This window comes from Sturnira hondurensis, unplaced genomic scaffold (genome assembly GCF_014824575.4).
Source record: "Sturnira hondurensis isolate 20B ecotype Veracruz unplaced genomic scaffold, ASM1482457v3 Scaffold0011880, whole genome shotgun sequence".
In the NCBI taxonomy this organism is placed as follows: Eukaryota; Metazoa; Chordata; class Mammalia; order Chiroptera; family Phyllostomidae; genus Sturnira; species Sturnira hondurensis.
In genome coordinates, this window is record NW_028084511.1 from 961,061 (window position 1) to 1,032,933 (window position 71,873).

The 71,873-nt window shown below is 44.1% G+C and overlaps 2 protein-coding genes and 1 long non-coding RNA gene across 3 annotated transcripts; all 3 read left to right on the plus strand.

Moving 5' to 3' along the window:
- The first annotated feature begins 16,103 nt into the window (after positions 1 to 16,103).
- Positions 16,104 to 26,884, plus strand: LOC118996935 (membrane-spanning 4-domains subfamily A member 8-like). The gene is made up of 6 exons (XM_037060599.1): positions 16,104 to 16,459; positions 18,184 to 18,227; positions 21,470 to 21,529; positions 22,588 to 22,703; positions 26,148 to 26,249; positions 26,419 to 26,884. The coding sequence occupies exons 1-6, from the start codon at positions 16,104 to 16,106 to the stop codon at positions 26,521 to 26,523; spliced, it is 783 nt and encodes a 260-aa protein (XP_036916494.1). The 3' UTR covers positions 26,524 to 26,884.
- Positions 26,885 to 33,511: 6,627 nt separating this feature from the next.
- LOC118996885 (membrane-spanning 4-domains subfamily A member 8-like) lies at positions 33,512 to 50,486 on the plus strand. The gene is made up of 7 exons (XM_037060484.1): positions 33,512 to 33,597; positions 39,349 to 39,571; positions 41,476 to 41,598; positions 44,819 to 44,878; positions 45,945 to 46,061; positions 49,737 to 49,850; positions 50,020 to 50,486. Exons 2-7 carry the CDS (start codon positions 39,353 to 39,355, stop codon positions 50,122 to 50,124), a joined length of 738 nt encoding a protein of 245 aa, XP_036916379.1. The 5' UTR covers positions 33,512 to 33,597; positions 39,349 to 39,352; the 3' UTR covers positions 50,125 to 50,486.
- Positions 48,305 to 48,882, plus strand: LOC118996887 (uncharacterized). The gene is made up of 2 exons (XR_005068570.1): positions 48,305 to 48,541; positions 48,775 to 48,882. It is a non-coding gene; the product is annotated as an uncharacterized LOC118996887 (long non-coding RNA).
- Positions 50,487 to 71,873: the final 21,387 nt, after the last annotated feature.

Genomic DNA, 71,873 nt, shown 5'->3' on the forward strand with positions numbered 1-71,873 from the left:
TGCATATGGGTGGATCAATCTGTGCACCAAAGCTGGGTTTTACCAGCACCAGGCGCAGGGCTGGTCAGCAGAAATCTCAAGGCACATCAGGATCCACCTCTGCATGCCTCCGCCTCCTGGTTGACAGGCTCTCTCACTGAAATAACCTTTGGCTATACTTGTCAGCGGGACAGGTCTGCAGTGTGGGTGAAAGGAAGTCCAGAGGGTAAGTCTTGCTATTCTCCAGACTGTTGCTACACACATGGGAGTGCTCCACCAAAGAAAGATGGTCTCTGTGGTATGAGAATGAATCAGCACAGGGTTTCTGGCAAGTGTCCCTTCAGCTTTCTCTCCAGAGTCACACACCACAGATTTTTCTTATGCAACATTGGTCTGCTCAGCCTTCCCCTCCACTGTAGCCCAGATTGAGTGTCTGAGAACAAAATTATGTGTTTTGGCCCGTTAAGAGAGTGCCTGTGTCTCTAGTGGCCTCCAGTTTCTCTCTGGTGGACAGAAACCCTGCTGCTTTTCACAGCCAGATATCACAGGGGCACCTCTTCTTAGCTCCAACGCTCTGGACTTTAAAGACCAGTTTGGGGATTAGGCGGCATCTTTTTCAGGGAAATCCCCCACAACTGAGATATCCCTTCAGTTCCACAGCCACCGCCCATGAAAGCAGGGCCAGCCTTTTTTACCTCTTCACCCTTCCTGCCAGGCTTGACGTGGCTTCTAATCTAAATCTTTGGTTAAAGAGGTCTCTCCAGCTAATCTTCAGTTGGTTATTCAGGGTGAGTTGTTCTATAATTTAGTTGTAACTCCACTTTGATCCTCAGAAAAGGTGAGTGTGGCTTCTACCTATACCACCCCACCTTGGATCTCTCATGTCTTATTTTATTCCTTTTTGGGAGGCACCGACGTCACCTAATTTTCTTCTTTTAAATCCAAGCTAATATTATAAAAATGTACAGGCATCTATTATGTCTTCTAATATATGTAGGCATGAAATTTTATACAATGAAATAGGCATTTTATGTATTATATGTACTCATATGTGTGTGTTTGCCCTTCATGTGACAGTGAAGGCATCACTCTGGGCTGAAAGGCAATAGGACGGACCTGGTTCTGCCAGTAACCAGCTAGAGGTAGCAAGCAAATCTCTGCCCTTCTCTGCATGGCAGTTACTTCATGTGCAAAGTGAGAGGCCCAGACTGAATAATTTCTGGGTTTTCTTCCAAATGTATCACTGAAAAGTTTCATGTAAAACCACACAATGGGTAATAGACTCTACTTTCAAATTACATGCCATTCTTTTGAACTATTTAAGGGTGATTTTTTTAAGTTGCATGTACAGCATGTTCTTTATCTTCCATACATGCCTTATCTAAGAACTGATGGGCAGACTTTGACTTCAAAGAAGAATTGTTCCTTACATTAGTTATGCAGTCATTCCCCTCTCCATAATGTAAACACTGTTTCCCAGATATGGGTGCCTCATTGCAGAAGTGTTAGATTATGAAGAACTCAATAAGGGAGTAAGAAAAACAGACAGCCAGTGATAAATAGTCCCCAGGATGTAAGGACAACACAGAGGAGGAAGTCAATAATATTGTAATAACTATGCATGGTGCCAGGTGAGTACTTGACTTATCAAGGTGGTTATTTCGTGTGGTACATAAATGCCTAATCATGGTGTTGTACACCCTAAACTAATATAATATTATGTGCCAACTATAACTGCAAAATAAATTTTTCACAAGTATTCAGGAAATAGAGACTGAGCTGTTAGAAGCCTCAGGAGCATCTGGATTCTCTGAATCAGTAGGAGCCTCTTGTGCATAAACACAAAGAAAAAAGGGAAGCATTTTAAATTAAGAATATCTTGGAGAACCAACAAGGTGAGAGAAAAATCACTTCTTGTGTTTAAGAACTTAAGAAATTTAATTAGTAATATAACCCAATATTTGAAGCCTAGTTTCATGTAACAGAACTGCATTCAGTAACAAATAAATATGCTGCAGTGATTTCTACATGTTTGCCTTTTTAAAAACAAATCTCATCTTTTCAACCCCTAATTGGTACCATGTCGTCAATCTGCAGGCTGTTGTTCTTTACACTATAATTGGGTAGAGAACCTGGGGCCATTGCAATGTCAAAATGTCCTTTTTCTTATTAAAAAATTGTTAGACAAGAAAAAGGTTTATTTTTTAATTCTGAGCCCCATTTAAACTTTTATTCCATACAGGATTTACACATTATTCTATTTTACATTTTCCAAATGAAATGTTTACTTTTAAGCTGCATGTTTATTTTTTAGATTTTCACTAGGGAAATATTCCCAGTACAAAATTATTACAAGATTCTGACAACCAACTTTTTAACTTATTTACCAAATTTGTAAAAGTTACAGAGGGTCATTCACTACATGGCTGTCTTTGCAAACAGTGACTGTAGAGCCTACGTTTCAATTTTATCCCAGCCTGGGGACTCTTTAAAAGAATGTGTTTTTGGGGGGGTTTTCTCCTTAGATGTTCCTGAAGTTCTTTCTTTATATTTCCTTACAGGAGCTAAACAGTGTCTTGAAACCCATCCAACCGGAGCTGCCCTGCTCTGAGACACTTTACAACCTTCATCCTCTCATATTCTTCAGGGATGGACTCTCCGTCCAATTCAAAGGACACCTTCTGAAGAAAAGGTGGCCTTCTCCATCCCACATACATCCATCTTAATCTTAGAACTAAAAATTAGAATTAGAAACTTTTACACTTATCTGGAAGAAAGGAGAAGCAAGACATCCAAATCTGAAGAGTCAAAAACTTGAACAGATTTACCTCTGTACTCCTTCCAGGTCTTGCTGATAGATAAGGCTTTGGATCAAAAAGATCACAGTCCCTAATAACATCCTAGCATCCTAATGGGTCCCCACATCCAGCTCTCTTTTCACAAGGACTTTTTTAGAAGGAAAGTACTTGCTCTATTTAGGGAAAAACATAGTTAATTATAAAGTGACCTGGAGATTGTATGCAGTCCTTGTTATCCAAAGAGAAAGTGGGAAAATGTACCTATTCAATAAAAAGAAATAGTACGGACACAGGTACCCTGATGTTTCCATGAGCCAGGCCTTCTGCAGGGTAGGACAAGTCATCATGTATTTATTGGGAGCCCTGAGTTAATTTGCATGAAACTTTAAAAATACACACAGATATCCTGATTGCCTCCATGTGGGACAGGTGGATAGAGACCAAAGAGAGAAACAAGTCTCCCCTTGCCCACCCAGATCCATTTTCTGCTGTTAGAAGAGTCAGATAACTGGGAAAGCTAAGATGGAATATTCAAAGGGATAATTTGAGGGACGTTGAATACAGAGCCTTCTTCCAAACTGTGGGCAGAATTTAGAGAGATCCCAGGTGATAGAATAATGTCCCAAAGTTCTTAAGAGCAGAAGCAAACCTGACTCTGTAGCCTGTGTGGATGGCATCACCCACACACCTGTGTGATGATCCTGCTGGTGGTTCAGCCAGTGAAAGGGCAAGTCAGGAGGAGAGAGAAGTGGGAGTTCACGCTTCCTTTGCTGGTCACAGTTTGGCCACCAGCTGAGGTCTCCTAAGACCTCAGCTCCTATCAAGCAGCTTAAATTTTTGTATGAAGCTTGTGCTGGCTGCTATAGTAACAGGGTTCGTGCCTTTTGTCCCTTATACCTGAGGGAAACAGCTTCCCTTTATTAGGGGCTCCTAGGTGTGTCAACAGTGCTTTTGGTCACCATGATCTCCCCACATTTCTCTTAATAGGTCCTTCACTAAGTTTTCTTCAATGAAAGACATTAAGACTGCCCTCTGTTTTCCTCCAGGATCTCAGGAGATACAGAAGGCACACGAGTATGAGTAAGTCATCCACATACCCAGAGCAGTGAGATCTGTGTAAAGGGACTGAATCTTATGGAAACGCTCAGTCTTTTCTGGGTGAGTAGAGGATAATATTCCATATGCTACCTTTCTCTAACAAGAGAACCCGGAGTAGCAACAGTTCCCCAATCTGGAAGTGCTCAGAACTGTCTGGGATATCATACAAGACCCATGAGTACCATCCGTGGATGAAGAGGTTAAATTAGATGTATCACCTTCGTATCTATTGCAGTCATTAGTCTCCTATACTCTTATTGTTTGGCAGGGTTGTGTTTTTTTTTAACCAAGGCAGTGGGTGTCTTATTTTGGGTTTCCCCCAAAACAGACAATGACCTATGGATTTGGATACTGTGAGAGAATAGGAAACTAATACATGAGAGAAGAAAGACCATAAAGTATGTGTTCATGAATGGGCTCCTATTTCTTGGCTGAGGTGTCTGTTATCTGTCTTACACACAGCTATGAGCAACACCCCTGAGTGCCAAGTGCATTTCTGTGAAATCCCACCAAGTACAACTCTTTCTTCTCCACACAGACACCAGTAAAGACTTACCCAACTGAACTGCAATAATTGACTTCTTGCCAAATACAGGAAGGAAATGTTGTTAAAAAAATCTCAGCCCTGGGAAGCTTCTAAACCCCAGTCATATCGAGAAAGATTTTCTTTTATTTCTTTTTAAACTTATCTCCCATCAGTACCCGGTACACTGAACCCAGTGTGCTTATTCTTCAAGGAAAACAAGTTGCCCAAACGAAGCACTGGGGAAGAGGAGTAAGAGACTGCAGGCTGAACAATGTGAGTAAACATAATCTAATGATTTCTTTGGGTAACTCTGGGATGCTGGTATGATTTTTCTGACAAATGAGACTTATAATACTGTCACAGGATGAAGACTGGACCCAGACTGGGTGTGCCTCAGGCCAGCCATAGTGTGGGTTTTCTTGACCTTGTGTAGAAAAGATTTCATATCACAGGTCAAACAGATTTTGAGAGTACATTTATTTTTTAATATAATTTTTATTTAATTCTTGTTCAAGTACAGGTTTCTGTCTTATATTCCCAACCCTGCCCGCCCCCCGCCCCATGCTCCCCGCCTCCCTCCCCTTTCCACCCCCCACCCTTAGTTATTGTCCATATGTCCTTTATACTTGTTCATGTGAGTCCATTCCCTTTTCCCCTATGATTCTCTCCCCTCTCCCCTCTGGACCCTGTCAGCCTGTTCCATATTTGAATGTCATTGGTCGTATTTTGCTTGCTTGTTTGGTTTGTTTAGATTCCTGTTAACAGTGAGATCATATGATATTTGTCTTTCACCGCCTGGCTTACTTCGCTCAGCATACTGCTTTCCAGTTCCATCCATGATGTTGCAAAGGGTAGTAGTTCCTTCTTCCTTTCTGCAGCATAGAATTCCATTGTGTAAATGTACCATAGTTTTTTGATCCAGTCATTGACCGATGGGCATCTAGGTTGCTCCCAACTCTTGGCTATTGTGAATTGTGCTGCTATGAACATTGGGGTGCTTAGGTTCTTTTGGATTGGTGTTTCAGGATTCTTAAGATATACTCCTAAGAGTGGAATTGCTGGGTCAAAAGGCACGTCCATTTTTAGTTTTCTTAGAAAATTCCATACTGTTTTCCATAGTGGCTATACCAGTCTGCAATCCCAACAGTGAACTAGAGTCCCCTTTTCCTCACAACCTCTCCTGCACTTGTTGTTTGTTTCTTTGTTTATGATAGCCATTCTGACTGGTGTTAAGTGGTATCTCATTGTGGTTTTAATTTGCATCTCTCTGATAGCTAGTGATATCCAGCATCTTTTCATGTGTCTCTGGATCCTCTGTATGTCCTCCTTGGAGAAATGTCTGTTCAAGTCCTCTGCCCATTTTTTAATCGGGTTGCTTGTCTTCTTTGAGTGGAGTCGAGTGAGTTCTTTGTATATTTTGGAGATTAAACCTTTGTCTGAGGTATCATTGGCAGATATGTTTTCCCAAACAGTTGCTTCTCTTTTTACCTTGATACTGTTTTCCTTAGCCATGCAGAAGCTTTTAATTTTGATGAGATCCCATTTGTTTATTCTTTCCTTTATATCCCTTGCTCTAGGGGACGTGTCAGTAAAAATATTGCTGCGTGGAATATCTGAGATTTTCTTGTCAATGCTCTCCTCTAGGGCTTTAATGGTTTCATGGCTTATATTTAAGTCTTTTATCCACCTTGAATTTATTTTGGTGTATGGTGTAAGTTGGTGCTCAAGTTTCATTTTTTTGCATGTAGCTGTCCAGTTCTCCCAACACCATTTGTTGAAAAGGCTGTCTTTACTCCATTTATTAACCCTGAGCATAGTGAAGGATTTAGGATGGGAGAAGCAGCAAGAGAGAACCCAGGTGAAGCTCTGCTTTGACTCCCTAGAAATGTTATAGAAAAGAAGTGAGCCACACTGGGCTGTGTGAACTCAACGAGAGGTAAAAGTCACAGTGATAGAAGTGAGCCAAGGTGGGGCTGCTTTTAGCTCACTGGAAAGTCAAAGAAAAAGGGGGCCTTGGAGATAGGTTACGGGATAAGCCAAGGATGAACTGCTGCTGCCTGCTGCTGCCCTGGTCACAAGCCTTGTGGGGACCCTTAGAGTTTAGGAGGAAGAAAGTGGAAAGGCCATGCTAGAGAAGGACCGTGGGCATCCTCTAGAGTGAGCTTGCACTGGCATTTTTTGTCTTGAGGGTTTTTATCTCTGTTCTGCAGGTGACAATCTTAGGGGAGGTTTTCAGCGGAATATGTTTAACATGCTGATGCATGAAAATGAGCATATAGGGGAGTTTGGGATTATTCTTTGATCTATTTTATTGGTTTACATATGCTGAATGTCTCTGGCTCTAATCAGGTAGTTTTTAAAAAATTTATCTTATTAATTATGCTATTGCAGTTGTGTCATTTTTTCTCCCCTTTATTCCCCTCTACCCTGTAACCCTCCTCCCACCAGCATCCCCCCATCTTAGTTCATGTCCAGAGGTCGGACATATAAGTTCTTTGGCTTCTACATTTCCCATACTATTCTTACCCTCCCTGTGTCTATGTTCTACCTACTGCTCATGCTTCTTATTCCCTGTACCTTCTCCCCAAATCTTCCCCTTCTTCCTCCTTGCCCATAACCCTCCATGTGATCTCCATTTCCCTGAATCTGTTCCTGTTTTAGTTGTTTGCTTAGTTCATTTTCATTTTTTTTTTAGGTTTGGTTGTTGACAGTTGTGAGTTTGTTGTGAGTATTATACTGTTCATAATTTTTGAGTATTATACTGTTCATAATTTTTGTCTTCCTTTTCTTAGATAAGTCCCTTTAACATTTGATACAATAAGGATTTGGTGAGGATGAACACCTTTAACTTGACCTTATCTAGGAAGCTGTTTATCTGCCCAGCCATTCTAAATGAGAGCTTTGCTAGATAGAGTAATCTTGGGTATAGGTCTTTGCCTTTCATGACTTCAAATATTTCTTTCCAGCCCCTTCTTGCCTGCAGAGTTTCTTTGGAGAAATCAGATTATAGTCTTATGGGTACTCCTTTGTACACAACTGTCTCCCTTTCTCTTGCTGTTTTAAAGAGTCTCTCCTTATCTTTAATCTTGGGTAATATAATTCTGATGTGCCTTGGTGTGTGCCTCCTTGGGTTCAACTTCTTTGGGACTCTGAGCTTCCTGGACTTGCTGGAAGTCTATTTCTTTTGCCAGATTAGGGAAGTTCTTCATTATATTTTCAAATAAGTTTTTGATTTTTTGCTCTTCCTCTTCTCCTTCTGGCACCCTTATGATTCAGATGCTGGAACTTTTAAAGTTGTCCCAGAGGTTCCTAAGCTTCTCTTCATTTTTTTTAAATTCTTTTTTCTTCATTCTGTGTTGGTTGAATGTTTCTTTCTCCCTTCTGGTCCAAACCATTGATATGAGTTCCCATATTCTTCCTGTCACTCTTGGTTCCCTGTACATTTTCCTTCATTTCACTTTTCATAGCTTTCACTATTTTCTCTATTTTGCAAGCATACTCAACCACTTCTGTGAGCATCATGATTACAGTATTTCAAACGCTGCATCTGATATGTTGGCTTTCTCTTTATTGCTTACTTGTGTTTTTATCTGGATCTTTGAGCTGTTCTTTCATTTGGGCCATGTGGGAGCCCGCCAGGCCGCAGGGGACCAAGGACAGAGCCCCCACTGTGAAAACAGTGGCGGGACTTGGTTTCTGGTCCCTGGAGCCGGCGGGTATCTTGACATCTTCCGGACCTTCTCCTTCTCAGCCTTGAAGGAAAGAACAAGATCTTGGCATATGCGTCATGTTCCAAGAAAGTGATAGTCATGAGGACACTGCTATCTTTGGGCTAATGTTCTCAGGATATGAGAACATCTTGCCCTCTTGATAGCTTTCGGGAGTGTACAAACTTTTGTAAAACAACATTGTTCTCAGGCCACTGCAGTTCTGCATATAAGCCAGCAGTTCCTTGAATAAATTTGCCATTTGCCAGCAGAGCACTTGGTCCTCTCCATTCTTTTAAGTCCCTCGCCTCACCTCGCGACCACCCTTGCTGCTGCGGGCAGCGGCAGGGCCATATATATTTTTTTGTCTTGGTGCACCTTTTACATAGTAAACAAGTGAAGCCTTAGGTATTTGCCAGGGTGGGGCAATCCACATCTCTGCTTTGTGGGTCTGTGTGTAGGGGACAGGTTACAAAGGGAACAATGCCACTTGCTCCACTCTCAGCCTTCAGTCATTTCTACTTCCAGTCACTTCCTCTGCTACCCAGAAGCAAAGTGGGCTCTTCTGGTGCCGATTCACAGGTGGGTGGTTTTGTGTACATTCTAGGACCCTGTGGGTCTCTCCAAGACACTCTCTTATGGGGCTGGAAGTTTTTCCTGCGGCAGCATCATCCACAGTTCTTTTCAGTCAGAGTTTTTGAGGATTTATTTCCCCATACTGGACCCTGGGCTGCATAGTCTGTCTCACTCCCCAGTTGTTCCTCCCGGTTTATTTGCATGCTCTGCCAGCTGCCATGTCTCTGGCCCTGGTTCCCTAGCCACCACCTTGCCATGAGTACTCTCCACCCCCACTGCCTATCTCCGCTCCTCATACCTGTCTGGATGAATGTTTCTTCAACTCTGAGGTTATCGGACTTCCATACAGTTTGATTTTTCTGGCACTTCTAGTTATTTTTTGTTTTTAAATTTGTTGTTGTCCTTCTTTTGGTTGTAAGAGGAGGCACAGTGTATCTACCTATGCCTCCATCTTGATCAGTAATCAGTTTTTTGTTACTTGTTGTCCTGACTTCATCCACCTCAGGGTTTGGCTGGCACAGATGCCATTATCAAGGTTCCTGTCCTTTATCTCTCACCAGGGTGATTTAAGCTATTTATTCATGGGTCAAGGAGGACAGGTATATACCATTTGTTCTCCAGTGATCTTGGTTAAAGGTGAGGTTTTGTGAGTCACTAGCTGTACATTTGTCAAATTGTTTGGTCTTATTTAATTATCTTGTCTCAGTTTTCCCACCCACACCATTAGAAATTTTTCTAACTTCTAACAATTCTGCTTTATTTCTTCCTCAGACTCTTCCATTTCTGAAGTCTTTCTGGGGTGTTGAGAAAGAAGGGCATGTCTTCAATAATGGCTTTCGGCTGACAAGGGCTGTTGTCCCTGCCTACATAGGGTGAAGGCGCCTCTCCCTGCCTGCTCTAAGGGAGACAAGACAATGGGATCTGAGTCCAGAACAGAGAGGTCATTGGCTGATTCTTCTAGAGTGGGAATATGCAGGAATCCCCACAGAGCCACTGCCTTCCCATGGAATTGTGGTATTTTAGAGGTAACAATTTTGACAAGAAAGTTAAAAAGCATGGCCCAAAGTTGAGGAGATCTATACCTAGGAAATCAAGGATGGGTAGAGGAAAAAAAGGTAAGAGCCTCCCAGATTAAGCTTGCAAATGGTTTCTTCCCTTTCCAAAGTTATGAGTCCATGTGCCTTGGTTATAGATTTTTCAACATAGTTTCTTCTACTTGGCATGAAGAGTTAGTGTAGCAAGTTTTCTTTATACTGCACACACCCATCCTATGCTAGTGAGTAACCAAGGGTTAATCTGTCATCTAGTACAATATTAGCAACAGAATCTAGAGACTGTTGTAGGTTTTGGAGGACATGGCTAGTACTATTTTTTTTTTTTTTTGGCTAGCTATACTGTCCGTTAAATTTTTTATGTTTTTTTTATTGTTGTTCAAGTACAGCTCTCTCCATCTTCCCCCCAACTAGCCCCCCAGCCCCACCCATCCCTACCTTTCACCTTTGAACATATCCCCTTTGGCTTTGTGCAAGTATTCTTTTTTTTTAAGATTTTATTTATTTATCTTTAGAGGGGAAGGGAAGGAGAGAGGGAGAGAAATATCAATGTATGGTTGCCTCTCATGCATCCGCTGCCGGGAACCGGGAACTGGGAACTGGCCTGCAACCCAGGCATGTGCCCTGACTGGGAATCAAACCGCGATCGTGTGGTTCGCAGGCCCGTGCTCAATCCACTGAGCTACACCAGCCAGGGTTGTGCAAGTATTCTTTACACATGTTCCTTGAATGTCCTTTCTCTATTTTCCTCCATTATCCCTCTTTCCCTCCCCTCTTATTACTCTCAGTTTGTTCTTTATTTCAATATTTCTGGTCATATTTTGCTTGCTTCTTTGTTTTGTTGATTACATTCCACTTATAAGTGAGATCATATGGTATTTGTCTTTCACCACCTGGCTTATTTCACTTCGCATAACGCTCACCATGTCCATCCATGCTGTCCCAAAAGGTAGGAGTTCTTTCTTTATTTCTGCTGCATGGTATTCCATTGTGTAAATGTACCATAGTATTTTGATCCATTCATTTACCGATGGGAACTTAGGTTGCTTTCAGCACTTAGCTATTATAAATAATGCTGCTATGAACATTGGGGTGCATAGGGTTTTTTGAATTGGTCTGTCAGGATTCTTAGGGTAGAATTCCAGCAGTGGAATTGCCAGGTCAAAAGGCAGTTTCATTTCTAGTGTTCTGAGGAAATTCCATAGTGCTTTCCACAGTGGCTGCACCAGTCTGCATTCCCAGTAAGAGTGTACTAGGGTTCTCTTTTCTCTACAACCTCACCAGCATTTATTGTTTGTTGATTTGTTTATGATGGCCATTCTGACCAGTATGGAGTGGTATCTCATTGTGGTTTTAATTTGCATCTCTCTGATGGCTAGTGATGCTGAGCATCCTTTCATATGTCTCTGGGTCCTTTGTGTGCTCTCTTTGGAGGAATGTCTGTTCAGGTTCTTTCACCATTTCTTATTTGGGTTGTTTGTCTTCCTGGAGTGGATTTGTGTGTGCTCTTTATACATTTTGGAGATCAAAACCCTTCTCCAAGGTATCATTAAAAATATATTTTCCCATATGGTTGCTTCCCTTTTCATTTTGCTCATATTTTCCTTAGCCATGCAGAAAATTTTTATTTTGATGAAGTCACATTTGTTTATTCTTCCCTTTATGTCTGTTGCTCTAGGGGACATATTGGTGAAAATATTGCTGCATGGAATCTGAGACTTTCCTGCCTATGTTTTCCTCCAGGATTTTTATAGTATTATGACTTATGTTTAAGTCTATTATCCGTCTTGAGTTTATTTTTGTGTACAGTGTATGTTGGTGGTTGAGTTTCTTTCTTTTTTTTTTTTTTTTTTGCATGTAGCTGTCCAGTTCTCCCAAGAACATTTGTTGAACAGGCTATTTTTACTCCTTTATATGCTTCTTTCCCCTTTGTCAAATATTAATTGACCATAGAGGCTTAGGTTTATTTCTGGGCTCTCTATTCTGTTCCATTGATCTATATGTCTGTTCTTATGCTAGGACCAGACTGTTCTGATTATGGTGGCCTTGTAATATAGTTTGATGTCAAGCATTGTGATCACTCCTACTTTGTTCTTCTTTCTCAAAATTGTTGCAGCTATTTGGGGTCATCTATAGTTCCAAATAAATTTTTGAAGTGTTTGTTCTATATCTGTGAAATATGTCATTGGTATTTTAATAGGGATTGAGTTGAATCTATACATTGGGTAGAGTCTACTGCTTTGGGTAGTATGGCCTATGTGATGATGTTAATTATTCCACCCCAAGAACACAGTATATACTTCCATTTGTTTGTGTCTTCCTCAATTTCTTTCCTCAGTGTTGTATAGTTTTCTAACTTCAGGTCTTTTACCCCCTTGGTTAGGTTTATCCCTAAGTACTTTATTTTTCTTGTTGTTATATCAAAGGAAATTTTTTTCTCATTTTTGTTTCTGATATTTCGTTGTTGGTATAAAAATGCCTTTGATTTTTTAATATTGGCTTTCTATCCCCCAGCAAGTGTTTTCTGTGCAGTCATGGAAAGTGTTCTGTTGGGAACCGCTCTGTCTGGTTTCAGGAGTTGTAACTGCCCCCCATAGCTAAGGTTGAGTGAGCGACCTCCAGAATGGGAGCCATCAAGGAGACAAAGCTGGTCTCTGGCAGCAAACGCTGCTTCTGCTTCATCCCCCGCCCCCAACGCTTGGTCTATTAGTTTATGACAGATAAGACCCCTCAGAGGAGGGGCAACCTAAGCCAGACACAGCACTTGGGAGGCCATCTTGGAAGGACTCAGGGGCCTGCAACAAAGAGGGAGCAATGGACCCTTGCCCCCCAGCTATTCTGACATAGCCTGAGTCCCCATTTCCATCTGGGAGAAGCACTCTCTGGCTCTAATCCACTTAAGCCTAAAACCTATGGTGGGGGAGGTGGTGTGGCCCCTTGCCAGCTAGCACGGGATCCAGGGTGATTGGGCATAAGAAAAAATTCACAAAGTCCTATGAAGCCTGCTTTGCTAAGAGTTATTTTACTCATATGATAAGGGTCTGAGCAGGAAATGACTATGTCTTCCAAAGTTTTTGCAATCCCCTTACCTGACAGACACTGACTCAGACTAAGCCCTCAGATTTCTTTGAAATGTTATCTACTGTTTGATCCTTGCTGCCTGTATTCCTGTGTATTACAACCCAATGAAAGCCACTGAGGAAGGGACTCCTGGCTTTTCTCCTCTGAGAGATTGGCCATCTCTCCTCCCCAAGCAGATCATCTCTTGGTAGTTTCACTTTCATCCATGGTGAACAGGGAGGCTTTGCAGGCAAAGTTGCCCCCACAGTGTTCCTTCTTTCAGGACATTGTCTCTTGGTCCGGTGGGGCTTTATGTGCTCTGGGGACTTGGTAAATGAGTTTCCACTTAATATTAATTTTTTCTCACCAATAACAGTACATGTTCTGGAGGTAATTTTGAGAATTAGTTTTCCAGACATCTAATTTGACCCTGTAGTCTAGCAGACACTAGTATGTCAGACAAAAGGTACAAAAATCTTTGTCAGAAAACAGTATTTGGATATATCAAAGTCAGGAGAGAATTATCTAGTCAAGTTCAGTGACACATTCATTAGACGCACCACAATGACAGCAGAGTTCTGTTAGGGTCTTGCATAAGAGCCTTAATATCAACTGGTTATTAGTCTGATTATTGACTAGGGTGTGGTTGGTACAAGAAAAGCCATAGGGAACTGGAGGAAGGTTTATTAAAAAAGAACTGGCTTTCTAAAAATTTCTGAGGAACCCTAATAGCAGAGTTAGATTTAAGTTGAAGGTTGTAGGTTGACCCTGAGGCAGGATGCTCTTTGGATTGGTTGTTAAGGGCAGAGCCAGCAATTGAGAAGTTGATGTTCAGCAGCAGTGATATTGGGAAAGTACACCAGTATATTCATTCCCACTGTCCTTTTAGGGGTCTTCAGTACAGTACAGATATAAAAATAGGAAGAATAAATATCATTGGTTAAAATCTGAATAATTTGAGTGGAGTATACAGAAAATGTTCTATCCTGGGTGAAGAGGCTGGGCATACTAACAGGATAGTGGAAAGAATGTCAAAAATATGAGAAAGACCATTATATTAAGACCCAGCTATTATGTTATTTACCTGTACCAGGTCTTGTGTCCTGAATAGGACCAGAGTGGGTCCTTGATGGGTTCACAAGAGTGGGTCTCAGACTGTGGTTTCTGTGGGGACTCACAAGAATCAGGTTTAATTTGAGATAAATAAACCCAACTGACTGTTTTTATGAGCTTTCTAAAGTCAGAGTGCTAGCAGGCCTTGATGTGGACCCTTCCAGCTGGGTTGTCATTGGGACTCAGGACAGTGGTCCCTCCAGGCTTTTCAATAGGCTGTGTCCCCCGGATTAACCTGTTTGTGTTGGGAGTCTTTATTGAGGGCAGGTGGAATTTTGTTTCCATACTCTTGTAATGCCTTTTGTGCCTGTCCTGCATTAATGATGTAGGATAACAACTGGATGTCATCAATTAGCAGATCAGAACTGAGAAAGCACATGCCATTCGGTGGATTCAGAGGGTCTCACTTGTGATTTTTTCTTTAGGTGCACCTCTTATTTTCATGACCTAAGGGTAACACTGACATCCAGGGAAGCAGTTTAATCCAGTGCCTGAAACCTGAGTAGATGGGGGACTCGCCCCAAAGCCCGTCTGTACATCTCCGTGCAGGCAGGGGTTTTACCAGGAGGGAAAACAGAGCAAAGAAAACAGGGGAGGGAGCTTGGACATGCAGGACGTCTTCCCATGGGCCTCAGTGTGGGTCCTTGTGGCCATCATCCTTGAGTTGGCCATCTGGTTTCTTATGAGCTGAATTCCTGGGGTCCTGAAATCAGGCTGCTGCTGAGGTTTACACAGGAACTGAGACTGTTGGTTCCTGTAAAGTGTACTTAATAAAAAACTTTAACACATAAGCTCTAGTTCTGAGAGAGAAAAAAATCAAGTTACAGTAACAAGCCGGGTTTATCAGTGTTGTATCAGGTTTTTAATTCCTGTTACAGTATCTATGTAGCCTTCCCACCACCATGAGCTACTGAAGTGCTTTGATTTCTAACACTGTGTGTACTTGATGGGGGTGTTGAACCTCTGATGGTGCCCTAGGGTGAGCTTATTGGCCTCTCTTACTAAAAGAGCAGTGGCTGCTACAGCTTGTAACAATCTCAGGGGGAGGGAGAGGGGGACTGGATAGAAGAAGGTAAAGAGATTAGCCAAAGAACACATATGAATAGCCCACAGACAGAGACACCAGTGTGGTAAAGGCTGGGTGGAGAGATGGGCAAATGAGGGGGGTAAAATGGGGAGCATCTGTAATAGTGTCAAGAATGAAACAATTAGAAAACAGACAAACAAAGGCACAATCTATATCCCAAGACTTATACTGGAATCCTTAATTTATCTACTTAGCTTTCGATTAAATTTTTTATTTTATTTACTTATTTTTAGAGAGAAGGGAAAGGAAAGAGAGAGAGGGAAAGAAACATCAATGTGTGGTTGCCTCTTGCATGCCACCCACTGGGGGACCTGTCCTGCAACCCAGGCATGTGCCCTGAATGGGAATCGAACCAGTGATGCTTTGGTTCACAGGCCGGTTCCTCAATCCACTGAGGCACAACAACCAGGGCATTGATGATTTTTTTTTTCCTCTACTAAAATGTAGAAGAAAACTATGCAGTAGAAAAAAACTTCTGTAGTTTAACCACATCCCCTCATAGTTAAACTGCAGAATCTATTCCACTCATCTTTCTCCCTCTGTAATAAACAACTCGCAGCCTGCAGCACACTGGAGACAAATTTTCTGTAAAACAAAAATGATTCTTACAACATGTAATGTTTCTCCAAAGAGGTGGGTCATGCATAGACACCGAAGATACGTGACCATTTACTGAATACTGTGTTTGATTTGAGAATATTAAAATGTTATTTTATAAATTATGTACTATGTTACTTTTGAAAAAAATTAAGAAAACAAAGCCGCCAGCCAGCTGCAGAGGTTTTAGTTGTTCTGAGAAGTAAGTTACTGGCCTTACAGTCACACCTAATTTATGGGTGAGAACTCCAACTGCCATTTCCTATTTTTCTGCTGCCATAGGGTAAACAGTTTTTCTAAATTTGGCATCGCTAAGGAGGGTGCACTTTTTAGTTTGACTTTTAACTCTTTGAAGGCATGTTGACATTCAGGGTCCTGTCTGTAGGCCCTTTGTTGTCTCCCTTTAAAGGACTGCAGTGCTTAACTGAGTTAATGAAGACAAAGTTCTTTTTCAATGTAAACATCACGGCACATGTGAAGGATGGTTCAATTGCATTTATTTTTAGCAGCATGAATTCAATGACTTCAGCAGAACCCATGGCCAATACTGTGTTTATGGCAGCACCCCACAATGCACATTCTGTAATCCCGGGGAGCACGACTCAGGTGACCCTGTATCCACACAACCAGCCTCAAGTCAACCTAAGTCCTGGGAACCAATCTGGCCTGCAGACACCTGCGAGTGCACCACCAGCCCAGGGAATCTTCAAAGAGGGCAAAACCTTAGGGGTAAGTGAGCATTCACACCACAGTCTGGGGACCACATTGCTGGACTCAGGGGAGAGAGAAGGGTTAGAAATACAGGAACGGACAGCAAGTGGAGCTGGAGCTGACCCAGCCTTGCCAAACTCAGGAGTATTAAGAAGGTCAGCAGTGGAACATCACCAGGGCCTCAGTATGATGCCTCATATTTTCTAGGTTTGGCATTTTAGGAAAGAGAAAGAAAAGCAACAAAGAAGGAGAAAATTGAAAGGTTTTTCCTGTTGCAAAGAATCCATGTTGATCATGTGGCCTCTGGAAGATAATGGAGCAGCAAGTGACCAAAAGGGGGAGTCTAAAGCCAACATCCTTGAATGGAATCTTTGCCTGATGGCAGCAAAATAAGAGCTCACAGGGGTTACCCTGAGTAGGACAGGGTAGGAAACAGCTGCTGTTTCTGCAGGAAACAGCTAGGTAATGACACACAAGGATTCTCATCCAGGCTGCCCAGATTCATATTCTAGCTACACTTCCATATACCACTCATGGAAATATAGATAAATATAACCTGTATGGAGGGCTAACTGTATCTGCCAAATTTTAAAATACCCAATAATTCCATTTCTGAGACCTTGTCCTGTGGACCATAGTTCCATGCACATGAGAAATATGGCATTCATTAGGTTATTTATTGCGGCCATGGTTTATGATAGGAAAAGAATGGAAACAACCAAAATATCCATCACTATAATACTGTTTATATCAATGTATTATATACCCAAGAATGAAATTTTGGAGCTATTTTTAAAAATGCTCCTTCATAATAATATGAACCTACCTTTGAGCTATATCATTAATGCAAAAGTAATTAGAGGTAGATATTACATATAATTTACCACCAACTGTGCAAATTTACGGAAATAATGTATTTGTATTCACTGCCAAATTTGTAGTATATACACATATACATATATACATATGAGTGTATACATACCATTTGGGCATTAATATATAGTACCTTCCTAGAGATGCCATAACATAGTACTACAAATGGGATGGCTTAGAACAACATACATTTACTGTATCACAGTCTGGAAGCCAGAAGCTTGTAATCACAGTATCCATGGGGCCATGCTTCCTCTGAGGCTCAAGGGGAGGATCTGCCCTGGCCAGTCTCCAATATTCCAGTGATCTCGGCCTAAGGCAGCATAACTCCAACCTTGGCATTCTCCTGTGTGCATGTGTGTCTCTTCACATGGCATTCTTTTGAAAAAATAGCAGTCCTAGAGGATTAGGGACAACCCTATCAGAATACATCTCATGTTACCTAATTACACCTAAGCAATCCTATGAACAAATGAGGACCTGTTCTGAGGCCCTGGAGAATGGAACTTCAAAATATCAATTTGATAAAAGAGAGCCAGATAAAACTCCATTCAAAACAATATCCCAAAGAAATGGGGTGAGCAGAAAGACTTATCTGCAAAGATGTCCATCACAGTGCTGTGTATAGTATGAAAACATAGAAACGATCTGACCTGCAATATCTCTGTGCCACCTGCTCCAGAGCTGTTTTGTACTATCAGTGCAGGTGTCTGAAAAGTTAATGGAAGGTTATGCACCAAAGTGCAAGTGGTTGTTATTTCTAACTGAGGAGAGATTACGGGAAGTTTTCATTTCATTTTTACATTTCCCATATTGGTTTTTTAACCAAGAGAAAATGTATTAAAAATACAAAGGAGGCAAGGGAGTGTGTTGGGGAAAAGGACTGACCACAGAAACACAGGTCTCAGCTTGTGGTTCCCCTGACAGGCCCTCCAGATCCTGATTGGGCTGCTCCACTTCGGCCTTGGCAGCATCCTGGGGACCACCCTATTTGTGGGCTATGAAGCTGTCTCCTTTGTGATAGGCTGTGCCTTCTGGGGCGGTATCTCGGTAAGTAATGAGTCACCCTGCAAGTGAGTTCCCAAAACTGACAACACACTCAGGGCCACCTTGTCAAGCTGTGTACTTTGCTGCAGGACTTTTCCAGGCAAGAGAGCATGTGGGCTGTGAACTCAGCTCAGGCCTTGTTCACTAAGAACGTTGGTCTGCTTCACAGCCAGAACCAATACCACAGACTGGGAGGCTCAACAGCAGACATTTATTATCTCACATTTCTAGGGGCTAGAAGTCCTAGATGGAGGTGTCAGCAGCGTGCTTTCTTCTGATGCCTCTCTCCTTGGCTTGTAGAGGGTCGTCTTCCTCCCTGTGTCTTCACATGGTCTGTGTGGGCCTATGTCCTAATGTGTCTTCTTATATGAACACCAATCATATTGGGTTAGGGCCCAGCCATGTGACAACCTTTAATGTCCACCAACTCTTTAAAGGTCCTACCCTCAAACACAGGTGCTCCTCAGCTTACAATGGGGTTATGTCCCAATAAATGCATCATAAATTAAAAACATCCTAAGTCAAAAATGCATCAAATACTGCACTGTGCAGCGTATGGGTTTTTCACCCTTCTGACAGAGCATTTGACATGGAGCTCTACCTGGCTGCCACTGTCTTTCATCACAGGAGAGTATCTCACTGCATACTGCCCGCCCAGAAAAAAATGAATATTCAAAATCTAAAGAAGAGTTTCTACGGAAGGCATACCACTTTCACACTATTGTAAAGTCAACAAAATCATAAGTCCAACCATCATGCATCTAGAACCATCCCTAGAGTTGCATTCTGGAATTAGGGCTTCAAAAGATGAATTTTGAGGGGATGCAATTCAGCTCAAAATTCCAAGTGACAGCTGTGTAAGGCTCCATGGACCCAGACTGGTCACCTTTCCTGACTAGCTCACCTCAGAAGTCAATAAACTTTCTGGGTCATCAGCCCAGAGGCAGCATCTTTCCTAATTCACACAAACAGCGATGCATTCGGGATTTTACTCAAGTGTTGAGCAGTGCAGGCCCCCGGCCTGAGCTCAGGAGGGAAACATTTCCACCACTTGTTGAGAGTGGATCACCAGCCAAAGAAGAGTCACTAAGAGGGGACTCAACCTGGAATCCACCGATAGCCTCAGAGTCCCACTTTTAGCAAAATATTTTGTACATTACATAATTATCTGTTACTTGAAAGGTCCATCCTTTTTGTGACATTCTCAAGGTGATTGGTAACCCTTAAAAAGTTAAGAACCTCAAGTCCTTTCCCTTCTCCAGGGTCTCGCCTTTATGATTCTCTTGCAATCTCCTCAGTGCCCTGCCTCCTGCACACACAGCCACTCACAGTCCCTCCTTCTCCTCCCTCCCACCACCCATCTCCTTTACCTCCCTGCTATAACACACTCTGTCTCCAGAATCACACACTTATCTGTGACTCAGTGCAACTTTTCTCACAAATAGCACAACTCCAGACTAACCTGGGCATCAACCAAGTCAGCCTGTGCTATAAAAGAGCCTGGAGTCATTTGTCACCCTCCTGCACATACAGCATCTGTTAAACAGCAGGACTTATGTTCTTGGAAACACTTTTGTCTGGCGCTGGCTTTCTCTTCTTCCCATTCATGTCTCACCTCTGAGGCTGAAGTCGCCTCTCAGTTCTACACAGACCCAGACTGGGAACTCAGCCCAAATGCCTCCACTCAGCCACAGGCACCTGTGTCTGCATAACAGGCTGCAGTGGGGCTTGAGGTCACGGAGAAGATAGCACCACAGACACAGAGCAGTTGCTATTGAGCACTACAGTCTCTCATATCTCATATTCTTAAGTGCCCTGTGGCTGCCCCAGTATCTCAGATGCCTTAGTGGCCATCTCTTCTTCCACCAGGATGCTGCTCAGGGCCCAGCAGCCCTCATGACACCCCCTTTCCCTTTTTCTGCAAGGAGTTTTCTCTTTGTTGCCTTCTTGGCTCCAGGTCTATCTTTCTATTTCCTCGGAATCATTAATGTCTTCCTACAAACCAAGACCTATCTCCTTGGCTTCCTCAAAGGGACCAGCAGGAACATCACAAGTCCAACCTTCTGTTTCCTTCACTCCCCATCAAGTCTCCATAAACTCAGGAATATAAGATTGAGACTTATTATTCACTTACAGGAAAATTGCCATTCCCGCTAGAAGGTCAGGCAGCCAGAGCAAGTTTTCATTGTGAACACCCATTCCCCTTACATGGGCCATGCATCTACTCTGAAGGGGAGGGAGTGTACAATGAGGGTTAAGATCATGACATCTGGAGCCAACTACCTGGATTTGATTCCCATATCTGCTACTTGCTGGATGGTGTCAGGTGTGTTACTTGAAATCTCCAAGCCTCAGCCCACCCTTTTATAAAATGGGAATAGTAATAGTGCTTGATGGGCCATTGTGCAGCTAAATAAGGCAAGGTTGGAAGCACTTCATGTAGGGCTCAGCAAATGTTTCATTAAACACTGGCCAAGGCCCTCTCAGACCATTAGTGACAGCAGGGCATCCCATCAGCCACTGTGCCTGCAGAGCATGAGTGCTGAAGTACATGCACACAATGGACCCCACCGGTCTCGTGTTTGATGTTCAGCACCATAGAAATGCAACATACATCTCAGTAACCAAAAGTTACTGAGATTCATTAAATTATAGACAGGCAAGGACAATGTTAGGGAATCTCTTCCCTGTCTCAACAACAGCCCCCCATGCCTGACTGAAATTTTGGGAGGAGATCAAGAAGTTGTGCATGTGGGGAAATAAAAGATATGGAAAGAAGAAACTTTCTAAATGCCTACTGTGTACAAGACCTACCGAGGGCAAGCTATGACAAATATCAGATTCAAGAGACTAATTATCTAATGACAATGACACTTAGGAGGAAGACATACAGTTTTTCTCATGTTGTACATGAGAAACTATACACTTAGAGAAATTAGTACCTTGCCCAAGATCACATGAGTTTCACACTAGAATTTAAAACTGGGTCCTAGAATTTAAAGCTGGCTCTATCCTAGAATCTATATTTATATTTATCCCAATTCAATGCCCTGCTGTCTAGTGTAAAACAGTTTCCTCATTCATCCATTCATTCATTCATTCGGGTTTTTTTCCCATGTTGAGCTGGAACACCCAACAGAGGAACCTAGGATGTGTGAGAGAATTATGTGTGTGACCATAATCCCTGGAGCCTGAAGGGGGGACCAGACCATTGACCTCTCTCTAAACTCTCTCTTCTCTGCCAGTTCATCATTTCAGGATCCCTGTCAGTAGCATCAGAGAAGCAGCCAAATTCTCCTTGTGTGGTAAGTCACATCCTGGATGGGCTCTCCCAGCTGTGGAACTATAGCAGGGACACACTACAAAGGAAAGAAGGTAACACATACTCCCTCTTCCATCCCTGTACCTACTTATAAGCAGACACAAGGAACTGACATGCATGCTCACTCATACTCACATGCAGGACCACGCCAACCTGGCCAAGTCACAGTGGGAAAGAGTCCAGAATATTCAGGGGGAGGGAGAGAAATACAGCTACCTTGTTAAGGCAACAGGGTGTGGGAAGAGAGAAAATCAGAGGATCTTACAGGAAGAGACAGAAAACTTCCTGGGGCACAGGACTCCCCTCCAGCAGAGCAGGGCACTGACACTGCCTGCAGCGCACACAGCCAACCTCCAGACACTTCTACAGGGAAGCCAGGGCAGGCTCAGGCAGCAGCTTCCCTAGGAATCTAACCAATCAGGGTCTATGAATCAAATGATCAAGGCTCTGTGGTCCCCGAACGAAGGTCCAAGAAAGTCCCTTTCTTTCTCCCACAGCAGGTTACCTAGGGCAAGGGGCCCCTGAGAGGGCAGGTGCCACACCACATAAGATCTATGTGAAAATCTCCAAAGGGAAGCTCTAATTTGGCCTTGACTTTCTACCCTTGGCCCACTTTGGGGAGCATCAGAACCTGTCACATCCCAAGACACTGGGGCTGAATCTCCCTCCTAACTCCCAGAGAATAAATTAGGTCAAGTATGTCCCAAGAATTATCCTGGGGTACTTGTCCCACCAGAAACTTCAGAAAGACGATTAGGCAAACTCAGTGGGAAAAGTCACTATTTAATAGTCCCCTCTCTGGAAGACTGAATCATTTTCCTTAAAGGATCTGAGGCAGGTCTTGCACATCAGACCTGTTTAACTTTGATTCGGTTTTTTTCAGTCTCCATTTACCCACAAACTTTTTTGCAGAGAACACCTCCTTACTTGCCGCAGGTCTAGAGTTCCCAAAATTCACATTAAGAAATGTTTATTGAGACTCTGCTCATCTCCGCTATAATAGTCTTCCTCTCTCACCCTGACCCTTTGTGTCTTCTTCAGCTGAAGGGCTGCGTGGGCATGAACATCCTCAGTGCGATCTTTTCTGTGCTGGGATCTGTGCCTATATCGTAGATATATGTGTCAACTCCAAATTTATTGACTCCGACAGGAAACTGGTGAGTATCCCTCTTGACCAGCACTCTCCTGGGTGCAGCTCCACTGGGTTTAGAAAATCTCTGAAAGGCACTGACCCCCCAAGCTTCTTCACCAGGAACTACAGCAAACAGAGGTGCTGCTAGAATCACAACACAGTTTAAAGTCTCTGGCCTGGAGACTTATTGCTGTGTTACTTTAAGCATGTAACTTTTCTTAGTCTTAGTTTCTACACTTTTAATCAGTACCTACTTTTTGACACTGTAGAAAGAATTAAATGCAGTCCTACATATAACACACAGGTACCCACCAACCTGCACCTCTTCTCACAGGGTCCTTCTCTCTCATTACTACGGACAAAGGTGTCAGCAATGGTCTTTTGTACAGGACCAGAGGATGAATATTTAAGGCATTGCTGGCCATCTGGTCTCTGTAACAACTACTCAAGCCCGTGTGAAAGCAGACATAGAAAATGCATAAATGAGTGAGTCATCTCAGATTCTAGGCCAGTGACATCCCACAGATATATAACATAAGCCATGACTGTGATGTTAAATAATCAAATTCTCAACTGTAAAATGAAAAAAGGGAACAAGTGAAGTTAGTTTTCATAACATTTATTTAACCCAGTGGATCCAAACTTCTCACTTCTATATGTGATCCATGTAAAAAATTATTAATTCAATATATTGCATTTTGGGGACCACGCCTTTGAAATCCAGTGTGTGTTTTGCATTTACATCACATCTCAAGTCCTCAGGGGACTCCTGGTTACTGGATTAGAAAGTGAAGCTACAGATGAATTTCGTGTAAACACAATGACTCCCCCTGCACTACACCCTGTCCTCCCTGCCCACTCAAGGTTATCACTGCTAGTGCTTCTCCCCTCTCTCTTGTCCCCCCCTCTCTTCTACACCCACTTCCCACCTTTGCTACAGCTTCTCATCAGCATCTACATACCCTTCTCTTTCCTTCATCTTCAAAAACAAACAAATTACCTTTCAGTTACTGCAGCTACCACCCTAGGTCTGTGGCCAAGTCAGCAGAAAAGAAAGAATTGTCTGCCTCACTCTCTCCCCTCAAAACCTCTCTTGAACAGACTCTAACCACACTTTCAGCCTCACTTCTCCAAAAGCCTCCTCTGCTCAAGGTCCCCAATTTTATTTGGAGACCTCCCAGTGGCTTCCAGGCCCTGCAGCTGGTGTTCCCACACTCATAATGATCATTCTCCTGTCTGTCGCCATTGCTGTTACTTTTCATCATTTTCTCTGGCTTTGTCCTCATTCTTCTATTTCTCTCTCTACTCACTGTTTTGGCAACCTTATCCTGTCCAGTGACTTGAAACACTTTCTCTATGACAATGCCTCCCCACCCCTGTCTCCCAGACTTCAGCCTCTTGAATCCAGTTCTCCCCTCACCATCTTGAAATTAACATACCCAATTCTGATCTCCAGATTCTTCATCCCAAACCTTCTCTTGGGTTTTCTTTTCCCCATTGATGGCAGTTGCATCCTACCAGTCACTCGAGGCAAAAACTCAGTGAAATCATCACCTCTCTCTATGTCTCCTGCCCCTGCCACCAATGCCTCAGGCAGTCCTGTGGCTCTCACCATTACAGTGCATCCAGAATCCAGCTGGAGCTGCCACCGACTGGCTTCTAATCTCAGTTCTGCTAATGATGTTGGAAATCCCAGCCACTCCCCACCTCTGGCCTCAGTACAACATCTGAACAAGGACAGCTAGGCTTCATTACAGCTTTGCAAATGATGATCCAAGAGATGGGGAGCCCCAACGACTCAACAAGCATAAATGAAAACTCACCAGATAATGACTATCTTCTAAGCTGCTTGAGGAGCCCCCTCTGCCTTGTGGAACATTTCTTTTTATTTTTAAATTATGGTTGATATACAAAATTATATTAGTTTCAGATGTACAACATAGTAATTAGATATTTATATACCTTATGAGGTAACCGCCCCAATTATTTCAATACCATTATGATACCACACATAGTTATTACAATATGATTGACTATATTCCCTATGCTGTACTTTAATTTACTTGCCTCTATCTTTAAAACTCTCAATTTGTACTTTTTAACTCCCTTCATTGTTTTCATGCATCCCCCAACCCTTCTCCCATTAGAAAGTATTATTTATAAAGAATTTGGTTGTTAAAAACACATTTCAAAAGGTCCAGCATCATTTGTAAAGGCTCCTCCTCCAAAACCTTCTGTGATTCCTGGACTAAGACATCATTGCCCTGCATTTCCCTTTGCCTGGACACCCTGTCCTACATCCCTGTCTCTAAGTCCTGCCCTCAGCAGGGATCTCTGTCTCCTCAGTGCCCCAGGCAATCTTTTGACTCTTTTGTAGCTCTTATCATGTCTGATGTGAATTATAATCTGTACCTAAATTGCCTTTTCCCTTATCAGATAGTGTCTCTTAAAATGTGTTCTTAGACACTCATACCAAACAGATGTTTAATAAATACTTGCTAAATTTAGGGGGAAGAGAAGGACATTGCTCAGGAAGTTCTCTCCAAAAGGGAGGATTCTCTGAGCAGCTAGCTGTCATGCACGCCATTTTTAAAATCATAATAAAAAACATTTGTTTGGTACCTACCATGTGTCAGACATGTTCACTTTCAAATTTATCCTCTCCTATAATTGGAATCTTAATGATTTGGGGGATTACTCATTCTTGTCCTTTAAAGAATAAAGTGAATTCAACCCTAACTCTCTCTCCTGAAACAGAAACAGACCCCATTCTCCTGGGTATTTTCGGAGAAGAGTGGGGAAGGGCTTAGAAGTTGCCTGGTCCTTAGGTGAAATCTACTACTGCTGAACTAGTTCAGCATGGGGGTCTTTGAACTGACTTTTTCCCTAAATTCAGTTCAGCATGAATTATTTCACTCCACAAAATGCCTCTGTCAGAAGCCAGGAAGGTTGTTTCACTGGCTCACTTTCTCTAAAGGTTCAGAGGGATGGTGGAGGTTTATATCAGAGCCCAGACAACTACCAAAGACTGAAGATCAAACATACCTCACATACCACATGCCTTTGTCTGCAGGCTTTACCTCCCATCCTGTTGCTTGGTCAGTCTTTCTCCTCTAACCCTCTCACTTTCCTTTCCGCTGCTTGTTCATGCTCCCAAATTTCTATTCACTTTCTACAAAAAACATTTTGTCTTTCTCACTCACTCCAGACAACACCTTAGGTCTCATCCCCTGTTCCTGAAATAAGATATCAAGGTGTTGCCCTAAAACAAATGACTACTTTTTCGTGACAAACACCAGTAGTGTTCGATCCTCACCCAAACCTGGTGAGATATTTTATCAATGACATGAGACAAGGTTATAGGACTTTTTCAAAGCCAGACCCATCATCCATCACAGAGACATACTTTGAGGCAGACCTCGGACTCCCAGGGCAACACTAATAACCTCCTGATTTGTTCTGGTTCCAGATCCCTGGCAAAACTACTTCTGGCATGCTGCTCATCTTCAGCCTCCTAGAGCTCTTCATTGCCTCCACATGTGCCCACTTCGGCTGCCAAGTGGTCTCCTATGTGAGTCCCAAGATCCTCAGTGGGTGGAAAGATGCCCCAGAGAGGGTGGAAGCAGAGGGATCTTCAGGCTTCCCCTTCCTGCTCAGGACCATTGGAGTGTGGCAATGTGTAAAGGCATCCTTGCATGCCCCGTTCTCACCAGAGCACCTCCTGTGCTTGTGTTTTCCAGGACACCGTGGTCTACCAGACCGTCTACGTGTCAAACCAAGTGTCCAACCCAGAACCAGAGAACTTGCCACCATCTTATTCCAGTGAGATGCAGCACTCCAAATAGGCCAAAGGCTCTGGAAGCATCTTTCACTGGGGTCAAAAAAATCTGCCCTTTTCATGCTCTTGAAACTTAGCTTTTTTCGTCCCTGAGAAACTAAGCAACATGTCTGTCTAATTGTGTGCACCCTGGACTCCTTTTATTTCAGGCTAGTAAATTGTGCTGCGCCTCTATTAAAAAGGAGTCAGGAATCTCAAGTGAATTTTAACAAAGGGGTCCTCCCTAGGGTAGCCAGGTGTGGGGACATCGTGTGCATGTATTCATGTGCTTTCCTTGTGGGCTTAGGAGTTAGAGGAATAAATGTCTAAATAGCCAAAGCTTCATTCTTTCCATCATTCACTCATTGAATAAATATGCACCAAGATTTCATATGTTTAAGTCTCTTTTATGGCAGAGCAATGGTGAACATGGGTGAACACACCAAGCCCTTGACTTCAAAGAACTTTTCCCCAGAAAACAGACCAAAATGCAAGCAACTTTCTCTAACATGAGGCAGAAGGTAGCGTTGCGTACAGAGGAAGAGGCAAATGATTTATTCTGGCAGTGATGGGGAAAGCAGAGAACAAGTCTGGAAGAGGAATCAACAATTGTTGGAGCATTTAAGGACAGAGTAGGGGATTTATTTTGTTTGTTGTTGTTGTTGGGTTTTCTGCAATAAGAAACTGCAGTGTTGAGAAGATCTTTGGAGACAGTGGGTCATCCACTATCATGATCATTTTTTATACATGGGTACCATGATACAATAGTTCTCAAGAATATTGTCCTAATATATATTCCAAAATTGCGATACTACTATATCATTATACATGGAAGGATAAGCACAAATTCAAAGAGAAATGACTATGTCTATAATTTCCAGATTTGCAGACATTAACTTATATATTGTTATCCATGATGACCAATTGGCTTCCAAATGGTTACGTGACAACAGATTATGGCAGTAACCTCTAAAGTCCAGGTGCCATCAAATTTTCTTCTATGGCAGAAGCCTGACAATAACTTCTTTGCTGGTGGTTGGTGCTACATAAAGAGCATGACTTTACCCTTTATCTATTTTTAGTTGCTGACTTTACTTAAGAAGTTTCCTCTGGATGGCATGTGACTGAATTCCATGACCTTCTGCACAGGCACTTTCTCTGACCAGGAACCTGTGGCTTCCCACCAGCTGCTCAGAAATGGCTGAGGTTCCAAGGCCTTCAGTGGGTTTCCTAGAACTGAGTGGACAAAGGACTTGAACAGACATTTCTCCAAGGAGGACATATAGAAGATCCAGAGACACATGAAAAGATGTTCAATATCGCTAGCTATCAGAGAGATGCAAATTAAAACAACAATGAGATACCACTTTGCACTGGTCAGGATGACCATCATAAACAAAGCAACAAACAACAAGTGTTGAAGAGGGTGTGGAGAAAAGGGGATCCAGTGGGTTTTCTAGACCTAAGTGGGGATTAGGAAATCACGGGCAATAAAAATGGAGGATGGAGAATGTAACATTCTGGTTTCAGACCAGCCCTCCACCTATTCATTTTGTGAGCTGAGACATTTGTTCATTTGGGTCCCCAAAAGGGGCTGGATTGTTTGGACCATTCTCAGAAAGTGAGGTAGTCAAAGTGAGCCTGGCCCTCTCTCCAGTTCCTTCTTTATTGTTGCCTTGCAGTGCTCCACCTGACTCCATACCTCCTCACTCTGTAGATCTCCATCCTCCACCTTGATCCTCCACTCTGTTCTCAGAGCTTCCTTCCTGACTTGTCTGAACTGTGAGTTAACACACAGGCGCCAGATCAGTCCCACCTCCTACAGTGTGGATGGCCTCAGAGAAAGCAACTTGAAACACACTGTATGCTTCTCCAGACAGGTGAAACCTGCCACCTGCACTGCTGAAATCACTAGGTGGCTTGTTGCAACAGACTTCCTCTTCTATCCTACTGCCCACATCATTTGCTCTGGGTTCTAGGTCCCTCATCTCAGAGGGCTTCTTCACCAACTGGGGTGACAGATCACTGCCGCCTATGCGCAGTAAGTTGTGTGCTTGCTCTGCACTTTTCCACAGGCCATTCATTGCACACTTCCATTCACTCCATCCCCTCCAGAAGGATGCCGTGAAAACTGGAAGAGGCCTGGGACATCAATGGATAGATGGAAACACACAGCTGGAGAGGGAAGAAATTTTCCCAGGGTTATCAGCCCAGCTCAGAGCACAGGCAGGACCAGAACCAAACCTCCAGAAGTGTCCCAGACCCAGGCTGAAGGGGTCCACGGCATTGTAGCTGAGACAAAAGAAATTCCCATGGACTCTGGAATCCTGTGGAAAAAAGGGGTGGGAAGCTTCACTCTCAAAAGGAGCCAAAAGCCTCAGCCCTTGCTTTGATGAGCTTTTATGGTCCTTCTGGGCACATAAAATGAAGGTCCTCATTAACTATGCACAATTCCACTTTAGGTGGTTACCTTTTACAGAAAACAAAGGAAAGGGTGCTGCTAATTACATGGATGGATGGAGGATGAAGAGAAATGTTTGCAAATGAAAAGGCAAAAGTGGTTGAACCAGTTACACTGTCGTCTGAAGATTTAGCATGGATTTTAGGAAGTTACTTTGCAGTAAATGTTTGCTGCCTCAATTCAGGGTGAGGCAAGTCTCATAGCAGTCTAGGTACAGTGCAGGCCTGGTTCCCTACTGGAGAACCTATCCATGGGTGTGAGTCCTGTACATCTCCAAGGGGGTGCTGGGCCCATGACTCACAGAACAGTCTCCTATACAGAAGGCCAGTCCCAGGCTCCTTGCAGAAGTAGAGACACCTGTAGGAAAAGCAGGTAATTTAGTTCAGAAGACAGTGTCTCTACCACGTGAACAACCACGACTGTCACCCCAGCTTTCTTCCAGATCTTAACACCCTATTCCAGTGGCAATACTGCTGTCACCAACGTTACCAATGTCCCCATTTTCCCATGCTCAGTGGTTCTGTTTTCACACTTACCTTTTTTGACCTTTGCAGAATTTTGACCCAACACTGTTGAAAACACTGTCTCCTGCTTCTGCCACAGCCTCTCTCCAACCTGATATTTTCTGACTATGAAATTATTGCCATTCTGGCAGAAGGAATACCAGCTGTCTCAGTGACTTGGTTTTCCATCTCTGATACCAATGGGTTGAGCACCTATTCATGTATCTTTTGGCTATTTAGTTTTCTCTTTTTTAAGCCACTTAATTTCTTTCACCTATTATTCTACTGGGTTGCTTGCCTTTTTCTATTTGATTCTTCAGGTCATTGTCTATTCTGCACATTTTCTCTTTGTGTGTGTCTATGTTTCGAGTATCTTCCTACAATATTTTGGCTTCTCCTTTTACTTTTTTTAAGGTATCTTTGATGAACAAAAGATCTTAATTCTAATGTGATCTAACATGTTTGAAATGTTATGATTCATACTTTTTGTGTCATGCCTCAGAAGTATTTTCCTGAATTTCCCCAAGAATTGTTGCAGCATGGAGAACCATGCACAGCAAAGCAGTTCAGCAAAGTGCTGGAAGTCCAGCGTCAGTAGGAAGATGAGCCTGGATTACAAAAGAGGCTACCAGTGCCCAAGAGAACTGCTCAGAATCAAGTGGCTCTTACAGGGGCTAGCAGAAGCCTCCACACACCCACATAGATTGAAGATTTAATCTACAGCAAGAGGACCACATCCTGACACTGAGTTACGTACAGAGGAGGTAACACTCCTGGTGAGCAGAAAAGACAGTCACCTCTGCACTGACAGCCACATTTCAGTTATTGCCTTTGAACCCAAAGCACAACTAGAGGAGAGAGAAGGGAGGGGGCCAATCCCCCATCAACCATCCCACTAAAACCACTGGAGCCAAAACACTAAGTTAGGGCAGAAGGTGAACTTTGACTCACATATGATTTTAAAGGCTTAAAATGATCACTTCTGGGCCTTAAGAGTCTACATGAGAACTTTTCATAACAAAACTGAAACATTATAATAAAAGAAGTGTTTTTATTGGGAGCTCTTTGTTAATTTGCATGAAGCTTTTAAGTTTTTCCTTTAAATTAAAAATAGTCACAGATATCCTCTTTGCCTCCATGTGGAGCAAGAGAAGGGGACCAAAGAGAGAAACCAAACTCCACTCACCACAAGAACTAAAACACCACAAGTCCATTGCATGAACCTGAGTGCCCTTCCCCAGACCCCTGGTCCTGCCTTCCCACAGTGCCTACCGTTCTCAGCTCTCTTGGGTGCCTAGCACAATTGAAACACCTAATATACTGGAATGCATTGACAAAATTTCTAATGCTTTGTGTCAGCTCACGCAAAAAGGTGGGCCTGAAATATTGGAATGCATTGGCAAGCTTAACTAATACCCTGTGATAGCTAACACTACATTTTCTAGCACATGAATTCCCATGGTGGGAGAGCACCAAAGGAGTCCCCAGCAGTCCCACCAGGACTGCTCTTCATGTGTTAGGAGTTCCAGAGTTCTCTTTGCTGCGCACCAGGTCACATTCTGCTCATGTTCTATATCATTCCTTTTTTAATGCCATTTACATTTCTCTAACCCCATTGATCTCAGATGTTCTGCACAGCTGAAAACGTCCATGAGTCTATGGAGCTTTACAAACTTTCTCTCCCATTTTCCCATAAGACGTGTACTTTGTTTACTATGAACAGAAAATGATAGCCCAAACCTAGGATGATGGTCTTCTTAGAAGTCCTCCTGCTGCCTGCGATGCTGTTCAACCTTGCACATGGGTATGTTTCCACTCATCCTGAAGAGGTAAGTTGCAGAATGATCTCCCAAAAGTGAGGTTTGTGTACACAATGTGCTAGTAAGAACAAATATTGAAACGTTGGTGCTTGGAGATAGAAAAAGCTTTATTCAGTTAGGCTGAGATGAGAGGACAAGAGAGGGAAATCTCTCAAATCCACCTCTCTCAAAAAAACAAATGTAGGCTGCCCCGGTCTGCGTTCCCACCAACAGTGCACTCTTTACAATAGCCAAGTGCTGGAAGCAACCTAGGTGCCCATCAGTAAATGAATGGAATAAAAAAGTACAGTAAATTTACACAATGAAATACTACACAGCAGAAAGAAAGAAGGAGCTCCTGCTCTTCATGACAAAATGGATGGACCTGAAGAGCATTATGCTAAGTGAAATAAGCCAAATGGTGAAAGACAAATACCATAGGATCTTACCTAAAAGTAGAACCTAATCAACAAAACAAACAAGCAGGCAAAATATAACCAGAGATATTAAAGAACAAACTAACAGTAACCAGAGGGGAGGGGGGAGATGGATAATGGAGGCAAATAGGGGAAGGATCATCAAGGAACATATATAAAGGACCCAAGGACAAAGGTGAAGTAGTAAAATCGAGGATGGGAGGTGAGGATGGGTGAGTGGCTGGAATAGTGAGGAAACAATGGAGACAATTGTACTTGAACAATTTAAAAAAGGAAGCAAAAATCATATTGATGTAATTGCCTTGAGAATTCTATGAGCCAGGCCTTCTCCAGGGAAGGACAAGTCCTCATGTTTTTATTGGGAGCCATATGTTCATTTGCATGGAGCTTTTAAATTGTTCCTTTAAATTAAAAATGGCTACAGATGTCCTCTTTGTCTCAATGTGGGGCAAGGGGAGGGGACCAAAGACAGAAACAAGAACCCACTTGCCCATCCATCCAATTTTGGCTGTTAGAAGAGTCAGGTAACTGGGAAAGCTGAGATGAAGCATTCAAATAAGGTAATATCAGGGACATTGAATACAGGGCCTTCTTCCAAAATGTGGGCAGAATATAGAGAATTTCAGGTGTTAGAATAATATCCCAAAGTTCTTAAGAGCAGAAGCAAACCTGTACTGTAGCCTGTGTAGATGGAGTCACCCACACACCTGTGTGCTGATCCTTCTGCTGGTTCAGCCAATGAAAGGGGAAGTCAGGAGGAGAGAGAAGTGAGACTACGCCTTCCCTTTGCTGGTCACAGTTTGGGCAGCAGCTGCGGTCTCCTATCTAAGACCTAAGACCTGCGGTCTCCTATCTAAGACTATCAGGCAGCTCACATCCTTGGCTGCAGCTCGTGCTGGCTGCTACAGTAATATGGTTCAAACCTCTGTATTATTGGTTCCCCATTGTGTCAACAGCGCTTTTGGTCACCATGATCTTCCCACAATTCTCTAGATAGGTCCTTCACTAATCTTTCTTCAATGAAAGACATTAAGCGTTCCCTCTGTTTTCCTCCAAGATTTCAGGGGATACTGAGTGCACACAAGTATGCGTAAGTCATCCACAAGCCCAGAGCAGTGGGTTCTGTGTAAAGGGATTGAATCTTAAGGAAATGCTCAGTCCTCTCTGGGTGAGTAGAGGATGATACTCCATACGCTACCTTTCTCTAACAAGAGAACCCAGAGTAGCAACAGTTCCCCAAACTGGAAGTGCTCAGAACTGGCTGGGATGTCATACAAGACCCATGAGCATCATTTGGGGGATGAGGAGGTTAAACTAGATACACAGCCTCCACATCTACTTCAGTCTTTACTCTCACATTCTCATGTTGCCAGATTTTTCTAAAACCAAAGCAATGTGTGTCTTTTTGTGTGTTATCCCAAATAGACACTGTCCTCTGGATTTGGGCATTGTGAGAGAATAGAAAAGTGGTGCATGGAGAGAGAAAAGCCAATAAAGTGTGCATTTGTGAATGGGTTCCTAGTCTCTGCTGAGGCATTTCTTAGTCTGTCTTACACAGAGCTCTGCACATCACTCCTGAGTGCCCAGTCCATTACTGTGAAATCCCACCAAATACAACTCATTCTTCTCCACACAGATGCCAGTAAACACTTACTCAATTGAACTGCATTTATTTGGTTTCTTGCCAAGTACAAAAGGAAATGTGAGTGAGAAACCTCAGATAATTGAAACTGGTTAGCTCTGCTGTCACTGGAAGGAATTTTTTTCAAACCTTCTTAAAAATATCCCCCATGAGAACAGTAAGAGGAGCCCAGTGTTCTTACTCTTGAAAAAAAAACAACTTGCCCACAACGAAGTACTGGGGAAGAGGAGTAAGACAGACTGAGCTGCAGGCTGAACAACGTGAGTAAACTTGATCTAGTGATTTCTTTGGGTAACTCTGGGATGCTGGTATAATTTTTCTGACAAATGAAACTTAGAATAGAATAATGTCACAGGATGAGGACTGGACCCACACTGGGTGTGTTTTCTTGACCTTGTATAGAACAGATTTCATATCACAGGTCAAGTAGATTTTGAGAGTACATTTCTTAACCCTGAAGACAGTGAAACAAATAAAGGATTTAGGGTGGAAGAAGCAGCAAAAGGGAACCTAGGTAAAGTTCAGCTTCGACTCCCTAGAAATGTTATAGAAAAGAAGTGAGCCACACTGGGCTGTGTGAACTCAATGAGAGGTAAAAGTCACAGTGACAGAAGTGAGCCAGGGCGGGGCTGCTGTTAGCTCACTGGAAAGTCTGAGAAAAAGAGGGTTTGGGGAGACAAGTTCATGGGGTAAGCCCAGAACAAGCTGCTGCTGCCTGCTGCTGCCCTGGTTTCAAGTCTTGCAGATCCTGAGAGTTTAAGAGGAAGAAAGTAGAAAGGTCACAGGCATGCTCTAGAGTGAGCTCGCACTGGTATTTTTTGTCTTCAGGGATTTTATCTCTCTTCTGCAGATGACAGTGTTAGGGGAGGTTTTCAGGCCTCCTAAGTGTAATTCATCAGCCTCCTAAGTGTAATTTTAATATGATGATGTATCAAAATGAGCACATAGCACAGTTTGGAATTATTCTTTGTCCTGCTTTAGTGGTTACTTATCTTGAGTCTCTCTGGCTCTAATCAAGTGTTTGTTACTTATTGCCCTGACTTCATCCATCCCTGAGTTTGGCTGGCATAGATGCCATTATTAGGGTTCCTGTCCTCTATCTCTCACCAGGGTGATTTAAGCTATTTAGTCATGGGTCCTGGAGGAGAGGTATACACCATTTGTTCTCCAGTGATCTTGATTAGGGAGATGAGGTTTTGTGCATCACTGGCTGGTTGTCCATTGGTCAAGTTCTTTGGCCTTGTTTAATTATCTCATCTCAGTTTTCCCATCCACACCATTAGAAATTTTTCTAACTTCTAAAAATTCTGCCTTATTTCTTCCTCAGACACTTCCATTCTGAAGTATTTGGAGGGTGATGAGGGAGAACGGCATGTCTTCAGAAACGGCTTTCTGCTGACAAGGCTGTTGTCCCTGCCTATGTAAGGTGAAGATGCCTCTCTCTGCTTGCTCTAAGGGAGACAAGGGAGTGGGATCTGAGACCAGAACAGAGAGGTCACTGGCTGGTTCTTCTAAAGTAGAGATATGCAAAAATCTCCACAGAGCCACTGCCTTCCCATGGAATTGTGGTATTTTCGAGGTAACATTTTTGCCAAGGTTAAAAAGGCATGGCCCAAAGTTGAGGAGATCTATATCTAGGGAATCAAGGGTGGGTAGAAACCAGGTAATAGTCTCCCAGATTAAGCTGGCAATGGGGTTCTCCCCTCTCCAAAGTTATGAGTCCATGTGGCTTGGTCTTAGATTTTCTTAAGATAGTTTCTTCTACTTGACATGAAGAGTTAATGCAGCAGGTTTTGTTTATGACTGCACACATCTCTCCTATGCTACTAAGTAATCAAGGGTTAATCTGTTACCTGGTACAACATTAGCAAGAGAATTTGAAGACTGTTGTAGATTTTGGAAGGCATGGCTAGTACTTTTTTTAGACCATGTATACTATTTGCTAAGTTAATTAAGGTGGCATCTGATAAGCAAACCCTCCCCATGGAATATTATGCTGATGGCTGCCCTTATGCCAGTTATAATAGTCTTATCCTCTTTATCCTTCTTGTCAAATTGTTACCTCTAAAATACAACAATTCCATGGGAAGGCAGTGGCTCTGTGGGGATTCCTGCATATCCCTACTTCACAACAATCAGCCAACGACCTTTCTGTTCTGGCCTCAGATCCCATTCCCTTGTATCCCTTATAGCAGGCAGGGAGAGGCATCTTCACCTTACATAGGCAGGGACAACAGCCCTTGTCAGCAGAGAGCCGTTACTGGGGGCATGTCCTTCTCCCTGTGGCTTTCATTCTTTGACAGTGAACAGTATTATGAACAATGACAGAAATTTCTCATGGGCTAAGAAAACCTAAGGTTTACTGGCCACTAAATTTTGTGTTCTTAACACATGGGTAGGCCACAGCAGGTAATAGTTAGTGCAAGTTGGTATAAGATCCACCATCATATGGTAGGCTATTTTGGAGGTGTGTGCAAAGAAAGAGGTATCCAGGAGGGGCACAAGCTCAGCCCACATATGTTGTTGAAAACCAGGCCTGTGAGGTCCAGCCCCAGCAGGTGTTTTCTATGCAGTCATGAAAAGGGTTCCTCCTTTCAGGAGGCAGTTTCTTCTTCCTGTGGGGCTGTAGGTGCTCTGGGGACTTGGTAAAAAGGTTTCCACTTTTTAGAATATTAGTTTTTTCTCACCAATAACTCTAAGTGTTCTGCAGGTCATTTTGAGAATTAGCTTTCCAGATATCTAATTTAGCCCTGTAGTCTAGTGGACACTAGTGTGTCAGATTGAAGGCACAGAAAACATTGTCAGAAAAAAAGTCTTTGGATATATCAAAGTTAGGACAGGATTATCTAGTTCAAGTTTAGTGACACATTCATTAGACATACAACAATGCCAGCAGAGTTCTGTAAAGGTCTTGCATAAGAGCCTTAATATTGGCCAGTTTTATTCTAATGACCAGAGTGAGGCTGGTGCAAGAAAAACCATCCGGAACTGGAGGGAGGTTTACTAAAAAAGAACTGGCTTTTTCAAGGTTTCTGAGACACCGCCAAAACAAAAGTTTTTGTTGAAAGTTTTAGGTTGATCCTGAGGTAGGAGTGCTCTTTGTATTGGTTGTTCATGGCAGAGCCAGGGATTGTGAAATTGATTTTCAACAGCAACAATATTGGAAGAGCTTGCCAGTATATTACTCCCCCACTCTCCTCATAAGGTCTTTACTACAGGAGAGATATGAAAATAGGATGGATAAACATTTTTGGTTAAAATTTAAATAATTTGAGTGAAGTGTACAGAAACATTTTTTTTCCTGGAGGAAGAGGCTTGGTGTACTAACAGACTAGNTGATCCTGAGGTAGGAGTGCTCTTTGTATTGGTTGTTCATGGCAGAGCCAGGGATTGTGAAATTGATTTTCAACAGCAACAATATTGGAAGAGCTTGCCAGTATATTACTCCCCCACTCTCCTCATAAAGTCTTTACTACAGTAAAGATATGAAAATAGGATGGATAAACATTTTTGGTTAAAATTTAAATAATTTGAGTGAAGTGTACAGAAACATTTTTTTTTCCTGGAGGAAGAGGCTTGGTGTACTAACAGACTAGTAGAGACAGTGTCAAAATTCTGAGAAAAACATTACATTAAAGCCTGGCCATTACGTTATTTATCTGTAATGGGTTCTTGTTTCTTGAACAGGAATTTGAGGTCCTTGATGGGGTTCACAAGAATAGGAGTAGGTTTATTATTCCTGTGGAGACTCACAAGAAACAGGTTTACTTCAAGATAAATAAACCAAACTGACTATTTCTATAAGACTTACCAAACTCAGGGTGCTTAGTAGGACTTCGTGTGGGTCTTCCTATGTGGCCTGTAGTTGGGACTCAGGACTATTGTCCCTCCAGGGTTTTCAATAGACCATGTCCCCTACTTTAACCTGTTTGTGTCAGGAGTCTTTACCAAGGGCAGGTGGAATTTTGTTTCCATACTTTTACAATGCCTTTTGTACCTGTCCTACATTAATGTAAGATAACAACTGGACAATTTCTTCATCTAGCAGCAGGTCCTTCCTCTTTCTCTTGTCTGTGAAGCTCTTTATTTCCACTTCAGTTTTAAATGATAGCCTTGCTGGCAAAGTAGCCTTGGCTGTAGGGCCATATTTTAAACAGCAAAAATGTTCGATGCCACTATCTTCTGGCCTGAAACGTTTCTATTGAGAAATTAGATGACAGTCTTAGGAGAGTTCCTATGTAGGTAACTAACTGCTTTTCTCTTTGGACCTTTAAGATTCTCTCCTTGTCTTTAAGCTTTGCCATTTTAATTATGACATGTCTTGGTGTGGGCCACTTTGGGTCTATCTTGTTTGGGACCCTCTGCACTTCCTGAACTTGTGTGTTGCTTTCCTGCACCAGAAAGTTTTCAGTCATTATTTCTTCAGATAGGTTCTCAGTCACTTGCTCCCTCTCTTCTCCTTTTGGTATTTCCATGATGCAGCTAGTGTCACACTTCATGTTGTCCCAACAGTTTCTTGAACTCTGCTCCTCTTTAAAAATTTCTCTTTTTCTTTACTCTTCTGCTTGAGTATATTTTTCTACCTTGTCTTCCAAATCACTGATTTGAACTTCTGCTTCACCTACCCAACTGTTCATTCCTCCCAGTGTATTATTTATTTCACATAGTGCATTCTTCATTTCTCACTGGTCCTTTTTTAGGGTTTCTATGTCCTTTTGCATGCTATTTAGGGTTCTTATAATCATTACTCTGAACTCTCTATCTGATCGATTACTTGCCTTCAATCATCTAGTTCTTCTTCTGGAGAATTCTCTTTCACTTTCTCTGGTTTGGCACCTATTTCTTTGTCTTCCCATTTTGGCTGCCTCCTTGTGTTTGTTTCTATGTACTAGGCACATATATAAAGACTGGTGCAGACCTATGTAGCACACTGTAACTGGCCCTGGGCAACAAGTTTGGAATTATCAGTGATCCACACCCTGTGGCTCCTTCTGCTGGGCCTTGGCATGTGCAGAAAGAACCAGCTGTGCACCTAGGCTGGTTTGCTCCAGCTTCTGGCCTGCAGAAGTACCAGTATATGCTTAAGTATCAGAGCTCCCAAGCATTGCCTTCACCTACAGCCTTTCTGGTAGGCTTAACAGTCTCCATCTATACTCCCCAACAGCCCTGCTTAAGTTCCACAGTATGGAACAAGAGGGATTCCTGAAGGTGGGGCTACTGCTTCCCCTCAGACTGATGCCACGTGGAGGGGAGTGCTGCCAGAGAAAGACAGCTTCTACAGTACTGGGAAATGACTCAGCACAAGGACCCTGATAGCTGACCCTTCGATTCCCTCCCCAGAGCTACAAATCCTAGACTCTCCTCACGTGGCTCTAGGCAGCTCTGCTCTCCCTTTGCCATATCCACGGGGACAAGGCTGCAAAGGAAATTTTGTGCTTTGGCCCTTTAAGAGCTTCACTGCTTCTCTGCCATCTCTCCCAGCAAGACAGAAACCCAGCTTCTTTTCAAAGCTGAATGTTCCTTGGGTTCCATTCCCAGTTCTCCTTCTCTGGGCTTGGAAGCCCACCTTGGAGTTTTACCACTCACTTCTCTGGGGGAACCCCCCTCCCCCCATTGCAGCTCAAATATTGCTAAGGAACTTCAATCGCTGTCTCTGGGAACCCAACCAGCCCTCTAGCACCTCCGTACTTCCTACCAGTCTCATTGTGGTGGTGTGGTTTCCTCCATAAGTGCTTGGCTATAACCCTTCTCTCCAGCTAGTGTTAAGTTGGTTATTCAAGATGATTTTTCCTATAATTTAGTTGTAGTTTCCACCTTGGTCCTGGGAAGAAGGTAGTGCTGCTTCCATCTACTCGGCCACCAGCATGGATCTCTACCTAATAGCTCTAAAACAATATGAATAAACTCAAAATGGGTGGCAATGCTCAACTGAGATAACGAAGGCAAAGTTCTTTTTCAATGTAAGTGTCACAGCACAAGTGAAGGATTGTTCAATTGCATTTGTTTTTTAGCAGCATGAATTCAATGACTTCAGCAGGACCCATGGCCAATACTGTATTTATGGCAGCACCCCACAATGCACATTCTGCAATCCCGGGGAGTATGACTCAGGTGACCATGTATCCTCACAGCCAGCCCCAAGTCAACATAATTCCTGGGAACCAACCTGGCCTGCAGACACCTACAAGTGCACCACCAGCCCAGAGAGTCTTCAAAGAGGGCAAAATCTTAGGGGTAAGTAAGAATTCACACCACAGTCTGGGGACCACACTGCTGGACTCAGGGGAGAGATAAGGGTTAGAAATACAGAAATGGAAAATCTTGCAAGTGGAGCTGGAGCTGACCCAGCCTTTCCAAACTCAGGTGTATTAGGAAGGTCAGCAGTGGAGCATCACCAGGGCCTCAGTATGATGCCTCATATTTTCTAAGTTAGGCATTTTAGGAAAGAGAAAGAACGGCAACAAAGAAGGAGAAAATTGATAGGTTTTTCCTGTTGCAAAGAATCCATGTTGACCATGTGGCCTCTGAAAGAAAGGGGGTGCAGCAAACCACAAGGAGTGCCTGAAGCCCCTATAATGTACTTGAATGGAATCTTGGCCAATGGCAACAATATAAGAGCTCACTCTGATTCTCCCCCTAGAAGGCTGTCCTTAGACAGGGGTAGGCCCATTTCACTACATACCTAAATAATGAGATGCCCAGTTTGTGGTCCAGCCTGCCCTGTTTCAATTTCTCCCTTCTCCCTCATAGACTGCTCATGGAAATGTCAATCAATACAACCCATTGGGAGGGCCATCTATACCAGCCAAATTTTAAAATACCCAACAATTCCATTTCTGAGACTTTTTCCTGTAGATATACCTGTGAACATAAAAAATATGGCGTGGATGAGGTTATTTATTGAAGACATAGTTTTTGTTAGAAAAAGAATGGGAACAACCTAAATATCCTTCACTATATTATTGGTTAAATCAATGTATTCTACATCCAAAAAATCAAATATTGTGGAGATATTAAAAAAAGCTCCTTGCGTAAAAATGTAGACACACACCCAAACTATATCATTAAAGAGTATAAATTAGAGGCAGATATTGCATATAATTTACCACAATTTGTGCAAATTTATGGAAATAATATATTTGTATTCACTACCATTTTAATAGTATATACATATACATGTATATGTAGATACACATGTATATGCACGTGCATGTGTATATTTGTATAGCACATATACACATGTATGTGTATATACATTTGTGTATCTACATAAACATGTATATGTGTATGCATAAATGTATGTATATGTGTATATATACCATTCCAGCAGGAATATGTAATAGGTTTCTACTGCCATAACAAACTACTACAAATGGAATGGCTTAGAACAACAGAAATTTACTGTCTCACAGTCTGGGGGACAGAAGCTTGTAATCATGGTGTCCATGGGGCTGTGCTCCCTCTGCAGGCTCGAGGGGAGGACCTGCCCTGGCCAGTCTCCATGATTCCAGTGATCGTGGCCTAAGGCAGCATAACTCCACCCTTGGCGTTCTCCTGTGTGCATGTGTGTCTCTTCACATGGCATGCCTTCAAAAGGGTAGCAGTACTAGAGGATTAGAGATGACCCTATTCCAGCACAGCTCATATTACCTAATTATGTCTGCAGCAACCTAATTCCCAATCGGGTCCCATTCTGAGGCAAAGGAGACTAGAACTTCAACATATTGATTTGATGAGAGAATGGCAGATGCAATTCAATTCAAAACAAGATTCCAAAGAAATAGGATGAGCAGAGACACTTATCTACAAAGGTGTCCATCACAGTGCTGTGTATAGTATGAAAATATAGAAACAATCTTACCTGCCCAATATCTCCATTCCACCTACTCCAGAGCCATTTTGTATTATCAGTGCAGGTGCCTGAAAAGTTAATGGAAGGATATGCACCAAACTATAAGAAGTTGTTATATATCTAAGGAGAAATTATGGGTAGTTTTCATTTCATTTTTACATTTTTCACATTATTTTTTTTTACCAACAAAACAGCTTTGTTAAAATAAAAAGCAGGCAAGGGAGGGTAGTTGACAGGAAAGGATTCAGCACAAAAACAAATGTCTCACCTGTGGTTTCCCTGACAGGCCCTCCAGATCCTGATTGGACTGCTCCACTTTGGTCTCGGCAGTATCCTGGGGACCATGATGACTAAGTACTATATACCTGCCTCACTTATTGGAGGCTATCCCTTCTGGGGTGGTATCTTCGTAAGTAATGAGAGTCACCCGCAAGTGTGTTCCTGAAACTGCCAACACACTCAGGGCCCCCTTGTCAAGCTGTGTACTTTGCTGCAGAAGTTTTCCAGTCAAGAGAGCATTTTAGGAAAGAGCTGGGCTGTGAACCCAGCTCAGGCCTTGTTCACTAAGAACGTTGGTCTGCTTCACAGCCAGAACCAGTACCACAGACTGGGAGGCTCAACAGCAGACATTTATTATCTCACATTTCTAGGGGCTAGAAGTCCTAGATGGAGGTGTCAGCAGGGTGCTTTCTTCTGATGCCTCTCTCCTTGGCTTGTAGAGGGTCGTCTTCCTCCCTGTGTCTTCACATGGTCTGTCTGGGTCTATGTCCTAATGTGTCTTCTTATACGAACACCAATCATATTGGATTAGGGCCCGGCCATGTGACAACCTTTAATGTCCATCAACTCTTTAAAGGTCCTACCCTCAAACACAAGTGCTCCTCAGCTTACAATGGGGTTATGTCCCAATAAATTCGTCATCAATTAAGGACATCCTAAGTCAAAAAGGCATCAAATACTACACTGCAGAATATGGGCTGTTCATCCTTGTGATCATTCTCCTGACCAGGAGCTGTGCTAGCTGCAGCTGTCCAACATCATGAAAGAGTATCTCACCACATTCTGCTCACGCAGGAAAAGATGGGTACTCAGAATGCGAAGAACAGTTTCTGCTGAAGGCATATCACTTTCACATCGTCGTAAAGTCAACAAAACCATAAGTGCAACCATTGTGCATCTGGAACCATCCATACAGTCACATTCTGGGGTGTGGGGGTTTAGGGCTTCAAAAGATGAATTTTGAGGGGATGCAATTCAGCTTAAAATTCCAAGTGACAGCCCTTCAAGGCTCCATGGACCCACACTGGGCACCTTTCCTCATTAGCCCACCTCAGAGGTCAGGAGACCTTCCTCTGGATCATCAGCCCAGAGGCGACATCTTTACGAATTCACACAAACAAAGACGTATTGAGAATTTTACTCGTGTTGACCAGTGCAGGCCCCCAGCCTGAGCTCCAAGAGAAACACATTTCCACCACTTGTTCAGAGTGGATGCCCAGCCCCAGAAGAGTCATTAAGAAGAGGGAACTCAACCTGGAGTCCACAGGTGGCCTCAGAGTCCTCCTTTCCCTAAATATTTAGTATATTAGAGATTCCTTTTTCTGGAAAAGTCCATAGCGTTTATCACATTCTCAGGGTCATCAGTAATCCCTAACAGGTAAAGAACCTCAAGTCCTTTCCCTTCTCCAGGGTCTCGCCTTTATGATTCTCTTGCAGTCTCCTCAGTGCCCTCCCTCCTGCACACACAGCCACTCACAGTCCCTCCTTCTCCTCCCTCCCACCACCCATCTCCTTTACCTCCCTGCTATAACACACTCTGTCTCCAGAATCACACACTTATCTGTGACTCTGCAACTTTTCTCACAAATAGCACAACTCCAGACTAACCTGGACATGAGGCAAGTCACCCTCTCCCATAAAAGAGCCCGGAGACATTTGTCACCCTCCTGCATATATAGCATCAGTAAATCAGCAGGGCTTATGTTCTTGGGAACACTTTTGTCTGGCGCTGGCTTTCTCTTCTTCCCATTCATGTCTCACCTCTGAGGCTGAAGTCCCCTCTCAGTTCTACACAGACCCAGACTGGGAACTCAGCCCAAATGCCTCCACTCAGCCACAGACACCTATGTCTGCATAACAGACTGCAGTGGAGCTTGGGGCCATGGAGAAGATAGCACCAAAGAAACAGAGTTGCTATTGAGCACTACAGTCTCTCATATCTCATATTCTTAAGGACCCTGTGGACGCCCCAATATCTCAGATGCCTTGGTGGCCATCTCTTCTTCCACCAGGATGCTGCTCAGGGCCCAGCAGCCCTCATGACATCCCCTTTCCCTTTTTCTGCAAGGAGTTTTCTCTTTGTTGCCTTCTTGGCTCCAGGTCTATCTTTGTATTTTCTCGGGATCATTAATGTCTTCCTACAAACCAAGACCTATCTCCTTGGCTTCCTCAAAGGGACCAGCAGGAACATCACAAGTCCAACCTTCTGTTTCCTTCACTCCCCTCAAGTCTCCATAAACTCAGGAATATAAGATTGAGACTTATTATTCACTTACAGGAAAATTGCCATTCCTCTTAGAAGGTCAGGCAGCCAGAGCAAGTTTTCATTGTGAACACCCATACCCCTTACATGGGCCATGCATCTACTCTGAAGGGGAGGGAGTGTACAATGAGGGTTAAGATCATGACATCTGGAGCCAACTACCTGGATTTGATTCCCGTATCTGCTACTTGCTGGATGGTGTCAGGTGTGTTACTTGAAATCTCCAAGCCTCAGCCCACCCTTTTGTAAAATGGGAATAGTAATAGTTCTTGATGGGCCATTGTGCAGCTAAATAAGGCAAGGTTGGAAGCACTTCATGTAGGGCTCAGCAAACCTTTCATTAAACACTGGCCAAGGCCCTCTCAGACCATTAGTGACAGCAGGGCATCCCATCAGCCACTGTGCCTGCAGAGCATGAGTGCTGAAGTACATGCACACAATGGACTCCACCGGTCTCGTACTTGATGTTCAGCACCATAGAGATGCAACATACACCTCTGTAACCAAAAGTGATTCATCAAATTGTAGACAGGCAAGGACAGTGTTGGGGAATCTCTTCCCTGTCTCAACAACAGCCCCTGTGCCTTACTGAAATTTTGGGAGGAGATCAAGAAGTTGTGCATGTGGGGAAATAAAAGATAAGGAAAGAAGGAACTTTCTGAGTGTCTACTATGTGCACTCAGATATACAGGGCAAGGCAAGATACAACAATGTGAGACTCAAGAAAAAAATTATCTCATGATAATGACACTTAGGAAGACATACAGTTTTTCTCATTTTATACATGAGGAAATAAATACTTACAGAAATGAGTAACTTGCCTAAGATCACATGAATTCATGCAAAAATTTCAAACTAGCTCTGATATATCCTAGTATGTACATGTATCCCACTTCACTGCCTTGTCATTTGGTGCAAAAGAGTTGATTCATTCATTTCTTCATTTACTCTTTTCCCCATGTTGAGCTGGAACACCCAGCAGAGGAACCTAGCATGTGTGAGAGAATTGTGTGTGTGACCAGAGTCACAGGAGCCTGAAGAGGGGCTCTGATCTCTAACCTCTTTCTAAACACCCTCTCTGTGTCAGTTCATCATTTCAGGATCCCTTTCAGTGGCATCAGAGGAGCAGCCAAATTCTCCTTGCCTGGTAAGTCACATCCTGAGAAAGGCTCTCCCAGCTATGAAACTATAGTGAAAACACACAACAGAGGAAAGAAGGTAGCACACAATCCCTCCTCCATTCTTGCACCTACTTACAACCATACACAGGGCACTGACATGCATGCTCACTCATACTCACATGCTAAAGCACACCAATCTGGCCAAGTCACAAGTGGGAAAAAGTCCAGAAGATTCGGGGGAAGGAAGGGAAATACAGACATGTTTGTTGAGGTGTCAGGGTGTGGAGACACAGAGAGTAACTCTCCAAAGAGAATCTTACAGGAGGAGGCAAAAAGCTTCCCGGGGCACAGCTCTCCACCCCAGCAGAGCAGGGGGCTGACACTGCCTGCAGCGCACAGAGCCGACCTCCAGACACTTCTGCAGGGAAGCCAGGGCAGGTTCAGGCAGCAGCTTCCCTAGGAATCCAACCAACAAAGCTCTGTCAATCAACATGGACAAGGCCTTGTGGTCCCCTTGCAATGGACCAAGAAAGCACCTTTGTTTCTCTCACAGCAGGTTATCTAGGATGAGGGTCCCCAGGGTTGCCAGGTCCCACACCACATAAGATCTATTTGAAAACCTCCAAAGGGAAGCTCAATTTTGGCCTGGCATTCCTACCCTTGGCCCACATTTGTGGAGCATCGGTCACATCCCAAGACACGGGGGCTATATCTCCTGCCTATCTTCCAGGGGATAAATGGGTCAAATGTTTCCCAAAGATTATCCTTGGGGTACTTGTCCCACAAGAAACTTTATGGAGATTGTTAGGTAAATTTAGGGTAAAAATCTCTATTTAGTAGTCCTATCTGTGGGAAATAACTAATTTTTGTTAAAGACTCTGAGAAGTCTTGCACTTCAGATCTGTTTGACTTTGTTTGATTCAAGTTTTTTCAGTCTTCACTTACCCACAAACTTTTTTGCACAGAAAACCTCTTTACTTGCTGTAGAAGAAGGGTTCCCAGAATTGACATTAAGATACTCTTTTGGGGACTCTGTTCATCTCAGTTTCAATCGTTTTTCTCTCTCACCCTGACCCTCTGTGTCTTCCTCAGCTGAAGGGCAGCTTGGGCATGAACATCATCAGTGCGATCTTTTCTGTGGTGGGAATCTGTCTCTTTATCACAGATTTTTGTATCAACCAACCATATGTCTATGAGCATTGGAAAGTGGTAAGTACACCCCTTGACCAGCACTCCCCTAGGTCCAGCTCAGCTGTATTTAGAAAATCATTGGAAAGAGCCATCAAGGAGATTAAACTAGAAATTATAAATTAACTGTTAAGGATTGACTGTCAATGAACTATCCAGAGAATGTGAAACCCTGAAGACTGCAAACATAGGGCATTTGCAAACTGTGATGTTGTGATTTATAATAAGAAATATATCCATTTGTTCTTCCTTCCCATTAAAAAAAAACTAAAGAAAAAATCAGTGAAAAGACACTGACCACTGAGTTTCTCCACCAGGCACTACAGCCAAGAGAGGTGCTGCCAGAATCAGAACAGAGTTTTCAGTCCCTGGCTGTAGCTTTATTGCTATGTTATTCTAAGCATGTGACTTTTCTTAGTCTTAGTTTCTGTTTATAAAGCAGTACCTACCTTTTGACACTGTAGGAAGAATTAAATACAGTTCTACATACAACACACAGGTGCCCACCAACCTGCATCTCTACTCACAGGGTCACCTTCTTGCCCATTACTACAGACAAAGGCATTGACAAAGTTCTTCTATAAAGGGCCAGAGGGTGAATATGTAAGGCATTGCTGGCCATTTATTTAATCCAATAGATCCAAAAATCTCATTTCTAGATGTAATCCATGTAGAAAAATGATTACTTCAATATTTTGCATTTTTGGAACCATATCATTGAAATCAGTGCGTGTTTTGCATTTACATCACATCTCAAGTCCTCAGCGGATTTCTGGCTACCAGGTTAGTGGGTGCAGCTACATAAAAACCCAATGCCTTCCCTGCACTACACCCTGTCCTCCCTGCCCACTCAAGGTTATCACTGCTAGTGCTTCTCCCCTCTCTCTTGTCCCCCCCTCTCTTCTACATCCACTTCCCACCTTTGCTACAGCTTCTCATCAGCATCTACATACCCTTCTCTTTCCTTCATCTTCAAAAACAAACAAATTACCTTTCAGTTACTGCAGCTACCACCCTAGGTCTGTGGCCAAGTCAGGAGAAAAGAAAGAATTGTCTGCCTCACTCTCTCCTCTCAAAACCTCTCTTGAACAGACTCTAACCACACTTTCAGCCTCACTTCTCCAAAAGCCTCCTCTGCTCAAGGTCCCCAATTTTATTTGGAGACCTCCCAGTGGCTTCCAGGCCCTGCAGCTGGTGTTCCCACACTCATGATGATCATTCTCCTCTCTGTCGCCATTGCTATTACTTTTCATCATTTTCTCTGGCTTTGTCCTCATTCTTCTGTTTCTCTCTCTGCTCATTGTTTTGGCAACCTCATCCTGTCCGGTGACTTGAAACACTTTCTCTATGACAATGCCTCCCCACACCTGTCTGCCTGACTTCAGTTTCTTTAGTCCACTTGTACCTCCTCACATCTTGAAATTAGCATACTCTTTTCTTATCTTCAGCTTTTTCATCCCAAAATTCCCTCGAGTTTTCTTTTCTCCATTGATGGCAACTGCATCCTTCCAGTCACTCAGGAAAAAACCTTAGTGAAATCTTTCACCCTCTCTTTTTCTCCAATGCCTCAGGCAGTCCTGTGCCTTTCACCATTACAGTGCATCCAGAATCCACGCAGAGCTGCCACCAACTGGCTTCTAATCTCAGTTCTGCCAATAACTGTTCTCAGGAACAGAACCACCCCATCCCAGCCACTCCCCCCACCTCTGGCCTCAGTCCACCCATCTGAACAAGGAGGAATGTACTTGGTCACAGCTTTGCAAATGATGAGCCAAGTGTTGGGGAGCTCCAAGGGCTGAACAAGCATGAATGAAGACTCACCAGATAATAATTATCACTTAAACTACTTGAGGAACTCTTCTCCCTTGTGAAACATTTCTTTTTATGTTTTTATTTTTAATTACCATTGACATTCAACATCATATTAGTTTCAGGTGCACAGCCTAGTGGTTAGACATTTGTATACCTTTTGAGGTGACCACCCAATCAGTGCTGTACCTGTTTGACACCACACATAGTTATTAAAACCGTACTGACTATATTCCCTGTGCTGTACTTTCATTTTCCTCCCTCTGACTATTTTCAAAACCATAGATGTGTACTTTTTAATGCCTTCATTATTTTCACCTATCCCCCAACCCTTCTCTAATTAGAAAGTTTAATTTATAAAGAATTTGGTTGTTGAAAACACATTTGAAAAGCACCAGCATCCTTTGTGAAGGCCTCTCCTTCCTAAGCTTCTGATATTCCTGAACAAAGACATCATTGCCCTGCATTTCCCTTTGCCTGGACACCCTGTCCTACATCCCTGTCTCTAAATCCCGCCCTCAGCAGGGATCTCTGTCTCCTCAGTGCCCCAGGCAACCTTTTGACTTTTTTGTAGCTTTTCTCATGTCTAATGTGAATTATAATCTGTATCTGAATTGTCTTTTCCCTTATCAGATTGTGTCTCTTAAAATGCGTTCTTAGACACTCATACCAAACAGATGTTTAATAAATACGTGCTAGCCCTGGCTGGTGTAGCTCAGTGGATTGAGTGTGGGCCTGCGAACCACACGATCGTGGTTCGATTTCCAGTCTGGGCACATGCCTGGGTTGCAGGCCAGTTCCTGGTTCCCAGCAGAGTTCGCATAAGAGGCAACCACACATTGATATTTCTCTCCCTCTCTCCTTCCCTTCCCTTCTAAAGATAAATAAAAATAAAACTTTAAAAATATATAAATAAATAAATAAGTACGTGCTAAATTTAGGGGGAAGAGAAGGACATTGCTCAGGAAGTTCTCTCCAAAAGGGAGGATGCTCTGAGCAGCCAGCTGTCGTGCACGCCGTTTTTTAAATCATCGTTAAACAACATTTGTTTGGTACCTACCCTGTATCAGGCACTTTCACTTTCATATCTATTCTTCCCCATAATTGGGATCTAAATGATTTAAGGAATTATTCATCCTTTGTCCTTTAAGAAATAAAGCAGATTCAACCCTAACTCTCTCCCCTGAAATAGGAACAGACCCCATTCCCCTGGGTATTCTTGGAGAAGAGTGGGGAAGGGCTTAGAAGTTGCCTGGTCCTCAGGTGAAATCTACTACTGCTGAACTACTTCAGCTTGGGGGTCTTTGAACTGACTTTTCCCCTAAATTCAAGACAGCCCCAATTATTTCTCTCCACAAAATGCCTCTGTCAGAAGCCGGGAAGGTTGTTTCACTGGCTCACTTTCTCTAAAGGTTCAGAGGGATGGTGGAAGTTTACATCAGAGCCCAGACAACTACTGAAGACTGAAGATTCCACATCCCTCACATACCACATGCCTTTGCCTGCAGGCTCCACCTCCCATCCTGTTGCTTGGTCAGTCTTTCTCCTCTAACCCTCTCACTTTCCTTTCCACTGCTTGTCCATGCTCCCAAATTTCTATTCACTTCCTACACAGAACAGTTTCACTGTCTGACTCCAGACCCCATTCTTACGTCTCATCCCCTGTGCCTGAAACAAGGTATCAAGGTGTTGCCCTAAACATCACTATTCTTTCCCAACGAACACCCACAGTGTTTGCCCCTCACCAAAACCTGGTGAGACATTTTCTCCATGACACAAAGACAAGGTTACGGGACTTCCTTAAAGTCACAGCCACTGTCCATTGTAGAGACATCCTCTGAGACAGGCCTTGGACTCCCAGGGCAACACTAATAACCGCCTGTTTAGGTACCATTCCAGATCCCTGGCAAAGCTACTTCTGGCGTGCTGCTCATCTTCAGCCTCCTGGAGCTCTGCATTGCCTCCACATGTGCCCACTTCGGCTGCCAAGTGGTCTCCTATGTGAGTCCCAAGATCCTCAGTGGGTGGAAAGATGCCCCAGAGAGGGTGGAAGCAGAGGGATCTTCAGGCTTCCCCTTCCTGCTCAGGACCATTGGAGTGTGGTAATGTGTAAAAGCATCCTTGCATGCCCCGTTCTCACCAGAGCACCTCCTGTGCTTGTGTTTTCCAGGACACCGTGGTCTACCAGACCGTCTACGTGTCAAACCAAGTGCCCAACCCAGAACCAGAGAACTTGCCACCATCTTATTCCAGTGAGATGCAGCACTCCAAATAGGCCAAAGGCTCTGGAAGCATCTTTCACTGGGGTCAAAAAAATCTACCCTTTTCATGCTATTAAAACTTAGCTTTTTTCTTCCCTGAGAAACTAAGCAACATGTCTGTTAATTGTGTGCACCCTGGATTCCTTTTATTTCAGGCTAGTAAATTGTGCTGCGCCTCTATTAAAAAGGAGTCAGGAATTTCAAGTGAATTTTAACAAAGGGGTCCTCCCTAGGGTATCCAGGTGTGGGGACATCATGTGCGTGTATTCATGTGCTTTCCTTGTGGGCTTAGGAGTTAGAGGAATAAATGTCTAAATAGCCAAAGCTTCATTCTTTCCATCATTCACTCATTGAATAAATATGCACCAAGATTTCATATGTTTAAGTCTCTTTTATGGCAGAGCAATGGTGAACATGGGTGAACACACCAAGTCCTTGACTTCAAAGAACTTTTCCCCAGAAAACAGACCAAAATGCAAGCAACTTTCTCTAACATAAGGCAGAAGATAGGGTTGTGTACAGAGGAAAAGAGGGAAATGATTTATTCTGGCAGTGATGGGGAAGGCAGAGAACAAGTCTGGAGGAGGAATCAATATTTGTTGGGGCATTAAAGGACAGACTCGGGGGTTTATTTTGTTTGTTGTTGTTGGGTTTTCTGCAATAAGAAACTGCAGTGTTGGGAGATCTTTGGATACAGTGGGTCATCCACTATCATGATCATTTTTTATACATGGTTACCATGATGCAATAGCTCTCAAGAATATCGTCTAGTGTATCTTCGAAAATTTTGATGCCTTTATACATGGAAGAATAAGCACAAATTCAAAGAGAAATGACTATGTTTATAATTTCCAGATATGCAGACATTAATTTAATATCATTATCTATGTTGACCAGTTGACTTCCAAACGGTTACGTGACAACAGATTATGGTAGTGACCTGTAAAGTCCAGCTGCCATCACATTTCCTGTCAGGTGGAAGCCTGGCAATAAATTCTTTGTTGTTTGCACTACATCCAGAACATGATCTTACCCTTTATCTATTTTTAGTTGCTGACTTTACCTAAGAAGTTTTCTCTAAATGGCATGTGAATGCATTCCATGTGCTTCTACTCCATCACTTTCTCTGACCAGGGGCCAGTGGCTTCCCATCAGCTGCTCAGAAGTGGCTGAGGTTCCAAGGCCTCCAGTGGGTTTTCTAGAACTGAGTGGGGCTTAGGAAATCATGGGCAACAAAAATGGAGATTGGAGCATGTAATATTCTGGTTTCAGACCAGCCCTCCATCTATCCATTTTGTGAGCTGAGACATTTGTTCATTGGGCTCCCTAAAAGGGGCTGGATGGTTTGGACCATTCTCAGAGGGTAAGGTGCTCAGAGTGACCCTGGGCCTCTCTCCATTTCCTTTTTTACAGTTGCCTCTCACTGTCCCATCTGACTCCACACGTCCTCTGTGTGAAGATCTACATTTTCCACCTTGACCCTCCACTCTGTTCTCAGAGCTTTCTTCCTGACTTGTCTGACCTTTGAGTTAACACACAGGCGCCAGATCAGTCCCACCTCCTACAGTGTGGATGGCCTCAGAGAAAGCAACTTGAAACACACTGTATGCTTCTCCAGACAGGTGAAACCTGCCACCTGCACTGCTGAAATCACCAGGGGCCTTATTGGAACAGACTCCCTTTCCCATCCTACTACCCACATTGTTTGCTCTGTGTGCTAGTCCCTCATTTCAGGGGACCCATTCACCAACTAGGGTGACAGATCACTGCCACCTGTGGGCAATAAGTTGTGTGCTTGCTCTGCACTTTTCCAGAGCCATCCACTGCACACCTCCATTCACTCCATCCCCTCCAGAAGGATGACACATGAAAACTGGAAGAGACCTGGGACATCTATGGATAGATGGAAACACACAGGTGGAGAGCAAGAGCATTTTTCCAAGGTTGTGGACCCAGCTGGGAGCATAAGCAAGACCCGAACCAGAATTTCAGAAAGCAAGCCCAGGGCTCCCTGCAGAAGCAGAGACACCTGTAGGAAAAGTGGGTGATTTAGTTCAGAAAACAGTGTCTCTACCACCCTGACAGCTTCCTCCCACATCCTGACGCCCTATTCCAGTGGCAATACTGCTGTCACCAATGCCACCAATGTCCCCATTTTCACAAGCTCAATGGGGTTTTTTTCACACTTACTTTTTCTGACCTTTGCAGAATTTTGACCCAACACTGTTGAAAACACTGTCTCCTGCTTCTGCCACAGCCTCTCTCCAACCTGATATTTTCTGACTATGAAATTATTGCCATTCTGGCAGAAGGAATACCAGCTGTCTCAGTGATTTGGCTTTTCATCTCTGATACCAATGGGTTGAGCACCTATTCATGTATCCTTTGGCTATTTAGTTTTCTCTTTTTAAGCCACTTAATTTCTTTCACCTATTATTCTACTGAGCTGCTTGCCTTTTTCTATTTGATTCCTCAGGTCATTGTCTATTCTGCATGTTTTCCCTTTTGTGTGTGTTTCAAGTATCTTCCTCCAATATTTCGGCTTCTCCTTTTACTTCCTTTAGGGTATCTATGATGAACAAGAGACCTTAATTTTAATGTGATCTAACATGTTTGAAATTTTATGATTCATACTTTTTGTGTCATGCCTCAGAAATATTTTCCTGGATTTCCCCAAGAATTGTTGCAGCATGGAGAGCCATGCACAGCAAAGCAGTTCAGCAAAGTGCTGGAAGTCCAGCGTCAGTAGGAAGATGAGCCTGGATTACAAAAGAGGCTACCAGTGCCCAAGAGAACTGCTCGGAATCCAGTGGCTCTTACAGGGGCTGGCAGAAGCCTCCACACACCCACATAGATTGAAGATTTAATCTACAGCAAGAGGACCACATCCTGAGTGACACTGAGTTACGTGACACTGAGTCTGTACGTGACACTGAGTTACGTACAGAGGAGCTAACACTCCTGATGAGCAGAAAAGGCAGTCACCTCTTCACTGACAGCCACATTTCAGTTATTGCCTTTGAACCCAAAGCACAACTAGAGGAGAGAGATGGGAGGGGGCCAATCCCCCATCAACCATCCCACTAAAACCACTGGAGCCAAAACACTAAGTTAGGGGAGAAGGAAAACTTTGACTCACACATGATATTGAAGGCTTAAAATGATCACTCAGAGGCTCATGAGCCTACATGAGAACCTTTTAATAACAAAACTGAAACACTGTAATGAAAGAACCATCCACCCACCTCCACTCACCACAAGAACTAAAACTTCACAGTCCCTTTGTATGAACCTGAGTGCCCTTCCCCAGAACCCTGGTCCTGCCTTCCCACAGTGCTTACTGTTCTCAGTTCTCTTGGGTGCCTAGCACAATTGAAACACCTAATGTACTGGAATACATTGGCAAAATTTCCAATACTCTGTGTGAGCTCACACAAATAGGTGCACCTAAAATATTGGAATGCATTGGCAAGCTTAACTAATACCCTGTGATAGCTAACACTACATTTTCTAGCACATGAACTCCTGTAGGGGGAGCCACCAAAGGAGTCCCCAGTCATCCCACCAGGCCTGCTCTTCACTTCATGTGTGGGGAGCACCAGTCCACATTCTGCTCATGTTCTGACTCGTTCAGCCTTTTTTAACTCTATTTACACTTACTGCCCCCACTGATCTCAGATGTTCTGCACAGTTGAAAACATCAATGAGTCTCTGGAGCTTCATAAACTTCCTTTACCATTTTCCCATAAGACATGCACGTTGATTACTATGAACAGAAAATGATAGCCCAAACCTAGGATGATGATCTTCGTAGATGTCCTCCTGCTGCCTGTGATTCTGTTTGATCTTGTACATGGGTATGTTTTTACTCATCCTGAAAAGCCATGTTGCAGAATGACCTCCCAAAAGTCAGGTTTGTGTACACAATGTGCTAGGAAGAAAACGTACTGAACATTGGTGCTTGGAGATAGAGAAAGCTTTATTCAGTTAGACTGAGATGAAAGGACAAGAGAGGGAAATCTCTCAAATCCACCTCTCTCAAAAGACAAATATAGGCTGCCCCAATCTGCATTCCCACCAACAGTGCACTCTTTACAACAGCCAAGTGCTGGAAGCAACCTAGGTGCCCATCAGTAAATGAATGAATCAAAAAACTACAGTACACTTACACAATGGAATACTACACAGCAGAAAGAAAGAAGGAGCTCCTACTCTTTGTGACAGCATGGCTGGACCTGGAGAGCATTATCCTATGTGAAATAAGCCAAATGGTGAAAGACAAATGCCATATAATCTTATATAAAAGTAGAACCTAATCAACAAAACAAACAAGCAGGCAAAATACAAACAGGACTTATGTTCTTGGGAGCACTTTTGTATGGTGCTGGCTTTCTCTTCTTCCCATTCATGTCTCAGCTCTGAGCCTGAGGTTCCTTTTCAATTCTACACAGACCTAGACTGGAAAGTCAGCTCAGATACCTCCACTCAGCCACAAGCACCTGCATCTGCATAACAGACTGCAGTGGAGCTTGGGGCCATGGAGAAGATAGCACCACAGAAACAGAGTTGCTATTGAGCACTACAGTCTCTCATATCTCATATTCTTAAGTGCCCTGTGGCTGCCCCAGTATCTCAGATGCCTTGGTGGCCATCTCTTCTTCCACCAGGATGCTGCTCAGGGCCCAGCAGCCCTCATGACACCCCCTTTCCCTTTTTTCTGCAAGGAGTTTTCTCTTTGTTGCCTTCTTGGCTCCAGGTCTATCTTTGTATTTTCTCTGGATCATTAATGTCTTCCTACAAACCAAGACCGATTATCTCCTTGGCTTCCTCAAAGGGACCAATAGGAGCATCACAAGCCCAGCATTGTGTTTGCTTCATTCCCCATCAAGCCTCCACATACACAGAGATGTAAGATTGAGATTTACTATTCACTTACAGGAAAATTGCCATTCCCCTTAGAAGGTCAGGCAGCCAGAGCAAGTTTTCATTGTGAACACCCATTCCCCTTACATGGGCCATGCATCTACTCTGAAGGGGAGGGAGTGTACAATGAGGGTTAAGATCATGACATCTGGAGCCAACTACCTGGATTTGATTCCCGTATCTGCTACTTGCTGGATGGTGTCAGGTGTGTTACTTGCAATCTCCAAGCCTCAGCCCACCCTTTTGTAAAATGGGAATAGTAATAGTGCTTGATGGGCCATTGTGCAGCTAAATAAGGCAAGGTTGGAAGCACTTCATGTAGGGCTCAGCAAATGTTTCATTAAACACTGGCCAAGGCCCTCTCAGACCATTAGTGACAGCAGGGCATCCCATCAGCCACTGTGCCTGCAGAGCATGAGTGCTGAAGTACATGCACACAGTGTACCCCACTGGTCTCGTATTTGATGTTCAGCACCATAGAGATGCAACATACATCTCAGTTACCAAAAGTGACTCATCAAATTATATACAGGCAAGGGCAGATGTTGGGGAAACCCTTCCCTCTCCCAACAAGAGTCCCCAGGCCTGACTGAATTTTGAGGAAGACCAAGAGTTGTGCATGTGGAGAAATAAGAGATAAGGAAAGAAGAAACATTCTGAGTGTCTACTATGTGCACTCAGATATACAGGGCAAGGGCAAGATATAACACATGTCAGACTCAAGAGACAAATTATCTCATGACAATGACACTTAGGAGGAAGGCATACAGTTTTTCTCATTCTGTACATGAGAAAATTACCACTTGGAGAAATTAGTAACTTGCCTAAGATCACTTACATTCATGGCAGAATTTCAAACCAGCTCTGCTATATCCTAGAATATATAGGTATCCCACTTCACTGCCCTGTCATCTGGTGCAAAAGAGTTCATTCCTTCATTCCGTCATTTTTTCCCCGTGTTGAGCTAGAGGACCCAGCACAGGAACCTAGCATGTGGGAGAGAATTATGTGTGTGACCACAACCCCTGGAGCCCGAAGGAGGGACCAGACCACTGACTCCTCCCTAAACTCCCTCTTCTGTGCCAGTTCATCATTTCAGGATCCCTCTCAGTGGCATCAGAGGAGCAGCCAAATTCTTGCCTGGTGAGTCACATCCTGAGACAGGCTCTCCCTGCTGTGGACTAATGGCAGGGACACACAGCAAAGGAAAGAAGCTAACACACAATCCCTCCTCCATCCATGCACCTACTTATAACCAGACACAGGGCACTGACATGCATGCTCACTCATACTCACATGCAGGGCCACACCCACCTGGCCACCTCACAAGTGGGAAAGAGTCCAGAAGATTCGATGGGAGGAGGAGAAACACAGACATGTTTGTTGAGGTGTCAGGGTGTGGAGACACAGAGAGTAACTCTCCAAAGAGAATCTTACAGGAGGAGGCAAAAAGCTCCCTGGGGCACAGCTCTCCACCCCAGCAGAGCAGGGGGCTGACACTGCCTGCAGCACACAGCCAACCTCCAGACACTTCCGCAAGGAAGCCAGGGCAGGCTCAGGCAGCGGCTTCCCTAGGAATCCAGACAACCCAGCTCTGTCAATCAACATGGCCAAGGCTCTGTGATCCCCTAGCAATGGAACAAGAAAGTGCCTTTGTTTCTCTCGCAGCTGGTTGTCTGGGACAAGGGGCCACAGGATGGCCAGGTCCCATGCAAGATGAGATCAATTCGAAAGCCTCTTAAGGGAAGCTCAATTCTGGGAATGCTTTTNGGAGAAACACAGACATGTTTGTTGAGGTGTCAGGGTGTGGAGACACAGAGAGTAACTCTCCAAAGAGAATCTTACAGGAGGAGGCAAAAAGCTCCCTGGGGCACAGCTCTCCACCCCAGTAGAGCAGGGGGCTGACACTGCCTGCAGTGCACAGAGCCAACCTCCAGACACTTCTGCAGGGAAGCCAGGGCAGGCTCAGGCAGCGGCTTCCCTGAGAAATCCAGACAACCCAGCTGTCAATCAACATGGCCAAGGCTCTGTGATCCCCTAGCAATGGAACAAGAAAGTGCCTTTGTTTCTCTCGCAGCTGGTTATCTGGGACAAGGGGCCACAGGATGGCCAGGTCCCATGCAAGATGAGATCAATTCGAAAGCCTCTTAAGGGAAGCTCAATTCTGGGAATGCTTTTCTACCCTAGGGCCACATTTGTGGAGCATCAGAGCCTGTTGCATTCCAAGACACTAGGACTGAGTTTCCTGCATAACTCCCAGGAGATAAATGGGTCAAGTGTTTTTCAAAGATTATCCTTGGGGATACTTATCGCATAAGACACTTTATGAAGATGTTTAGGTAAACTTGGTGGCAAAAATCACTATTTAATAGTCCCCTCTCTGGAAGATAAATCATTTTTCCTAAAGGATCTGAGAAGTTTTGCACATCAAACCTGCTTAACTTTGTTTGATTCAGGTTTTCTCAGTTTCCATGTACCCACAAACTCTTTTGCATGGAACACCCTTTACCTTGCTGCAGAACTAGGGATACTGGAATTGACATTGAGAAACATTTACTGATATTCTGCTCATCTCAGCTACAATTATTTTCCTCTCCCACCCTGACCCTCTGTGTCTTCTTCAGCTGAAGGGCGGCTTGGGCGTGAACATCCTCGTTGTGATGTTCTCTGTGGTGGGAATCTGTCTCTTTGTCACAGACATCTGTATCAACCCACATTATGTCTACCAAAGTTTGGAAGTGGTGAGTATCCCTCTTGCCCAATGCTCCCCTGGGTCCAGCTCAGCTGGGTTTAGAAAATCTCTGAAAGGCACTGACCACCAAGCTTCTTCACCAGGAACTACAGCAAACAGAGGTGCTGCCAGAATCACAACACAGTTTAAAGTCTCTGACCTGGAGATTTATGGCTGTGTTACTCTAAGCATATGATTTTTCTTAGTCTTACTTTCTATATTTATAAATCAATACCTACCTTTTGACACTGTAGAGAGAACTAAATGCAGTTTTGCATATAACACACAGGTACCCACCAACCTGCACCTCTACTCACAGGGTCCTTCTCACTCATTACTACAAAGGTGTCAACAAAAGTCTTCTATACAGGGCCAGAGGGTGAATATTTAAGGCATTGCTGGCCATCTGGTCTCTGTAGGAACTACTCAAGCCTGTGTGAAAGCAGACATAGAAAATGCATAAATGAGTGAGTCATCTCAGGTTCTAGGCCAATGCTATCCTATCCAACAGATATATAATGTAAGCAAAGTATGTGATGATAATTATCAAGTTCTCAACTATAAAATGAAAAAAAGGAACAAGTGAAGTTAGTTTTAATAACATTTATTTAACCCAATGGATCCAAAAATCTTACTTCTATATGTGATTCATGTAAAAAATTATTAATTCAATATATTGCATTTTGGGGACCACGCCTTTGAAATCCAGTGTGTGTTTTGCATTTACATCACATCTCAAGTCCTCAGGGGACTCGTGGCTACTGGATTAGAAAGTGAAGCTACAGATGAATTTCGTGTAAACACAATGACTCCCCCTGCACTACAGCCCTGTCCTCCTTGCCCACTCAAGGTTATCACTGCTAGTGCTTCTCCCCTCTCTCTTGTACCCCCCTCTCTTCTACACCCACTTCCCACCTTTGCTACAGCTTCTCATCAGCATCTACACACCCTTCTCTTTCCTTCATCTTCAAAAACAAACAAATTACCTTTCAGTTACTACAGCTACCACCCTATGTATGTCTGTGGCCAAGTCTGCAGAAAAATCCTTAAAAGAATTGTCTGCCTCCCTGTCTCCAATTCTCTCCTCTCACAACTTCTCTCAAACCAACTCTAACCACACTTTCAGCCTCACTTCTCTAGAAGCCTCCTCTGCTCAAAGTCCCCAATCATTCCCCGTCTTGGAGACCTCCCAGTGGCTTCCAGGCCCTGCAGCTGGTGTTCCTCCACCCACACTGTTCTTCTCTTCTGTCTCTCTGCTGTGACTTCTCTTTTCCAGCTTCTCACATTCAGTCCTTGGTCTTCTTCTGTTTCTCTCCCTACTCACAGCCTTGGCACTCTCATGCTGACTGGTGACCTGAAACACTTTCTCTATGACAGTGACTCCCCACTCCTGTCTCCCAGACTTCAGTCTCTTGAATCCAGTTGTCCCCTCACCATCTTGAAATTAACATACTCAATTCTGACCTCCAGATTTCTCATCCCAGACCTTCTCTCGGGTTTCCTTTTCCCCATTAATGGCAACTACATCCTTCCAGTCACTCAGGAAAAAGCCTTGGTGAAAACTTCAACTCTATTTCTCCTGCCCCTGCCACCAATGCCTCAGGCGGTCCTGTGCCTTTCACCATTACAGTGCATCCAGAATCCACGCAGAGCTGCCACCAACTGGCTTCTAATCTCAGTTCTGCCAATAACTGTTCTCGGAAACAGAACCACCCCATCCCAGCCACTCCCCCCACCTCTGGCCTCAGTCCACCCATCTGAACAAGGAGGAATGTACTTGGTCACAGCTTTGCAAATGATGAGCCAAGTGTTGGGGAGCTCCAAGGGCTGAACAAGCATGAATGAAGACTCACCAGATAATAATTATCACTTAAACTACTTGAGGAACCCTTCTCCCTTGTGAAACATTTCTTTTTAGGTTTTTATTTTTAATTACCATTGACATTCAACATTATATTAGTTTCAGGTGCACAGCCTAGTGGTTAGACATTTGTATACCTTCTGAGGTCACCACTCAATCAGTCCTGTACCTGTTTGACACCACACATAGTTATTACAATCTTACTGACTATATTCCCTATGCTGTACTTTCATTTTCCTCCCTCTGACTATTTTCAAAACCACAGATGTGTACTTTTTAATCCCTTCATTGTTTTTCCCCATCCTCCAAATCTTCTCCCATTAGAAAGTTCTAATTGTAAAAATTTGGTTGTTAAAAACACATTTGAAAAGCACCAGCATCCTTTGTGAAGACCCCTCCTTCCTAAGCTTCTGTGATTCCTGGACTAAGACATCATCGCCCTGCATTTCCCTTTGCCTGGACTCCCTGTCCTACATCCCTGTCTCTAAATCCCGCCCTCAGCAGGGATCTCTGTCTCTTCAGTGCCCCAGGCAATCTTTTGACTCTTTGGTAGCTCTTATCATGTCTGATATGAGTTCTAATCTCTATCTAAATTGTTTTTTGCCTCATCAGATTGTGCCTCTCAGGATGCTTTCTTAGCTGCCAGTACCAAATCAAGTTTAATAAATGCTTGCTGAATTTAGAGGGAAGAGAAGGACAGTGTTCAGAAAGCTCTCTCCAAAATGGGCAGATTCTCTGAGCAGCTAGCTGACACACAGGCCATTTTAATAATTATAATCAACAAACACTTGTTTGTTACCTAGCATATGTCAGGCACATTCACTTTCGTATTTATTCTCTCCTATAATTGGGATCTAAATGATTATTGGGATTATTCATCCCTTGTCCTTTAAAGAATAAAGTGGATTCAACCCTAACTCTCTCCCCACATATAGGAACAGCCCCCATTCTCCTGGGTATTCTTGGAGAAGAGCAGATAAGGGCTTAGATGCCTCCTGGTCCTCAGGTGAAATCTACTACTGTTGAACTACTTCAGCTTGGGGGTCTTTGAACTGACTTTTTCCCAAATTCAAGACAGCCCCAATTATTTCTCTCCACAAAATGCCTCTGTCAGAAGCCAGGAAGGTTGTTTCACTGGCTCACTTTCTCTAAAGGTTCAGAGGGATGGTGGAAGTTTACATCAGATCCCAGGCAATGACTGAAGACTGGAGATTCCACATCCCTCTCACTGGAATATTGTGGCAATACAGTATGGGTAAGACAGCAATATTGCCCTCAAGAACATAGAGGAGCGTAGAATTTCAGAGGTGGCCGAGAACTTCAAGATAACTTCCATTTGGTGCTTGAGTATTTTCTACAATTGCTCCCAGATTTATCATACCCCATCCTCTTGGAGCCTGTTAGATGTGCGAATTCTTTGACCTCCACCCCAGATTTAATTAGAAACCCTGAGGGTATAGTCCAGCAACCGATGTCTTAACACATCTGCCTGGTGATGCTGATGCTCTCTCAAATTCGAGAACCTCTGCTCAACGGTATCACCTCAACTGGCTGTTCCTTCTAATTTTGAGCATTTTGCATGGTGGTATATGTTACGATGGTTTCTCCAAAGGCATCCCACATCATCCTTAGAAAACTCTACTGAGGAGCTTACCCAAAGAATGAACCAAATCTAAGTGGAAATCCAGATAAGACACCCACCTCCCAAGATATGAGTTGGAATATAAAAAGATGATCCTGGCCCTTCAGAATTGAGCAATTGGAGTTCTGGATAGGACTCAGTCCCAGCACACCCATGCCTTGTCAAAGCCTCTCAAAGACCCAAGTCCCTCACCTTACCTTTGGTCATCCCTTCTTTCATCTTCTAGCCTAGGAAGACTATTGTCAACTACACTTTTTTAAGTCTCTTGAAGTCAAATCACCAACTAAGAATCAATGAAAGAGGCTGTACAGATGAAGAGGGCAATGAAGGCAGGAGAAGCCAGATTGGGCATCACCCAGGTAAGAGGCCAATAAAACTCCATACAAGACTCTCTCCCCAGCCCCCAGGCTGGTCTAAAGTCTGCCAGGAGTCAGCTTTCCATGAAAGAATACCCCTCACCCTCCACTACTGAACACCACACAGGAATGTGGTCGCTTAACAAATATTTGTTGAATGGACTCATCTTATGAAAGAAAAGTAATTAACATTTATCAAGTCCCTCATATTTATGCCTTATATACCAAGTTGTTATGCTCAGTGTCCTATTACCTGCATTATCTCATTTCATATTCAAACAATACAGAGGGACATTATCTATGTTTTAAGAACACGAAATCTGAAAAATCTGGGGCTCACAAGGTTAATTTCCCTAAGTCTATACCACTAGTAATGGTTGGAGCTGGAATTGAATCCATGCCCCCGCCACCACATTTTATGCCCTTGAACACCTCATCCTGTCATGTCTGAAGTGCTGGCCCAGGGATAGAAAGAAACTGTGTAATGGTGGCGACGGTGATGAAGCCACGGTCCTATCACCATAATTTCCCAAGCTACTCACTTGTGATGGAAATGGATTGGCTATGATCTACCCACTCACTCTTTCTCTGGTAATCAGAGTTCCCCTTGATCATGACAGATATAAGCACATGACCGTGATTAGGGAAAGAGCTGTATTCACACAAATTGAGTTTGACAGGTAATAAAAAGGGTAGAGTAAATAAATGTCAGCAGTGGTATACCCACCCGTTTCTCATGGGACTGAGTTATAGGTTTCAGCAAATGTTACTCAATAAAACACAAACCAACCAAGATATAAACCAGATGGTGAATAAACACCCAGGCAACAAAGAACATTTCCTACTACAACCATCAGCTCCACACAAAGAAAGGCATACTCCAAAAAGGCGAAGGAATGGGGGAGAGGAGGCAAAATATGCCTATGAGCATCACCCTCTGTGACCTCCTATTTCTCTGAATATAAGAAAACTAGTCCTCCTCTTCCTCAGTGATCCCTGCTTTCACCCCACCTCAATCACTCACTCCCATAATTACACCTTAACATGATCATTTCCACAACTGCACCCTCTCCATAACCTCAGTTTCTGTGCCCCTCTCTCCACCATCCACCTCCCTCTATCTTTCCAGCTCACCACCCAAGTCCTGTAGTTCTCAACTCCAACAGGACTTACAGCCCATCGCCTCTCATCACTCACCTTAGGCTCCATGGCTCACCACTAAAATCATTCTCAAATCCCTTGCTGCCCTCTCTGGTTTGTCTAACAGTTGTTTCTCGTATCCCTAGACTGTATTTTCTCCCACCCTCTAGTCAACCATTTCATAGCTTATTCCCTTTCTGCAAACCCCAACACCTCTTCCCTGACTCTCATTCTCACCTAACGAGCTTGCTTCCTGTTTCTCCAGGAAATTTAATGCATCTGGAAGACTAGATCTTTTTGTGCCCCGTGGCCTGTCTTCCCACCAATTACTACAGAGGAACTTTTCAAGCTCCTCCCCCCGACACCAGATTCCACCCCTCTCATCTACTCACTCTTTCCCACATCACAGCTTTTCTCAATCCCCTGAATTATTCCCAACAGCATGCAAACATAATGTCATTTCTCCCTTCTGAAAAATGATATCCTCTTCTAGCCCCAGAACCTCCTAGAGATACTGCCCTGGTTCTCTACTCCCTGTGTGGATATCTCCCCCAAACAATTTTTGCTTGCTGTCTACAGTTCCTCTCTTCCCATCCATCTTGAACTCACTCTAGTCAGGTTCTTCCATCTGTGCGCTAAAACCAGTGTTGTCAAAGTCCCGGTGGCTCCACGCTGCTAAATCATTCAGCAGCATTAATTCACTCGTTCATGCTCCTCCTCTTTAAACCTTTCTCCACGTGGTGTGGGGGACCCACATTCACAAAATCACCTCCTCAGAATCCTCTTCTCCCTGAACTCTAAATACTGGCATTTCCCAGGTCTCTGTCCTTGGGTCTCTTCTCTTTAGCTATATTCACCACTGGCTTTAAATCCCATCTTTACGATGTTGACTCTGCCCTAGCATAAATGCCATGGATTTTTTTCCCACACGACATTTTGTTTGGGAGATTCATCTATGTTGCAGACATCTGTGGTTCATTCATTTTGCCACAGCTTCTCTCAAACCTGGTATTTTCCAACTTTGAAATTACTGCTATTCTGACCAGTGTAATACCAGCTATCACTGTGATTTGATTTTTCATCTCTGATACCAACAAGTCTAGCATCTTTTCATGTATTCATTGGTCATTTAGTTTTCTCCTCTTTCAAAGGTGGGTTCATTGCTTTTGACTATTTTTCTATTGAGTTGCTTGTCTTTTCCTATTTGATTTTTCAGGATTTTTAAAATCTATTCTGCATATTTCCCCTTTGTTAGTTATGTGTTGCAAGTATCTTCTTTCAGTTTTTTGGCTTCTCTTTTGACTTTCTTTATGGCATTTTTTGATGAACAAAAGATACTAATTTTAATGTGCTCTAATATGTTCAAACTTGTATGATTTATGTTTTTGTATATTTTTTAAAAATATTTTTATTTATGTATTTTTAGAGAGAGGGGACAGGAAGGAGAAAGAGTGGGAGAGAAATATCAATGTATGGTTGCCTCTCGTGTGTCCCCTGCTGGGAACTGGCCTGCAACCAAGGCATGTGCCCTGACTGGGAATCGAACCAGTGACCCTTTGCTTCACAGGCCCGTGCTCAATCCACTGAGCTACATCAGCCAGGGCTGTTTTTTGTATCTTGCTTAAGAAATATTTTCCTATCCAAGGTCATAAAGAGATTCTTCTAAAACTTTTACATTTGCATTTTACATTTAAATCCTTAGTCCTAAGGGAGATTAATTCTGGTTTATGTTATGAAGTGAAAGTTAATTTTTTTCTCTATGGATAGTTGATTGTTCCAGCATTATTTACTTACCAGTCTCTTCTTTCTCCACTTACTTGTAAAGCCAGCCATTTGTATCAGATATTTGTATTCATGTGAGTCTGTTTCTGGGATCTCTAGTCTGTTCTTTGTGTCTCCTTATCTGCCCTCTACCTATATGTGAGTATATTACACTATATTAATTACTATGGCTCTATAGTAAATCTTGATACAAGTACCCCCCAATTTTCAAAAGTTCACTTTACACCACCTTGCTTTTATGAAAGACCTACATTAGTACCTTTTTTTGCAAACCAAAAGAAATCTGAAGAGAATTTTTGCCTTTATGAAAAACTGCAAAAAAAAAACACACAAAAAGCTAGCATTTTGCAGTGAGCTGTTACAGGAATCATATTCCAGGACAATGAGAGTGCTTCTACCAAGCTGCTTCCCAGGGAACTGCACTCAGCATCTCAGCACTAAGCCACGTAGCTTCGAGCTCTGTCTGTGAGCATCTGTGCTTCATCTCAATTTATTTTGTGCATCCACTAGCAAAATCTGTCCTAAGGTAATTGCTTCTTCACTTTATACCATTTTTTATCTTATGAAACATTTTGTAAGAACACTTTGTTTTCAGATAGCAGGTAAACCTGTATGNAAACACACAAAAAGCTAGCATTTTGCAGTGAGCTGTTACAGGAATCATATTCCAGGACAATGAGAGTGGTTCTACCAAGCTGCTTCCCAGGGAACTGCACTCAGCATCTCAGCACTAAGCCACGTAGCTTCGAGCTCTGTCTGTGAGCATCTGTGCTTCATCTCAATTTATTTTGTGCGTCCACTAGCAAAATCTGTCCTAAGGTAACTGCATCTTCATTTTATACCATTTTTATCTTATGAAACATTTTGTAAGAACACTCTGTTTTCAGATAGCAGGTAAACCTGTATGGAGGATTTCCATGGATTCCTTTTTTTTTTTTTTTTGGCAGGGGGTAGGGGGAGATGTCTTAACTATTCTTAGCCCTTGGTCATTTATCTAAACTTCATATTCCATGAAAAAACCTCTGTTAAGATTTTTATTTGACTTACTCTAAATCTACAGATCAATTTAGGAAGAATGTATATCTCTGGTATTCAGTCTTCTGATCCATGAATATGGTATACCATTTCATTTATTAAGGTTAACTTTAATATCTCAATAAAATTTAATCAAACCTCATAAAAACTTGTATATCTTTTATTGGGTCCTTTCCTTAAATATTTTTATTATTGTTGCTTAAGTAAATTTTATTCTTCATTTAAATAAATGCTCACTGCTGGTGTATTAACATGCAGTAAAATATTGATCTTATATCTAGTTAAATTGCTATACTTTCTTAATAGTTCTAGTATTTGCATGTAAGATCTCTTGGAATTTTGGGGTAGAACATCATATCATCTACTAATAATGAACCTCTTCTTTCTTCCTTTTCAATCCCTCTATGTTTTTATTTCTTTTTCATGTCTTATCATACTGGCTAGTACCTCCTAAACTCTTAGATTTCAGGTAAGTTTAGGTTTTAGTCCATGAACCAAGTGGTCTGAGACTACATTATAATTTTCAGGATTTCAGAAACTCCATTTCAAAGTGAATTTCCAAATTTACAAGGACCAATCACAATAAATGTCTTCAGAGCACTTTAGTATTTACAAGTATTTCTCAGCCAGCACCTCAATGATCCTTATGAAAAGCAATAGAAGGTAGGAATTACTACAGTGGTCATTTTACAGATGAGAAAACTGAAGGATCTTAAACAGTGGTTCAGAGAGATCACCTGGCTAGAAAGCTGGGGAGCTGTCCCCAGGTGGATGACTGTCCAGACCCCCTTCAGTGTTATAATTCTTCCTGAGTGGAAGTGGCTCTGGTGTCATGTATCTCTAGCACTGTCATGAGATCATTAGATATGTCGAAGAATTTCCTTAATCCACTGGGGTTTTTTTCAACTTGGCATTTTAAAAATTTACTTGATAAACCCAAACTGATTGTTACACGCTGAGTTCAGGGGGGAAAAGTGGAAAAGCTGTCAAACACCCTGCCCTAGAAAGATATACATGTAAAAAAATAAATTCACCATGAGAAAAATTTATTACATCAATAAAATCTGCTTCTTCTTAACTACTAACTTAGAGTTTTCCACATTGCCCTTAACATGCAGCACTGGCTTGCTGGATCTTAGACCAGTTTATCACTCTGATGACTTTGTTCCAGGTCTATTTTCTATGCACAGTGGGGACAGGAACACCTGCTCCTGAGTCAACACCTTGGACGTAAATAAGTCCCATCTGTGAAGAATGTGGTCAAACAGGGAGCTGGGAGTCAAGCTTTCAAAAGGTGTTGTTATAACCATGGCAGCCTTTAGGGAGGGGACGTATCTGTCCTGCCCCTTGTCTTCTCTGAGGTGGCTTCCCAGCAAGCCCCAAATCTGCCCTTGGTGCTCCAACCCTACTGCCTCCTGGCCTCCCCAATGGCAGAGGAAATGACTTCCTTTAGGAAGTCGATTCAAGAGTGCTAGCAAGGCCCCTTCACTCCCAGCCTCCTCATTCGTAATTCCACCCTGATTCTCCCATTAGAACTACATGGCCCACTTGTAGGTAGAGATGGAAGGGATTGTTATCTCATACCCACTTGCCAGAAGAGAAGACTGAGGCTCAGAGAAGTTAAGGAACATGACACATCTTCATTGCCAGGTAGCTTTGGAAGAGAGGAGGACAGAAGCAGGCCAGGTCTCCTGAGACCTCAAGTCAGAACTGGACCCTCAGGGGCTGCTTATGCTGCACTCTATTGGCAAAGGAAGCCCCAAGGCAGCCTAGACTGAGAGTTTGGGAAAACAGACTCCAGCCATAGGTGTAAGCGGTGTGGACACACAGAGGCGGAGAGAACTACCACCACTTTGCAACCCACTTGCCACGCTGTTCTAGCCCTGGTTTAGCTGAGCGTGGGTCCTGGCCACTCCTGCCCATCTCCCATGCCACCCTGTGCCCACAGGTCTTGCGAGACCTTCCTGATTGCACAGAGGCCTCAGTGTTGGGAACCACTCTGCCTGGTTTCAGGAATTGTGGCTGCCCGCCAAGGCTAGGGCTGAGTGAGCGACCTCCGGAATGCAAACCACTAAGGAGACAGAGTTTGTCCCCTGCCCCAGTGCTTGGTCGGTTGGTCTGTGACAGGTACGACCCTTCAGAGGGGGGGCAACCTAAGCCAGACACGATCACTTGGGAGGCCATCATGGAAGGACTTGGGGGGCTGCAACAGAAAGGGAGTGATGGACCCTTGCCCACCAGCTATTCTGACACGGCCCAAGTCCCCACGTCCTCTGGGAGAAGCACTTCCTGGCTCTAATCCACTTAAGCCTGAAAACCTGTGATGGGGAAGGTGGTTCAGCCCTGTGCTGGAAAGGGTGGGTTCCCCGGGTGATCAGGCCTAAGAAAGAATATGTTAAAATCCTGTGAAACCTGCTTTGTTAAGAATTCTATCATTTAAATGATAAGGGTCCAAGCAAGAAGTTTGTTCCTCAAAGTTTTATGGCTCTTTAGCTATCTGACCCTGAGAATAAGCCCTCATAGTTCTTTGAATGCTATCTATTGTTTGATCCTTACCTATATTCTTGTGCAAACAAACCCAATAAAAGCCCCTTGAGGAAGGGGCTCTTAGCCCTTCTCCTTTGAGGGATCGGCCATCTCTCCTCCCCAAGCAGATCATGTCTTGGTAGTTTCACTTTCATCCGTGGCGGATGGGGAGACTTTGCGGGCAAAGTTGCCCCCAAACCTCAGGGGCTATTTTGGTCGGAACCTGAATCCAGAAATGGTGCACAAGTTCTCTGTGCATATGCCACTTCACTACAACACAGTGTGCAACACACACACTCAGACACGCTCACACACTCAAACACACCCACACATGCCCACCTAGACTCACACATTCACATCCCCACACAAGTCACACACATACACCCACATTCACAGCCACAGTCACACATTCTCACACTGACACATTCTCACATACTTACAGATACCCACACTCACACATACGCTCATGCATGCTCAGGCATGTTCACATGCACACACCCACATGCATGTTTTCACAAGCTCATGTTCCCTCACACATGTTCACCTTCACACACATATCCTCACCAACGCACCCTCGCACACATTCTCACACTGACTCACATGCATGCTCACACCCACACACCCTCACTCTGCCCCTGCCCCTGGAATGCTGTGCACTGCCTGGCTCCTCTCATCTAATACTGGACAAGTTCAAGGGAACAAAAGTCAGGCCCCCTCCTGGCTACCCTCAGGATTTCAACCACGAGAAGGTGAGAGCTGATGTGGATCCCACTCCCAGTGCTGACACCAACAGTGGGACCCACACAGGCCACTTGCTTCCTTGGGCCTCGGTTTCCCCTTCTGCAGATTGAAGGAAGGAACTAGACCATCTCTCACGAGGCCTCTGTGGCTGCAGGTCTGCAATTCCACCAGCAGCGTCCTGGGCCCCTCCGCAGGGCCTGGTGGGTGAAGGACTCAGCCCCGGGAGGGACTGAACTTCCCAGAGGCAGCGGCTCTCAGCGGAGCGGACTCCCAAGCCCCGCAGGCACGGCGAACAGCGAGGCTTTCACAGGAAAATATGTGTGAAGTCGGGAGAGGCAGCTGGGGCAGAGCAGAGGCAGCGGCGACCAAGCTCAGCGGCTGGTGCGGCAGAGGCGACGGCCCGGTGAGTACCCGCTGTCCTGGCAGGAGCTGTGGCCCAGCCGGGCCAGTCCCTGGGTTGGAATGGGGGAAACTGGGCAAGGGCGTATCAGGTCCCCCACAAACAGAAAGAAAGACACAGGGTCCGAGGAGGTTGTGACCCATGGCTCTTACCCCACTTGTCACTAAGAGGGGGCAGGACAGCTCCCAGGGTGGTCTGAACTGACTAGTCTTCCACTGACAGGGACTTGCCAGCTTAGGACCCATGGGCCCCACCACACAGGTGGCATGGCGGGGGAGTTCAGGAGGAGCGTCTGTCTTCTGTCCTCAAAGCTGGTCACTGAGACGACTCGGGGATCCCCTAGAGACCCTAGGGGCCTGACCATCCTGCCATGGGGAGTGGAGTCTTCCTCTCCACTCACTCCTGTCCCCCACCCCAGGTGGGACAGAACGGTGGTTCCAACCCAGATGCAGGTGCTTCGAGGGAAAGAGAAGGACCTGGCTGGGATCCTGAGCCAGAAAGGGGCTTAGAGGCCGATACTGTCTCAGCCCTCATTTACAGACAGGGAAGTGGAGGCCCAGAAAAGAGACAGAGCTGTCCCCTCCAGGCCCTCAGTGGGGGTGGGGCAGCAGAGTGCGGTAGATGGAGCCTGTTGATGGAGGTGGATGTGGTCAAGTCCAGTGGGTGTAGCTGGGGAGGCCTGCCCTCCTCCATCCTGTGCCTGCATCTGCTGGCATCCTTCCCAGGCCGGTGGGGCAAGCTGGGCCGTCCTAGAAGGGCTGGGATTGGAGGAGCCGATGCCACAGGGTCAGACTTAGACAGACGGAGCAAATCCCTGCCTGGTCCACAATGTGACATGGCTGGGGTAGAGGGCCATGGCCTGGGAAGTAGACCGGCGTCCTCGGAGGCCCCACCAACGTCACAGCCAGCCATTTGACAGGTGGGAAACTGAGACCCAGCGAAGGTTTAGCAACTTGCCTGAGGTCATGCAGCTGATTGAGCTCTCAGACTGGTGGGGTAGATTCCTCCCAGGCTAGCCCAGGGCCATGGCCTCACCCACTAAACAGAGCTGCGTCCTCCCAGATGTACAGATATGCAGCGCTCCCTCCCCCTTCCCCCACGTGCTCCTGTGCCTTTCATCAAAGACAGAGCTCCTGTCCTCCAGCTGGTAGTGCCCCCTCAGCGTGCTCCAACTGGGCATAATCCAAGCTGCTCCTGGCTCCTCGGGAATTAAGACGATGCCCAGAGACGCTCATGGGACCAGTCCTGGCTGCTCAGGGCTGGCTCAGCCTGTGACTCCAGGTGGCCTGTGGTGCGGCTCAGCCCAACTAAAGGTAGTGTGTTCGTGGGTCAGTGCAGGACCAGGAGATGCCAAATTAAGTCCAGGGAAGCCAGTGGGGTCCATGTCCTGGGGTTCGCAGAGGCCATCCGGTGCCACCTCTGGGTCCAACTGTGTGGCCACGAGATCGAAGGGGCTGCCGGGAGCAGGGGAAGAGCAGGGGTTGGAGTCAGAGGACCTCGGTGTGCTGGTCTTCAGAGTGACAAGTGTGCTGGCTGGTGGGGTTGGAGCATCATCCCGTGCGCCAGGAGGTTGGGTTTGAATTCCCGGTCAGGGCAAGGTGACGGGTAACGAGCCCTCTCTCCTGCCTGCCCAGGAGAAGCTTCCAGAAAGAGCACAGTGCACCTCACCTCAAGTTCCAGAGGAGCCAAGAGCAGCTGGAGGAGATTTTAGGAGCCCACCAGTACCGCCCACCACCCCCCCTCCATCCTACAGATGGGAAAACTGAGGCACGTGGAAACTAGGTGACTGGCATGTGGAGAATAGGTGACTTGCCCGAGATCAGCCACTTACTTACTATCTCTCAGCTCGGTTTCCTCATCAACGAAATGGGAAGGATTATAGTGCCTCCTTCCTAAGGTTGTTAACTGCAGTAGAAGCTAAAAAGCATTGAATGCTTCCTGCACACCAGGCTTGTGCTGGGCCCTAGATGAGCATTCTCTCTCTTTTAAAACTCACAGCGGTTGTGTCGGGGTGAAATCAGGGCAGGCACGTGCCTTTGCTGGCTGCTCTCGGGGGAGGCCGACAGCCCAGGGCCAGCCATCAGGGTGTCCAACTACGTGTCACATCACACCATGAACTAGGGCACCCGGGTCCTCGGCCCAGCACAAGGCAGGTCGAAAGGGGTCTTGGTGGGCTCCCCCTCACTTTCCCACGAGCTTCTCCTCCTCCCCGGCAACCCCAGCTGGCTAACTGTGTCTCCACCCTCCACAGGGCTGGAGAATGGGAAGGAGGAGGGGAAGGGGACGGGGAAAGGAGTCGCCAGCCTTGAGACTGGCAGTACTTGAGCAGACTTCTCTGCAGAGGTGTTTCCATGGGGGTCTCTCTCCTGTGCACCTCCCCCAACAAGGCTTCCCCAAAACGCAGAGGACGCATGTCCAGTTCTCCAAATCTCCCTCAGAGCCAGCCCCCCTCCATCTGGTCTGAGGGTGAACAGGATGCAGCCCCTCCCCAACACACAACACCCTACGCAATCTCTTCTAAAATCTCCGTCGGTGTCCACTCCCAACCCTGTGGGTGAGGGTGCCAAAGTCATGTAGCAAGTTCTCAGCCACCTGCCAGCACAGCTTACCCCCGGATGTTGTCTTC

Coding starts and splice junctions, on each gene's coding strand:
- LOC118996885 (XM_037060484.1), top strand. CDS start 39,353: ATGAATTCAATGACTTCAGCAGGACCCATGGCCAATACTGTATTTATG. Junction 41,599..44,818: donor CCTTCTGGGGTGGTATCTTC/GTAAGTAATGAG, acceptor TCTCTGTGTCAG/TTCATCATTTCAGGATCCCT. Junction 49,851..50,019: donor GCTGCCAAGTGGTCTCCTAT/GTGAGTCCCAAG, acceptor TGTGTTTTCCAG/GACACCGTGGTCTACCAGAC.
- LOC118996935 (XM_037060599.1), top strand. CDS start 16,104: ATGAATTCAATGACTTCAGCAGAACCCATGGCCAATACTGTGTTTATG. Junction 16,460..18,183: donor AACTCAGGAGTATTAAGAAG/GTCAGCAGTGGA, acceptor TGGGCTATGAAG/CTGTCTCCTTTGTGATAGGC. Junction 22,704..26,147: donor TTGACTCCGACAGGAAACTG/GTGAGTATCCCT, acceptor TTCTGGTTCCAG/ATCCCTGGCAAAACTACTTC.